Genomic DNA, 72,089 nt, shown 5'->3' with positions numbered 1-72,089 from the left:
GATACAGGAGGTAACGATGACTCTGCCCACACAAGATTACAATCTATGAGGTGGGAAAAACACATTATACATAAGTTATAACAATTGTAGCTGTTGGTGGAGATACATGTTCATTGATACAGCCACTGTGCTAATTCTTGGCTTCAGACAGTTGCTGGATACAGGTAATGTGCTAGTTCCTGGCTCTGGGTGATTGGTAAGAGCAGCAGTTCCTGGTAGTTGGTAATTACAGGTACAGATCGAGTTCCTGGCTCTGGGCAGTTGGTAAGAGCAGCAGTTCCTGGTAGTTGGTAATTACAGGTACAGATCTAGTTCCTGGCTCTGGGTAGTTGGTAAGAGCAGCAGTTCCTGGTAGTTGGTAATTACGGGTACAGATCTAGTTCCTGGCTCTGGGTGGTTGGTAACAACAGGTGCCACATTAGTCCCAGGGTGGACAGACAAAGAGACGAAGGGGAGAGAGGGAGAATAGGGGGACAGGGGCGGGGAAGGGGAAAGAAGGAGGAGAGGCAGCAGAAAAGGTAGGGAGTTAAGTGGGAGACTGAAAGGCTTTAAGAAAAAGGTGGGTTTTTAAAGCCCGTTTAAAACTGGACAGATTAGGGGAAGTTCTGATGGAGGGAGGGAGCTTGTTCCAGTGGAGGGGGGCAGCGCGGGCGAAGTCTTGGATACGCGCATGGGAGGAGGTAATAAGGGGGAAGAGAGGCGACGATCAGAGGCAGAACGGAGAGGGCGGGATGGAGTGTGAATAGAGAGGAGGGTGGAGATGTAGGGCGCAGTGGAGTTGGCGAGGGCCTTGTATGTGAGAGTGAGGAGTTTAAAGAGGATTCTGAAGGAGAATGGGAGCCAGTGAAGGGCTAGATAGAGGGGGGAGACAGAAGAGGTGCGGCGAGAAAGGAAAATAAGTCTAGCAGCAGCGTTAAGGACAGATCGAAGGGGAGCAAGATGAGAGTGGGGGAGGCCAGTGAGGAGGAGGTTGCAGTAGTCTAGGCGGGAGATGATCAGAGAGTGGATGAGACATTTGGTGGCATCTTGGGAGTGGAAGGGCCGAATGCGAGCGATGTTACGCAGCTGGAAGTGGCAGGATTTAGCAAGAGAGAGGATGTGGGGGCAAAAGGAGAGAGAGGAGTCGAGGATGACACCAAGGCAGCGAAGTTGGGGGACAGGGGAGATAGAGGAGTTGTCGACAGTGATGGAGAGGTCAGAAGGGGAGGAGGTATGAGAGGGAGGAAAAACTATGAGCTCAGTTTTGGCGCGGTTAAGTTTGAGGAATCGGGAGGACACCCAGGAGGAGATGGCAGAGAGGCAGGTGGACACTCTAGAGAGGAGGGAGGGAGAGAGATCAGGAGAGGAGAGGTATAGTTGAGTGTCGTCAGCGTAAAGGTGGTAGTTAAAGCCGAAGGCGCTGATGAGTTGACCCAGGGAAGAGGTGTATAGAGAGAAGAGTAATGGTCCGAGAACAGAGCCCTGAGGGATCCCGACAGGAAGGGTGGACGGGGGGGAGAGAGACCCAGAGGTGGTGACAGAGAAGGATCGGTCAGCAAGGTAAGAGGTGAACCAGGATGGCAAACAACATAAATAAAATAACACTGGACATGCAATGTAGCTTAGAAATTTTACAAGAGTTTAGCACCAGAATAGATATTTTCACAAAGGTGTAAATTTCCAACGAGTTTTGCAGAGTGTGTGTACGGCCATTCCATCCCGGTATTTTCTAAATTCACATTTTGCAGTAAGTATAGTCTATGAATAGAGCTGGGACAATGGTGGTCAGTTAATTCTTCTGTGTGGTGGGATTTATTAAAGTCATTTCATTGTTTTACAATAATTATTGTCTATGCGATTTGTGTGGTTCCAAAGCACAAGCAATTTATTTAACAAAAGCAAAAGTACAACAGTTCAATAAATAAGTACAGCCGATACATACGCTGCACCGTGATGCGCTCTGCTGGATCCAGCTGGATAGTCCTTCAGTCCTGAAAACTGTGGTCAGAGTGACTGACTAGTTTATTCCAGGGAGCAATATATATACTATATAATATACTGGTGTTACAGTAAATACAATACAGATGACTTGGCAAGTTTTCATAGGTTCAAGCTTCAGGAAGGTCTAGTATGCAGTCCATAGGTCAGTTCAAACAACCCCCTCCAAGGGTGGGGGTCAGCTTTCCAAGGGTGGGGGTCAGCACTCCAGAAGATGATTAATAATATTCCTGCCAAGAACTAGTTTAAACTGGTTTATTTACATTACACAGACAATTTCATTCTAATAATTTATTCCCTATCATCCATAACTAGCATACGCAAGGAGCGATCCTTTCGGCGAATGAACCTGACGTCTGCGAATAAATAGGGGATTAGAATGATACCAGTCATGATATGTTTCCTGTGACCTGAACCTTAGATCTCACTAATGTGTACATATAACCTTATAATATTTAACTATAAACCAAATAACATGTGCTCATAAACTACTATGGATTGAAACTAATATAAGTATGAACTATATACAAGTGAATGTGTAAGTGCGAGTGTATGCGTGCGTTATTTATCGTGCGATTGCGCCATGACACGTGGCGTACTGATTGCAATCGTACGGTAAAACAATATTAATCAATATACTTTCTTTCATCCAATTATTCGACTTTGACAGGTTGGGGTAGTCCTGGGAACACGAAACGTGCAACATTTCAAGAACAAATGTGTAATGAGGCAAATATTCCATGTAACAGATTTAAATGTTTCTCTCTCATCTCTTTGTTATAAATAGTTTTATATCTCTGCGTGGGCTATAAGTAAACTTAGAATGTTGAGCCTAATACCTTGTTACCAGCTCTGAAATAAGATTTCCTTTCCATACCTGGTCCCGCCCTCCCATGGCACCCTAATTATGTCACACACATATCCTTTACCACTAGGCCACACCCCCAAGCTATTGTATTGTGCATCTGCTATCAGTAGGAATGACAGGATGGCTCTGGGAGAGGATATAGGGATTATAGGAAAGAGAAGACAATGGCAACTGTATTAAATGGCAAACTTTGCCGAATAAATAGCACTATGAAATTCCTATAAAAGAACATTTTATAAATATCCACCTGGTAAAATGTACATTAGACAAATGCAAAAGTGAATTAAAAATATGTGGTTTCAGCTGTGCAACAGGCTATCACCAGATATATAGTGTATTATTTAGAGTGATGATAATCTGTTAGAAAATTATAACTGTTACAATCGAGAGGTTTATGATGGCGGGAATTTCTAGATCCAGAAAAACAACTTTTCCTCTACAGAAGGTGCTGAGTAATTGCAGGTTACAATTCTTACAGTATGTTAAACATCTATCGAGCCGAAATTTGAGAGGCTTCGCAGAAAGAGTCCATTTGGCATTGCCACAGAACCAGGTCTGCAGCAAACTTTCAGGAACAGCCTACCTGCCCATGGAGTAAGAGAGAGGCAGATTACTTGTCATCATGGAGAGAGAGAGGACACAGAGGTCTTCGGACACACCGGCTGACTGCATTGGTGAGAAGCGTGAGACCCCACTGAAAGAAAATATTTAGCAACTTTCTACCAATAGATTCGTTGAACCATGCATAAATTTGTCTTGTATAAAACCCATATAAAATATCTGATTTTATTTTTTAGGGCGACAGTTTAATGACACTCAAGAGTGGGGAGAAGAGAGCCCATTTACAGCGAAGTACGGTACCTTGGTAAATTGCCCAAGAATGCCATTAATAAATTGTTGATTCCTCCCTCAAACTCTATAATCTATTAAAAATAGCTTTCTTTTAAATTCAGCCTATTTTAGGAGATTTTACTCCACTGAACAAAATCAACATTCCCCCCTCCCTACATTCCTTTGAAGCAGAAACCCATTGAACTGCATTGCCCCTTGAAGCGGACAGGAAAAGCTTAGCCAACTACAAGAAATGTTAACATGCTGATCACTTTTGATTGGCTTAGCAGGTACTGACCGCCAACCCCATTGAAAAATACGGGGCAGGCGGCAAAGCAAAATAAAACTTCTGTAGTTCCAGAATACTAATTAATCTGTTTTCACTTCGTAAAAAGTTTTTATTTATATGGTTTTTAAACTATTTACTTATCTATACCATGGAACATTGACCCACTCACTTCAATTAACAGTGCATTTCTGTGGGCTTTCCGCACCCATTGAAATGCATTGTCCATTAAAAATGAATGGGAAGTCTCACTCATTTCACTGGTTTTCAGGCATTCTCAACTGTCTGAAACAAGTGAGATTATTTTTGGAGATTGCCTGTTGATTTTGAATTTTGCTGTAATTGACTAGTTCTGTTCTACCCTGTTCACAATGCAGAAATTGATGATTTCTGTCATTATAAGATGTTTGGCAATATTTTTTGGAGTTTTGAAAAAGTTGAGATTTACATGACAATGTATCTTCAGTAAATTAAGTGAATTGCAAATGGCCATGGAAATCATAAAATATAGGAGATCTGGTCATAATCTACCTTTAATAGATCCCCTCTAAGTAGATTTATATTTTGCCATCTACTGGCTCTTCTTTTTATGAGAACTGATTGTGAAACTCGTTTAAAGCTGGACCAAAGCTTTCACCAAATGTAAGTAGGAAATAAAGCATGCGTAGTGCCGGTGAACCCCATGCTCCGTACATGCGCACAATCGTCAGAGGCTGCTTAAGAAGAACGCCATTTCCCAGCACTCCAAGGGGGGAGTGTCAGTTGGGAGTAAGATAAATTACCTCTAATGGACAGGGTGAAAGAGAAAAAAAGAGAAAAAAGACTAAGGGGATAGTGATTGAGAGGGGAGCAGATCCTAACCAGAATGTCACTCACCGGACTGTTAGTTCCTCTGGCTCAAGACCTAGGTCTCTCTCTGCCTTGCCGGAGCCTGTCTTGCGCCGCTCGCCATCTTGACCAGGGGTCTGCGCATGTGCAGACCTACAGACTGTTTAAACCTTGTTCCTCTCCTCATTGGATGATTAATTACTTCTCACTATTTAAGACACCTGCGGTCCTACTACCTTTGCCTGTTCTTGGTCCTCATTCTGCTGAGGTACCAAGCAGTTCCCTGTTCCTCTTTATGGTACCTGTTTGCTGTGGACGCTACTTTGTATTCTACCTGCACCCGGATAAGTCTCTACTCCACGCCAGTGGTAATACCTGTCAGCCGCAGACCGCTCCATGCTACCTCGTATCTTACCTGCACCTGGACAAGTCTCTCCTCCACGCCAGTGGTAATACCTGTCAGCCGCAGACCGCTCCATGCTACCTCGTATCTGATCTGCACCTGGACAAGTCTCTCCTCCACGCCAGTGGTAATACCTGTCAGCCGCAGACCGCTCCATGCTACCTCGTATCTGATCTGCACCTGGACAAGTCTCTCCTCCACGCCAGTGGTAATACCTGTCAGCCGCAGACCGCTCCATGCTACCTCGTATCTTACCTGCACCTGGACAAGTCTCTACTCCACGCTAGTGATAATACCTGTCAGCCGCAGACCGCTCCATGCTACTTTGTATCTTACCTGCACCTGGACAAGTCTCTACTCCACGCCAGTGGTAATACCTGTCAGCCGCAGACCGCTCCATGCTACTTTGTATCTTACCTGCACCTGGACAAGTCTCTCCTCCACGCCAGTGGTAATACCTGTCAGCCGCAGACCGCTCCATGCTACTTTGTATCTTGCCTGCACCTGGACAAGTCTCTACTCCACGCCAGTGGTAATACCTGTCAGCCGCAGACCGCTCCATGCTACTTTGTATCTTACCTGCACCTGGACAAGTCTCTCCTCCACGCCAGTGGTAATACCTGTCAGCCGCAGACCGCTCCATGCTACCTCGTATCTTACCTGCATTTGGATAAGTCTCTACTCCACGCCAGTGGTAATACCTGTCAGCCGCAGACCGCTCCATGCTACTTTGTATTCTACCTGCACCTGGACAAGTCTCTACTCCACGCTAGTGATAATACCTGTCAGCCGCAGACCGCTCCATGCTACTTTGTATCTTACCTGCACCTGGACAAGTCTCTACTCCACGCCAGTGGTAATACCTGTCAGCCGCAGACCGCTCCATGCTACTTTGTATCTTACCTGCACCTGGACAAGTCTCTCCTCCACGCCAGTGGTAATACCTGTCAGCCGCAGACCGCTCCATGCTACTTTGTATCTTACCTGCACCTGGACAAGTCTCTACTCCACGCCAGTGGTAATTCCTGTCAGCCACAGACCGCTCCATGCTACTTTGTATCTTACCTGCACCTGGACAAGTCTCTACTCCACGCCAGTGGTAATACCTGTCAGCCGCAGACCGCTCCATGCTACTTTGTATCTTACCTGCACCTGGACAAGTCTCTACTCCACGCCAGTGGTAATACCTGTCAGCCGCAGACCACCCCATGCTACCTCGTATCTTACCTGCACCTGGACAAGTCTCTACTCCACGCCAGTGGTAATACCTGTCAGCCGCAGACCACCCCATGCTACCTCGTATCTTACCTGCACCTGGACAAGTCTCTACTCCACGCCAGTGGTAATACCTGTCAGCCGCAGTCCGCTCCATGCTACCTCGTATCTTACCTGCATCTGGATAAGTCTCTACTCCACGCCAGTGGTAATACCTGTCAGCCGGAGCCCACTTCAAGCTACATTGTATGTTATCTATTATCGGGACTATGTTTCTATTGTGCATCTGTAGAGATAGCTGCAAGTCGCTGACTCCTCCACTACTCTGTATTATTGGCTGCTCATATAGACTTTCCGTCTGTTGTCAAGCATCTGTCTGTTACAAGTTTACCTGCATGCTCGGCACTTCGGAACTTCTCATTTCCAGTTACTACTGGTCATCATACTCGCTGTGTCATTACTGTTTCTGCTACTTAGAGACTATATATATCTTCTGGCATTCCTCCTCCTATCCAGCTTAAGGGGATCCGTGTTCTCATTGTGTATAGCTGTATCCGCATATTTACCATACTCCCCAGAGGGCCGCGACCTGCACAGTGGAAGCCGCTAAAACCCATACTTCCTTGCGGGAGTCCCTGGAGAAGACCAGCCACTGTGTTAGACTTTGCGCCTCTGGTGAGTAAAGCTACATCTGGTAAATTCTGGGTCAAAACTCCTAGTGGCTGTGACACAGAAGGAATACTGTAAAGAAGAGCTGAAAATAAAACAGGGTATATGAGCCTGTCAGGCTGGATGTGGACATACAGATAGCAAGCGGAGCCCCTACCTGCCATTCTGTCTAACACGCACCTCAGTCTGTTGGCCTAGACATTCATACAGAAGATTAGAGCAGAGGCAAAAATTCCTGAGAGACAGCGGGGGGACATCTGAGAGGAGAAAGGGAGACTGCTAGTGTCCTGAATGGAGAAAAACAGTGTATTGTAATAGTAGTTAGATAAGGACTCAGTGGGAATACCCAAAGAAAGTTAAATTGCACCCTTTGTGTTAATTACAGGGGTGAGGATACGGACATGTAGTTAAGGAGAAGAGACTGAGTAATAAAAGTGATGACCTGCAAGGACCCCTTTATTTATTGATTGATTTTGTACTACATGTGATGACCATTCCCACATCTATGTGAATAGGAGTCATTGTACTGCATAGTTAGTAAAATGTGTGTAATGAAGAGAAGATGTAATAGGTTTGCCACATCTTTGTTATCTTGTTAAAGAGCAAGAAGAATTTACATAATCTTTTACACTGTGCCCTCCATTATGCTGCTTTTGCTCCCCTTCACCTGTCTCACCTGTTTCACACTGTGCCCTCCATGCTGCTTTTGCTCCCCTTCTGTCACCCCTACTTCACTCTCCCCCTTCACTTCCATTTCTATTGCCTGCTTTCTTCTGAATTCTTCTCTTCTGTCTTCCTCTTCTTCTGTCTGGCCCGTCGGAGCTCCTCTCTGTACGCTCTTCACAGAAAATGTCAGGTGTGATGACGTTACGCCCAACTTTCAGTGCAAGAGCTACAGGGAAGAAGGGGAGGAGGGGGACAGATCGCCACCGAGAAGAGCTAAGATTTTTCTTCCTTTCTTTCTTCTGCCTATGGGGCCTCCAATGCCCATAATGCCCATGTGGAAAAAGGGCCCTGGCTGTACTTCCTCCTTTAACATTTCATTAATGGAAAAGTTGAGGGTTTCTCTTGATATATGATTTTGTGATTAGTGTGTTCCAGTGTTCATGTTTGATAGCCATGATATTGTTTCTATGTTTAGCTAGTTTTGCCATATTAGCTAATAGTTTGATTGCACAATCCCCACCTATACAATGTACTTCTAATTAATTTGGTAGTTGGTTTGTGGTAATAACAAACTGTCCAGCAGTTGGAACAGATATTTGTATCTATTTAAGAAGTCACCACTTGGATCAGAGATGTCATAGTCGGTCAACATGGATTCTTGGACAGGTTTTGATTGGAGCACACTTTATTACAGACAAAATTGTTTTAACATTTTACCTTTATTAATTGCATTTAAAACCTTTTTCTTATTTTCTGAACCATTTATAAAGTTTATTAGCGAAATATAAAAGCATAATGTGAAAAGGGAAAACTGTACTGTGCTTTTGTTTTATAAAACAAAATTGTAAAAACTCTGCTCATCTAGGCCTTCTCAATTTATTCCTTAATTTAATTGTAAATTTCTATAAAAAACAATTTATTTCCACTTATAAGTTGTTTGCAATAAGGTCTATTTGAAAAGCTGGAACAGGAGGATTTGAGAAGGTATCAGCAGAGCACACTGGGAGAGAGCTGTATAAGAGGAAGGTGAGGAAGAGCTGGGACAGGAGGATTGGAGAGCAGAGGAGGAGAGAATGATGGGAGAGAGCTGTATAAGAGGTGGGTGAGGAAGTACTGAGACAGGAGGATTGGAGAGCAGAGGAGGAGGGAATGGTGGGAGAGAGCTGTATAAGAGGAAGGTGAGGAAGTACTGAGACAGAAGGATTAGAGAGGAGAGGAGGAGAGAATGATGGCAGAGAGCTGTAGAAGAGGATGGTGAGGAAGTAATAGGAGAGGAGGATTGAAGAGGAGATCCAAGAAGAGACAATTACCCAGATTGGTTGTAAGTGAACCTTCCAGAGAAACATCAGGAGACTGCAGATGCCACTGAGTGCACAGAACATCAAAGACAGATACATGTGATTGTCTTGTGATATTAGTATCTGTTTAAGCAAATGTGTGAGAGAAAGAAAATATTCGATAAATAACTCCTCAAGTGACAGCTTAGGAGAGAATAAAAGTAAAGCTATTCTGCTAGTCTAAAGACTCTAGCAAGAACATCTACAGTGTTAACCTAGACTGTGGCAGTTACTGTAAGCAAAGAAGGACGTCCACAATGCCAGTGGCTTTATACCAATTTGGATGTATTCACCATTCTGTATTTAATTATCCACTACTGGCCATAAAAGCTCCAATAGATCCTGGGACTCAGTCGGTCACCTTAGATCCATTGCAGTATCAGGTTACTAAAAGTTGTTGTCCCGGCTATTTCTAGCTTTGGTATCCATTGCTGGCAGGTCAAATATACAACATGTTGCCACTCACAAATGGCAGTGGAAATTTTTTATTATTAACTAAAAGTACTCATAGCATTGTATACTCATAATTTGTATTGTACTGTATTATCCCACCTTTGTTTATATTTATATTTCTTTGCTCACCCCCAGTTACTGTTATTTTTTGGTGTTACTATTAAACAAATAACTGCCTGTTTTTTGGGAGTTTTTTAATATCCAGTTGTCAGTGAATTTTCTAGTTGAATCATAGCTGGTGTCAGGGTCGGATGGAGGTTTCCTGGCTCAACCTCTGGTGTTCGAAATCCAACACTTTCCCCAGTGAAGGTTCAAGAACCAGGGGGTGGAGGCAACATTTCAAGTAAGTACCTCATCACCACATTTACATTACACCCTCCTACTTACCCAGCAAAGTAGAGCCTAGTCGTTTAGGGGGAGTTATATATATACTTATGTTTGAGGGTAACATCTTGATTCAAGATAGATAAGCATAATCTTACCTTGTTTCTCATAGTTAATATTCAGTGTACAATTAAGCCTCATCTACCTAATTGCCCAATAGGGATGTGATTGATTCAGGATCTATCATGTCCACTTCTAAAAATGGACATTATTATTTGAATCCATTGGTTAATTAAACTTTGAGAACTTGATCTTAGAATATTTGATTGAAAATCTGACATCCAGGAAGTTTGCTGTGGCGTGACTGAATTGGTGAGTGAATTTCAAATTATAATAATTATAACTGAAATGTTTAACAGAATCAAATGCAGTGTCATATTGTCCATTCCAAATGATAAACAAATTGTCTATATAATGCCACAGAACACTAGGTTCATACCATACAAGCTTCTTCACATGCAATCTTCTTCAAATGTACTCATATAGAGTTTGGCAAAGCTGGCAGCAAACCTAGTCCCCATGGCCATCCCCTTGAAAGTATAGCATAGTATATAATAATGCTTCATGAGAATGAACAATATAGAATCAAGAATAAATTCATGGTGCCCCTCTGAAATCCCCATGTCCTGGGTTAAGTAAAATGTCATTGCTTCTACCCCTGCAGTCTGGTGAATATGAGTATAAAGTGCCAGGATATCCAGGGTAAGAAAAGAATAAGTCGGCAGCACGGTGGCTAAGTGGTTAGCACTTCTGCCTCACAGCACTCAATTCCCGACCATGGCCTTATCTGTGTGGAGTTTGTATGTTCTCCCTGCATTTGCGTGGGTTTCCTCCGGGTGCTCCAGTTTCCTCCCACACTCCAAATACATATTAGTAGGTTAATTGGCTGCTATCAAACCTAACCCTAGTCTCTCTCTCTCTGTCTGTGTGTGTATGTTAGGGAATTTAGACTGTAAGCTCCAATAGGGCAGTGACTGATGTGAATGAGCTCTCTGTACAGCGCTGCAGAATTGGTGGCGCTATATAAATAGATGATGATGATGATGTTAAGTGGGCAACAACTTAATCTAACTTGTCAAATTGAATATATTTTTTTCATTTTTTTTTCACATTTTTTCAAACAAGTGTAAAGGTCGTCACTAGAAACCTTTTGAGTAACAAGAACCTTAATTTAGTATGGGAGAGTGATTCTCACAACAAGATAATGCACTAATAAATCAGATGTACATTAATATCTGTAGGGGGTAAATCTTAGTACAATTTTGTGAACATATATTAAAAACAACCCCTATCTCCTGTTTGGTGACCTCAAGTGTGGGACTGGTGATCCTGGAGTTGAAGAGATAGTCTGAAAATGGCATGTGGCTTCAGATGGGTCTTCAAAGTCTGATCATTTTTGGGAACCCTCAATTTAGCTGGATATAACAAAGCAAAACTGTTGTAGTCTACCAGATACTTAGAAATCATGGTAAAATCTTTCCATTTCTATGTTAGCATGATGGACTAATCCTGGTAAAATGATAATGCTGTTGACATCTACAACCAGTTAATTCATCTTTCAATACGCTTTAACATTTTTCATTGACCTTAAAGTCAAGGAACTTTGCAACAACTGGACATGGTCTGTTATCATTCCCTTCCCTCGCTGATTTGTGGGGTGCCCAATTGCCCTTGAAGATTTAATGCTAATGTTAGGTTTAGGCTTATAAATATAAATAGGTCCTGACCCTTAATCTTTTTGGGTATGCCTATGAAACCTAGATTATTTCTGCAGCTTCTATTTTCAATGTTAAGAGTTAAATGAAGCTTGGGGTAGTTCCAGCTTCCTGTCAATCATATGTATCAGGATCAATGATCTTTATTTCTTCCAGCAGCAAGGGTGATGTTATTTCGGTTTGAGGGGCGAGGGCTCTTTCTTTTACTAAAAGCTTCCTCCTGTGAGGGGGCTGGAGTGGACTGAGAGCTTGGATTTTTTTTTTGCTTTCCCAATATTTGTAAAATGATGTGAGGTCATCAGCTTGCTTTACACAGTAAATCAGTGCTTTACATGAGAAAAAGAACTGGTTACATTGCAAACTAAACCTAGTGAGATACATATTGTTCAAAGAAAATAAATAGAGCTTACCACTAATAGAATTCAAAAACCACAGCAAATAAGTGTGAGAATACAAATGCATATTTATTGAAAACATGTTGTCATGGACTAGAGTGGTAAGAGTCCCGAGTGGTAAGAGTCCCGAGTGGTAAGAGTCCCGAGTGGTAAGAGTCCCGAGTAGTAAGAGTCCATTTTCTTTGGTCTTCTCACAGAACTATTTATAAAGGAAGGTGGGAACAAGAGGGGTGAGGATGCATGGAGGGAAGGGAGGCAAAGAAATAGAAAGGGGGGGGGGATTAATGAGATTACAGATGGAATATAGCAGTGGAGGAGATGTCTTCTTCAGTCCCAATTTCTATGTTCTGTAGGGTGATTATCCAATACTTTGTTATCCTCCACTGCAGCTGATCAAATAGGAGTCGCAGGGGATCTGATTCACCTTCAGCAGTCTAATGTGTCTGTTAGGTTGGGTTGTTGTCCTGAGGCCTCCGGGTCTGATAGAGCATTAGGTCATTGTAATAATTTTAGGATATTATAGCTACCAATTGACGTGGAATCCATGGAGAAGTACATGTGCCGTAATCTCAGAATGTGGATCCGAATTGTGTAAAATCACAGGCTTTAACATATGCCTGGGTGTGAACATCTAAGTGTGCAATTTGGAATTAGGGGGGGAATTAATGAGATTACAGAAGGAATATAGCAGTGGAGGAGATGGCTCCTTCAGTCCCAATTTCTATGTTCTGTAGGGTGATTATCCAATACTTTGTTATCCTTCACTGCAGCTGATCCAATAGGAGTCGAATGGGATCTGATTCACCTTCAGCAGTCTATTGTGTCTGTTAGGTTGGGTTGTTGTACTGAGGCCTCCGGGTCTGATAGAGCATTAGGTCATTGTAATAATTTTAGGATATTATAGCTACCAATTGACGTGGAATCCATGGAGAAGTACATGTGCCGTAATCTCAGAATGTGGATCCGAATTGTGTAAAATCACAGGCTTTAACATATGGCTGGGTGTGACCATCTAAGTGTGCAAATTGGAATTAGGGGGGGAATTAATGAGATTACAGAAGGAATATAGCAGTGGAGGAGATGTCTTCTTCATTCCCAATTTCTATGTTCTGTATGGTGATTATCCAATACTTTGTTATCTTCCACTGCAACTGATCCAATAGGAGTCGAATGGGATCTGATTCACCTTCAGCAGTCTAATGTGTCTGTTAGGTTGGGTTGTTGTACTGAGGCCTCCGGGGCTGATAGAGCATTAGGTCATTGTAATAATTTTAGGATATTATAACTATCCATCGACGTTGAATCCACGGAGAAGCACATGTACCGCAATTTCAGAATGTGGATCCGAATTGTGTAAAATCACAGGCTTTAACATATGGCTGGGTGTGAACATCTAAGTGTGCAATTTAGAATTGGGGGAATTAATGAGATTACAGAAGGAATATAGCAGTGGAGGAGATGGCTCCTTCAGTCCCAATTTCTATATTCTGTTGGGAGATTATCCAATACTTTGTTATCCTCCACTGCAGCTGATCAAATAGGAGTCGCATGGGATCTGATTCACCTTCAGCAGTCTATTGTGTCTGTTAGGTTGTGTTGTTGTCCTGAGGCCTCCGGGTCTGATAGAGCATTAGGTCATTGTAATAAATTTAGGATATTATAGCTACCAATTGACGTGGAATCCATGGAGAAGTACATGTGCCGTAATCTCAGAATGTGGATCCGAAATGTGTAAAATCACAGGCTTTAACATATGGCTGGGTGTGACCATCTAAGTGTGCAAATTGGAATTAGGGGGGGAATTAATGAGATTACAGAAGGAATATAGCAGTGGAGGAGATGGCTCCTTCAGTCCCAATTTCTATATTCTGTTGGGAGATTATCCAATACTTTGTTATCCTCCACTGCAGCTAATCAAATAGGAGTCGCATGGGATCTGATTCACCTTCAGCAGTCTATTGTGTCTGTTAGGTTGGGTTGTTGTCCTGAGGCCTCCGGGTCTGATAGAGCATTAGGTCATTGTAATAATTTTAGGATATTATAGCTACCAATTGACGTGGAATCCATGGAGAAGTACATGTGCCGTAATCTCAGAATGTGGATCCGAATTGTGTAAAATCACAGGCTTTAGCATATGGCTGGGTATGACCATCTAAGTGTGCAATTTGGAATTAGGGGGGGAATTAATGAGATTACAGAAGGAATATAGCAGTGGAGGAGATGGCTCCTTCAGTCCCAATTTCTCGATTCTGTTGGGAGATTATCCAATACTTTGTTATCCTTCACTGCAGCTGATCAAATAGGAGTCGCATGGGATCTGATTCACCTTCAGCAGTCTTTGTGTCTGTTAGGTTGGGTTGTTGTCCTGAGGCCTCCGGGTCTGATAGAGCATTAGGTCATTGTAATAATTTTAGGATATTATAGCTACCAATTGACGTGGAATCCATGGAGAAGTACATGTGCCGTAATCTCAGAATGTGGATCCGAATTGTGTAAAATCACAGGCTTTAGCATATGGCTGGGTGTGACCATCTAAGTGTGCAATTTGGATTGTCTTTTGTTCACCTTTCAAAGCCTCACTGCGAGGATTCAACACTAGCTCGTGTGAGTGTCGTGAATCCTCAAACTCTCTCTGCTGGATCGGTGGTCTTTCTGCCTTATAGGGGGATATTCAAGAAGAAATCTCTTACAAAGCGACGTTTCCTGAGATGGGTTGGGTACGCGTCACCGATTCTGATAAATCCGACGCTGAAAACACCTACAAAAGAAAAGCGATTTGAGAAGAAAACGACGAAAATATACACAGACTTACCTGATCAGCGACTCTCCAGATATCCGATCCCAGCAGAACACTGACAGGAGCTTCCTCCGAATGCACAGATGTCCAGCTGTAGTGTCTGACGTCAGTGCGCCCTCAATTAATTTTTGAGGGCGCACTGATGTCAGACACTACAGCCGGACACCTGTGCATTCGGAAGAAGCTCCTGTCAGTGTTCTGCTAGGATCGGATATCTGGAGAGTCGCTGATCAGGTAAGTCTGTGTATATTCTTGTTGTTTTCTTCTAAAATTGTATTTCTTTTGTAGGTGTCTTCAGCGTCGGATTTATCAGCATTGGCCAAGAGACTACCACCGCCTGAGATGGCAAGCAGAGGGCAATGAAATTTTATGGTCAGATTTGGGACCTTTTGCTGATCACTGCCTGCTGAATTTTGATGGCTTCAGGACCCCGTTTTAATCGTCGATGCCAATAGATTAAAAACAGCCTGCGGGAACACAACGTCAACGATGACCTGCATCCCGGATGTCCTCAGGGATCACGTTTTATGATCATAAAACCCGTCCTCATGACACATGTCTACAATAGTTTTCACAATTTTCCTTATTAGAGCATTTGGATGGCATGAAAAAGCTTTGCCTCTGTGTACAGAGTCTTCCACTGCGTTGTTAATAAATTGTGACACAGAACTTTCCAACACATCTGTGCAGACATTTAAAGTTGCAAGTGACAGGTTAACTGTTGATAATGTTTCAAAGTTGTTCTTAATGATTCTAACTGCCATTCTTGCAACTTTCTGGACATATCTCTGTGTAGCTTTGTAAATATCTTCGTTACATTCAGGATTGTTGACTAGAATATCGGACGTTTCACCCTTGTAGAGGTATGTGCATTTTAACGAATTGATAATCTCGGGCATCATGTGATTGGCAATCTCAATATTGCTGAGTTGCAGGTAAATTGGTGTACAACTTTCGCCATTAATCTTTTTGTACAGTTGGTCTTGGGCCATTTCAATGAATTTGTTTGCTCCCTCTCTACAATGATATCCTATATCATTGGGTGACATATCCACAATATCTGTCACATCTCTAGAAATAACAGGAGATTTCCATGTGTCTCTTAGGAAAAGATCTAGAATTTTACTGTAGGCAAAGTTTCCTAATGTTGTATACATTGATTTCATGAACGTAGACTCATTTGATGGCGCTGCTGAATGCAAAATATCAAACAGATTGTTAATTATCTCATTGAAAACAAGATTTAGTTCAGTGTCAGTGAATAAAGAGGTGTCTGTTTTTTTGTTAAAATTAAGAAAGAGGTCGCGCAGTAACTCTTGATGACATTTGCTAACCCGATCAGGAAGACTAACTCGGAGGGTTAAACTCAGATCAATAAATATCTGTCTAAAAAATTGAAGCATTACATTTGCTGCTGTACATCTAATTTCAGATCTGGTGGGATCCTGGACATTTTGAAAAACTTGTTTCAAAATCTTCTCATTTAATGTTGTTTCAATTTCCTGTTTGTCATACTTCTGATCATAAATTCCACTTATGGTATCTGTGTTGGTGACAATCTGACGCACAGGTTTCGATGTTACTATTCCCTTATTCGGCTTAGGTAAAGACGATGTAATAGTAGTAGAAGATTTTTCCAGTTGGTTCTGGATGGCTCCTAAGATGGTGCAGCAAAGGCTTTTGGAATGAGCAGATAAATTAGACTGCGGTTCAGAAATCTCCAGTCTTTTGTCTTGTCCTTGTGAAGTTTGATGGCGCTTGTTCTGCTGTGCAGAGGACCTTGGGAAATAAACGTCTTCTACTCTATTTTTGTCTCTTGGCTGCAAAACCTTAAGGGTTAGAGTTGCAAACCCCATTATTGTTCCATGAACACTTGTGTGGATAGACCGACTTAGTTCTGTAAAAAAGGGTGTTTTACTGCTTCTTGGTCTGATCTTATCTAACATCGTTCTGGAGCTTTTGTATTGAAGCAAAGTTTTATCGATTTTTTTAGCATACTGTTTTGCAGCACACAGATGGTTAAGAAACTCCTCTACAATCGATTTGCAAATGAAATGGAATTCTGATTGTAAAAAACTCAGAATCTCTGGGCAGCATGGAGAAGTAGCCTCAAAGCATGTTCTTTTCGATTTTTCAGAGGTTCCATTAGGAGACCTTAGCCCTACTGATTTCAGTATAAGTGAAAATACTGTAGATAGTATAGAGTAGACATTGTCCAGTAGCTGAGGTCTCATTTTTGGAAAATAACTCTGGATGTTTCTATCATCAAGTGTATGATGTAATGTGCAATCTGGGTATAAACACTCACACAGAAGTGAGGATTCTGTCTTTGACTGTTCCCAGAGGAAGCTGTTTCTTCTTCGGTGGTCACTGCAGATATTGTCAAAAAGAGACCTGATAAGTTCTCGAGTAATAAATATATCTTCAATCATTAGTGAATAAGGCAAGACGCTTTCACTATAAAAATTTTGGAAGTTAAAAAAATTTCTCCCAACTGTAATTAATAGTTTGGTCACAAGGATTTTAGTGTGTACCCATACTTTGGAGAGCAGCCCTGGGAAGGAGTCTACTAGATCAACATCTACACTTTCTCTATCTCTCAGATATGCTTTTGACTTTAGAAGCATGAAGCCTTCCATTTTTGCTGAGATTGTATGGGTCATTTCATCAAAAATGCCATGTACGTTAGACACACATATTTTGGGCTGAGATGTCAATAGATTGTCATATTTAATATCAGCCTTTAATGTACTTTGTGCAGGTTCAGCTTGCATGCTGCCAATGATATTTGAAAGGCAGTCTTCTACGTTTCTGTAGGAGGAGGCCTCATATAGGAACTTTAAAACATACTCGACGAGATGGTGGGAAAATGAGCTCATGTCCGATGGTGAGACGACAATTCCAGCTTCTGTAACACACAGCTGGTCCTGGATGGGGAACCGTATTTCTGAAATGATGTTACTTATTGTTTCAGCACATACGTAGTTGATGTTTTCCAGGAGTTGAACAAACTCATTTTGATGATATAATGAGCCATTGACTTTTAATGTGTTTATGACAAGACAGTTGGGGCCAAATAAGTGTAAGCCTTCTATTGCTGCTGGGACCAAGTTTAGCTGTTTTATAAAACGTCCGGTCTGTCTGTAGCCTTCAAGGTTGATAACAGTTGGTGAACTTGTCTCTGATAAACATGGCTTCCCTTCCGTTTTTCCTCCTCTATGCTTTGCTCCATAGACTGTCCTATCCTGTGCAGGTGGTAATTCAAGAGGTTTCCTGAACATATTCTCCAAAAATATTTTGAGGAGGAACTTTTGCTCAGATGACATGACTTTTCCCTTCTCCGTCTCCTCTCTTATTGCCAAATCCAAATATCTGTTGACAAGGCCCAGGAGCATTAATGCAAACTCCTGGTTGGCAGAATACACGTTCAGCTCCTGTTTATACACATTGGAGACCAGTATTTGTATTTCTCTCCGAAGGAACATTTCTATGTTTTTACTATTATTTAATGGATTTTTCATATGACTAAGTTGCCCATTGTCACGTCTGTTACGACAAACGAATGACTTTACTGCAGAAAAAGCCCTTAGAAGTAATGTTTTTGCAGATGACAAACCATTTTTGATGGACGATTTTAAAGATAGAAATCCATTTATAATTGAAGATCTTATTGCAGCAAATGCTGTCCTTCTTTGCATCCCTGTAAAAATCTTCTGTGTTGAGCTGGCGAATTCCACCAATTGAGGAAGCACAATTTCCATTATCTCGTCTCTGCTCTCTAACACAGTTTCCATGGCAACTGGTTGTTTTACTTGGAACAATGTTTGTCCATTAGTTGTATGAATAAAAAAATTTGATCGGATTCCAAACACCGAACTTTCAAACATTGAGTCTCCGTATAGGCGACAATATTTATGCTCCGCCATTTCTTGCCATGTTGACAGGACATTTTTGACAATTGTGCGGGCTGTCGGTGTGACATCAATTTTCCATGGACGTTCTATTGTCAGATCCCAAATATTTTTGTTTTCAGTAGTTTTTGATATGTTACTAAGAATTGTTTCTAATACATCTGCACAATGAGCAATTAAAGTGTCACTGAGCTCCTGAAAAACATCTTGGAAACTCACCACATAATTCTGACAAACCGGCAAAGTGGCTAATTGTAAAACTTCAGGTATAGACGAGGTCTGTGAAGAGCAAAATAATTAGTGTCACTACGGCCGGAGCAACCTCAGGTCACGCGGCTGTTCTGATAATTCATTTCACAATTACTGGAGACCTATCAATATATACACAGCAAGACACATAGCAAACCAGTTATTGAGAATAGAATGTGATCTCTTAGCTGACTTCTGTTGGGTAGAAGATGGTGGAAGTGTCTTTGGTTATCAGCGACCTCTGTATTTATATATGATGTCATACAGCAATGCATGGTGTAAGGAAGATCAGATGCTACGAGCTTCTATAGGGGTCATTCCACATCAAATCAGCACAATTTTAGAAAACAATCTACCTTACATTCTCTCATTTAATTTCAATTTAGTGTAATAAAGTTTGCCATTGGTGTAAAGAAAACCCCCAAATCTTAGGCTGACATCATCCTCCAGAGACAGGCAGACAGCCAATCAGCTTGTTTTCTGTGCAACCCGGGTTGAAAAACCCGGGTTGCACCATTTATAGTGCAGGCAACCTGGGTCCGACCCGGGAATTACCCCTCAATAAATCCCGGGTTGAAGACCCGGGTTTTTAGACCCGGGATTTTTGACTTGTACCATTCATACTGCACCAAGACCCGGGTCGTTTGAGCTCGCCCCGGCAAAAACCCGGGATTTTGGTGCAGTATGAATGGGGTATAACACAGCATATAAAGCAGAATTTCTGTATATATAATAATATAGCTCAGGATAACACATAAACAGGTGGATGCGCAGGAAAAAGAGAAGCCCCAGAAAGAGAAGCCTGTGGATATACTAATCAGGAGACGCATAACCTTCTCTGTATCCAGAATGTATTATATACTTGGAGTTGTACTAGTGAAACCATATCTGATAACACTTATGACTTGCACCTCTAACTTTGTACATTAAGGAGAGTAAAACATAAAAAAATTAGTAACTTTGCATCTGGGAAAAACCATGTTGCATTGGAGGGGGAGGTAAATTTAAATTGCGGGGTCAGATTTATAGTTGGGGTAGGACATGTCCTAGATTAACTTTTAATTTCAGTGTAAAAATAAAACTATCATGCATTTGTGTGCTGCATGAAAAAACAGCCAGTATTTTCCTTATGTGCAAAATAATTAACTAATTTGCACCCCTTGTATTGCAACATGGTTTTGTCCCTGAGCACATTTACTCCTTTTTTGCCTTACTTTTCTCAATGACTCAGGCCTGTAGCGTTCATGACCAATAACATCATTTACTTGAGCTTTTAAAGCAAATTTTTTGTTAAAAAATTGCAGCTTTAAAGGAATATAACTTCAAAACCAGTGCACATATCAGCCTAAGATTTAGGGGGTTTTCTTTACACCTATGTCAGCATTTATAATACAAAATTGAATTACAATTTGAAACGGTCAGTTTGAAACCATGTGTTGATTTGATGTGGAATGACCCATAAACTACTTTAGTGATTGTGAGCTCACGTGGTTGCCAGTAAATCTTTACAGTAATACAAAGCCATGTTTCCATTTTCTATCAGTTATTTTCATCTAAGGATGTGTTTATGAAGGAAAGATTACCTCATCTTCATCGTCCATATTTATTCTTTTTTCAATAAGTAATTAAGGCAATATCTATTAAAACAAACACAGGAAACAGCAGAAAGCATCATATTAACAACTTGTTTCGGAAAAAATGTCTAAAACAAAGATTTATTATAAAAGCACATTGTGGTGCATCTCTGTTACTTGAGTTAACAGAGAAACTTCCCTTTACAAGGCAGCGCCGTTTTATATTTTAGCTGTCAACTCGCCGATTTCCGGCGACTTGTACAAATCGGAGTATGATACATTTACCCCCATGACTTCAGAAAGCAGCATGAAGGCTTTTGCATAGAAGTTCATGGAGGAGCAAAACACAAGTTTTTGCCCACCTAGCAGAAATCATGTGGGGTCAAATACCCCCTCTTCCCCCTATTTCCTACACCCCTGCCGGTGTCCTACAGTTCAGTGGCAGTTTTTTCGTTGATTTGTAATGTGGCGTATAAGGTGCTGTAGTCTATTCAGCGCTGTATATTTATAATTATTTATAAATACTGTAGAATTGAGGTGTAGAAATAAATTACAGTTCCCTCTCCCAGCAGCTGTCAGCCAATCAGAATAAAGACAATATAGCACCAGAGCGTGGTGATTGGGTACTTACTTTCACAATGCGACGCGCTCACCAATAATAAATTTAAGCCATTTCTTAGCACTCACTGTCTTGCTGCTTAATCAGGAGAGTGCACTGCAGAATGGTCACTACACCTCAGCTACAGCCCAGTGGGACAAAGACTCTGATGACATCATAATGCCATGAGATGACATCACAGAATTCTACTGCATCCCTCCCACATCTCCATAGCTACCAATAGAGAAACTTAGCTGCTGGTCAGGTGTATGTGAGCTTGTCATGGCTGGCGCTGTCTAGGGAGAGCTTGGTGAAATACAACTACCATCATGCCATGTCCATTCAACATAGGTATCTCATTTCACTAGCTCATTTATAATAAACATTACATTATAAAGCCCAGAGAAAAAGGACAGCTAGTGAGAATTGCGCTCAGTATACAGACTAAGAGGAATTTTACTGAACAACTGGTCAGTACTGAAAAATAGGGACATTGCTGGGGAAAAATCTTTAAAACCTGGGAGCGTCCCTGAAAAGTAGGGACCATTGGCTACTATGCAAATCCAGACCTGGGAACATTGTGCGCATGTGAAGAGCAGCTATAGATGAAATAAAGTCCATACACTCAGGGTTTGTAATGTGGGGTATAAGGTGCTGTGTTCTATTCATTATTACTGTAGGATGGAGGTGTAGAAATAAATCACAGTCCCCTCCCCCAGCAGCTGTCAGCCAATCAGAATAAAGACAATAGAGCACCAGAGCGTGGTGATTGGGTACTTACATTTACAATGCGACGCACTCACCAATAATAAATTTAAGCCATTTCTTAGCACTCACTGTCTTGCTGCTTAATCAGGAGAGTGCACTGCAGAATGGTCACTACACCTCAGCTACAGCCCAGTGGGACAAAGACTCTGATGACATCATAATGCCATGAGATGACATCACAGAATTCTACTGCATCCCTCCCACATCTCCATAGCTACCAATAGAGAAACTTAGCTGCTGGTCAGGTGTATGTGAGCTTGTCATGGCTGGCGCTGTCTAGGGAGAGCTTGGTGAACTACAACTACCATCATGCCATGTCCATTCAACATAGGTATCTCATTTCACTAGCTCATTTATAATAAACATTACATTATAAAGCCCAGAGAAAAAGGACAGCTAGTGAGAATTGCGCTCAGTATACAGACTAAGAGGAATTTTACTGAAAAACTGGTCAGTACTGAAAAATAGGGACATTGCTGGGGAAAAATCTTTAAAACCTGGGAGCGTCCCTGAAAAGTAGGGACCATTGGCTACTATGCAAATCCAGACCTGGGAACATTGTGCGCATGTGAAGAGCAGCTATAGATGAAATAAAGTCCATACACTCAGGGTTTGTAATGTGGGGTATAAGGTGCTGTGTTCTATTCATCATTACTGTAGGATGGTGGTGTAGAAATAAATCGCAGTTCCCTCCCCCCAGCAGCTGTCAGCCAATCAGAATAAAGAGAAAATAGCACTAGAGCGTGGTGATTGGGTACTTACATTTACAATGCGACTGTCTCACCAATGAGAAATTTAATTTCTTAGCACTCACTGTCTCGCTGCTTAATCAGGAGTGTGCACTGCGGACTGGTCACTGCACCCTCAGCTAGAGTGGTACAAAAACTCTTTGATGACATCATAATGCCATGAGATGACATCACAGAATTATACTGCAAGAGGCAGTAAATCATTAAAATGATGGTTAAGAGAGCTTAATATATAAAATGAAACAACATTCAGATTTTGCTGTAACCTATTTTGCTCAGCAACACAACACAACTCAATTTGGCAACCTGACTAAGCAGCTGCTGGTGTTAATGTATAAAGAGACAAAAAAAACATCACAATAGTATAGTGTAAAAGGACCATTTTGCTCATTAGTGTAATAACACAGGGCCTGATTCATTAAGGAAAGTTAAGCAAAAAAATTGAGTATGTTTTCTGGACAAAACCATGTTGCAATTCAAAGGGTGCAAATTAATTTTTTATTTTGCACATAAGGAAAATACTGTCTGTTTTTTCACATAGCACACAAATACTTAATAGCTTATTTGTACACTGACATTTAAAGTTGATCTAGGACATGCCCTATCTCAAATATAAATCTACCATCACATTTTACATTTACCTCCCCCTCCGATGTAACATGGTTTTGCCTTACTTGCTTACTTTTGCTTAACTTTCTTCAATGAATCTGTCCCATAATGTTTTATTTTCAAGGGTATCTTGAATAAATGCCCTACATTAAATTGGTTAGAGGTGATACCAACCAGTCACAACAAGAAAAAGAAGAGAAGAGAAAGCTGGATTTGAGTTTGGTGCACAATACAGCCCTTATTTGAACATATTATTATGTGTTTATTATGTAAACCAAGGACAATGGTTTATTAAATATGACTTTTATTTATTATGAATAAAATATTTATAAATTGAAAGCAGCAAAATGCTTTGTGAGACTCTCAATCTATACATTACATAAAGTATAAAGGGATTGAGAAACTAGAACATTTTAATTACATTGTATATGTCTTAATCAGTTAAATAATAAAAGTTGTGCTTTAATAAACCATTTTCTTTGGTTTACATGTTAAACATGTAATAATATATTCAAATAAGGACTATATTGTGCACCAAACTTGTATCCAGCCTTCGTTTCTCTTCTTTTTCTTGTTGATGTTACTGTATATAGACAAATGGTTGCCGGGGTCACTGAGCTTCAAAGTTTACAACAAACTGATTTACACTTTTAGATACATTTTAAAAATGTTTCATTTTATTGTAATAAATGTGTTATCAGTTTTTCCAATTCATGATTATTTTACATAAAAAAAATATCGGACTATGCAGAACAAGTGATGTATGATTGGGAGACATCTAACAGGAAGGTTCAGGCATCAGTAAATATATTAAATACAAGCACATTGTGTAAACTTACATAGAGTCATCCCAATCTCAAGCTGTCAGTGTAATAATTACTATTGAAAGGGAAATTGGAACAAAAGTCAAAACATAATGTTAAAAATAATGTATCTATGTTTGTTTATTTGTGCTGTTGTTTGTTATGTAGGGTCGCAATCTCGGTACACATATAATGACTCCGGACACGTACCGGCATTGGTGCTTCCTGTGACATCGCTCATGACTATGTGAATACGGCTGTGGGCATTCCTGGCAGGCTGGCACCGTGGTCACGCAGGGTTGTCTATCCACCACGGGTTACCTACAGCATGCGGTGATGTGGTGACCACTGACATCCATATAGTGCAAAGAAATCCCATCCTCCATAACTCCAAAAACATACTAGTAGGTTAATTGGCTGCTATCAAATTGAGAAACACAAAACAAAGCAATGTCACCTGGTGCTAAAACAGTATCTTCACACCTTATATGAAATCGCCAACCGCAGCTGTATAAGGGGTGGTGTCAAATCCCCTTACTAGAGAAAATTACTAAACAAAAAACATACAGCGCTGAGAGGGAATTCTATATGGTGTATATCAATTGATTGGTTGAATGTCAATTGATAACTAAGTGATGACTTAAGTCATCAATTCAACCAATCAATTAATATACACCATATAGAATTCCCTCTCAGACCCGTATGTTTTTTATTTAGCTATCAAATTGACCCTAGTCTCTCTCTCTCTCTCTGTTTGTCTGTCTGTCTGTCTGTCTGTCTGTGTGTATGTTAGAGAATTTTAGACTGTAAGTTCCAATGGGGCAGGGACTGATGTGAGTGAGTTCTCTGTACAGCGCTGCAGAATTAGTGGCGCTATATAAATAAATGATGATGATGATTATAACCACATAGCATCATTGTGTTGTTTTTCTTCCATCATTCAGTGATATATCATTATGTACTGTATTAGTAAATTCCCATTGTGAGGACTGTATTGTCTATGGCTAGAAGTGGGACAATGGCAGTCTGTGTCATATGTGCAAAATTTCATGACCGAATGCAGAGTGAGGACTGTATATCGCAAAACAGTTTAAAAAAATTGCTCATCAGTAGAAAAGACCTGTTTATTTACATATTATAAACGACTGCAGAATTAACTGCTGAACTGTGAGTGAGATAATTGAAAGCAACAACTTGCACAGTTCACCAGCCTCCAGCAGATTCTAATATCTGCAAATTTACCAAAAATATGAATGGATAACATTCCACAGAAAGCGACAATTATATGCGCCAACGTAGTGCTCAGCGCTGCATATTGATGGGCTCATAATACAAGTAGATAACATATAATACCATGATACAGGAGGTAACGATGACTCTGCCCACACAAGATTACAATCTATGAGGTGGGAAAAACACATTATACATAAGTTATAACAATTGTAGCTGTTGGTGGAGATACATGTTCATGGATACAGCCACTGTGCTAATTCTTGGCTTCAGACAGTTGCTGGATACAGGTAATGTGCTAGTTCCTGGCTCTGGGTGATTGGTAAGAGCAGCAGCTCCTGGTAGTTGGTAATTACAGGTACAGATCTAGTTCCTGGCTCTGGGTGATTGGTAAGAGCAGCAGTTCCTGGTAGTTGGTAATTACAGGTACAGATCTAGTTCCTGGCTCTGGGTAGTTGGAAAGAGCAACAGTTCCTGGTAGTTGGTAATTACAGGTACAGATCTAGTTCCTGGCTCTGGGTAGTTGGAAAGAGCAGCAGTTCCTGGTAGTTGGTAATTACAGGTACAGATCTAGTTCCTGGCTCTGGGTAGTTGGAAAGAGCAGCAGTTCCTGGTAGTTGGTAATTACAGGTACAGATCTAGTTCCTGGCTCTGGGCAGTTGGTAAGAGCAGCAGTTCCTGGTAGTTGGTAATTACAGGTACAGATCGAGTTCCTGGCTCTGGGCAGTTGGTAAGAGCAGCAGTTCCTGGTAGTTGGTAATTACAGGTACAGATCTAGTTCCTGGCTCTGGGTAGTTGGTAACAACAGGTGCCACATTAGTCCCAGGGTGGACAGACAAAGAGACGAAGGGGAGAGAGGGAGAATAGGAGGACAGGGGCGGGGAAGGGGAAAGAAGGAGGAGAGGCAGCAGAAAAGGTAGGGAGTTAAGTGGGAGACTGAAAGGCTTTAAGAAAAAGGTGGGTTTTTAAAGCCCGTTTAAAACTGGACAGATTAGGGGAAGTTCTGATGGAGGGAGGGAGCTTGTTCCAGTGGAGGGGGGCAGCGCGGGCGAAGTCTTGGATACGCGCATGGGAGGAGGTAATAAGGGGGAAGAGAGGCGACGATCAGAGGCAGAACGGAGAGGGCGGGATGGAGTGTGAATAGAGAGGAGGGTGGAGATGTAGGGCGCAGTGGAGTTGGCGAGGGCCTTGTATGTGAGAGTGAGGAGTTTAAAGAGGATTCTGAAGGAGAATGGGAGCCAGTGAAGGGCTAGATAGAGGGGGGAGACAGAAGAGGTGCGGCGAGAAAGGAAAATAAGTCTAGCAGCAGCGTTAAGGACAGATCGAAGGGGAGCAAGATGAGAGTGGGGGAGGCCAGTGAGGAGGAGGTTGCAGTAGTCTAGGCGGGAGATGATCAGAGAGTGGATGAGACATTTGGTGGCATCTTGGGAGAGGAAGGGCCGAATGCGAGCGATGTTACGCAGCTGGAAGCGGCAGGATTTAGCAAGAGAGAGGATGTGGGGGCAAAAGGAGAGAGAGGAGTCGAGGATGACACCAAGGCAGCGAAGTTGGGGGACAGGGGAGATAGAGGAGTTGTCGACAGTGATGGAGAGGTCAGAAGGGGATGAGGTATGAGAGGGAGGAAAAACTATGAGCTCAGTTTTGGCGCGGTTAAGTTTGAGGAATCGGGAGGACACCCAGAAGGAGATGGCAGAGAGGCAGGCGGACACTCTAGAGAGGAGTGAGGGAGAGAGATCAGGAGAGGAGAGGTATAGTTGAGTGTCGTCAGCGTAAAGGTGGTAGTTAAAGCCGAAGGCGCTGATGAGTTGACCCAGGGAAGAGGTGTATAGAGAGAAGAGTAATGGTCCGAGAACAGAGCCCTGAGGGACCCCGACAGGAAGGGTGGACGGGGGGGAGAGAGACCCAGAGGTGGTGACAGAGAAGGATCGGTCAGCAAGGTAAGAGGTGAACCAGGATGGCAAACAACATAAATAAAATAACACTGGACATGCAATGTAGCTTAGAAATTTTACAAGAGTTTAGCACCAGAATAGATATTTTCACAAAGGTGTAAATTTCCAACGAGTTTTGCAGAGTGTGTGTACGGCCATTCCATCCCGGTATTTTCTAAATTCACATTTTGCAGTAAGTATAGTCTATGAATAGAGCTGGGACAATGGTGGTCAGTTAATTCTTCTGTGTGGTGGGATTTATTAAAGTCATTTCATTGTTGTACAATAATTATTGTCTATGCGATTTGTGTGGTTCCAAAGCACAAGCAATTTATTTAGCAAACGCAAAAGTACAACAGTTCAATAAATAAGTACAGCCGATACATACGCTGCGCCGTGATGCGCTCTGCTGGATCCAGCTGGATAGTCCTTCAGTCCTGAAAACTGTGGTCAGAGTGACTGACTAGTTGATTCCAGGGAGCAATATATATACTATATAATATACTGGTGTTACAGTAAATACAATACAGATGACTTGGCAAGTTTTCATAGGTTCAAGCTTCAGGAAGGTATAGTATAATGCAGTCCATAGGTCAGTTCAAACAACCCCCTCCAAGGGTGGGGGTCAGCACTCCAGAAGATGATTAATAATATTCCTGCCAAGAACTAGTTTAAACTGGTTTATTTACATTACACAGACAATTTCATTCTAATAATTTATTCCCTATCATCCATAACTAGCATACGCAAGGAGCGATCCTTTCGGCGAATGAACCTGACGTCTGCGAATAAATAGGGGATTAGAATGATACCAGTCATGATATGTTTCCTGTGACCTGAACCTTCGATCTCACTATTGTGTATATATAACCTTATAATATTTAACTATAAACCAAATAACATGTGCTCATAAACTACTATGGATTGAAACTAATATAAGTATGAACTATATACAAGTGAATGTGTGAGTGCGAGTGTATGCGTGCGTTATTTATCGTGCGATTGCGCCATGACACGTGGCGTACTGATTGCAATCGTACGGTAAAACAATATTAATCAATATACTTTCTTTCATCCAATTATTCGACTTTGACAGGTTGGGGTAGTCCTGGGAACACGAAACGTGCAACATTTCAAGAACAAATGTGTAATGAAGCAAATATTCCATGTAACAGATTTAAATGTTTCTCTCTCATCTCTTTGTTATAAATAGTTTTATATCTCTGCGTGGGCTATAAGTAAACTTAGAATGTTGAGCCTAATACCTTGTTACCAGCTCTGAAATAAGATTTCCTTTCCATACCTGGTCCCGCCCTCCCATGGCACCCTAATTATGTCACACACATATCCTTTACCACTAGGCCACACCCCCAAGCTATTGTATTGTGCATCTGCTATCAGTAGGAATGACAGGATGGCTCTGGGAGAGGATATAGGGATTATAGGAAAGAGAACACAATGGCAACTGTATTAAATGGCAAACTTTGCCGAATAAATAGCACTATGAAATTCCTATAAAAGAACATTTTATAAATATCCACCTGGTAAAATGTACATTAGACAAATGCAAAAGTGAATTAAAAATATGTGGTTTCAGCTGTGCAACAGGCTATCACCAGATATATAGTGTATTATTTAGAGTGATGATAATCTTTTAGAAAATTATAACTGTTACAATCGAGAGGTTTATGATGGCGGGAATTTCTAGATCCAGAAAAACAACTTTTCCTCTACAGAAGGTGCTGAGTAATTGCAGGTTACAATTCTTACAGTATGTTAAACATCTATCGAGCCGAAATTTGAGAGGCTTCGCAGAAAGAGTCCATTTGGCAATGCCACAGAACCAGGTCTGCAGCAAACTTTCAGGAACAGCCTACCTGCCCATGGAGTAAGAGAGAGGCAGATTACTTGTCATCATGGAGAGAGAGAGGACACAGAGGTCTTCGGACACACCGGCTGACTGCATTGGTGAGAAGCGTGAGACCCCACTGAAAGAAAATATTTAGCAACTTTCTACCAATAGATTCGTTGAACCATGCATAAATTTGTCTTGTATAAAACCCATATAAAATATCTGATTTTATTTTTTAGGGCGACAGTTTAATGATACTCAAGAGTGGGGAGAAGAGAGCCCATTTACAGCGAAGTACGGTACCTTGGTAAATTGCCCAAGAATGCCATTAATAAATTGTTGATTCCTCCCTCAAACTGTATAATCTATTAAAAATAGCTTTCTTTTAAATTCAGCCTATTTTAGGAGATTTTACTCCACTGAACAAAATCAACATTCCCCCCTCCCTACATTCCTTTGAAGCAGAAACCCATTGAACTGCATTGCCCCTTGAAGCGGACAGGAAAAGCTTAGCCAACTACAAGAAATGTTAACATGCTGATCACTTTTGATTGGCTTAGCAGGTACTGACCGCCAACCCCATTGAAAAATACGGGGCAGGCGGCAAAGCAAAATAAAACTTCTGTAGTTCCAGAATAGTAATTAATCTGTTTTCACTTCGTAAAAAGTTTTTATTTATTTGGTTTTTAAACTATTTACTTATCTATACCATGGAACATTGACCCACTCACTTCAATTAACAGTGCATTTCTGTGGGCTTTCCGCACCCATTGAAATGCATTGTCCATTAAAAATGAATGGGAAGTCTCACTCATTTCACTGGTTTTCAGGCATTCTCAACTGTCTGAAACAAGTGAGATTATTTTTGGAGATTGCCTGTTGATTTTGAATTTTGCTGTAATTGACTAGTTCTGTTCTACCCTGGTCACAATGCAGAAATTGATGATTTCTGTCATTATAAGATGTTTGGCAATATTTTTTGGAGTTTTGAAAAAGTTGAGATTTACATGACAATGTATCTTCAGTAAATTAAGTGAATTGCAAATGGCCATGGAAATCATAAAATATAGGAGATCTGGTCATAATCTACCTTTAATAGATCCCCTCTAAGTAGATTTATATTTTGCCATCTACTGGCTCATCTTTTTATGACAACTGATTGTGAGACTCGTTTAAAGCTGGACCAAAGCTTTCACCAAATGTAAGTAGGAAATAAAGCATGCGTAGTGCCGGTGAACCCCATGCTCCGTACATGCGCACAATCGTCAGAGGCTGCTTAAGAAGAACGCCATTTCCCAGCACTCCAAGGGGGGAGTGTCAGTTGGGAGTAAGATAAATTACCTCTAATGGACAGGGTGAAAGAGAAAAAAAGAGAAAAAAGACTAAGGGGATAGTGATTGAGAGGGGAGCAGATCCTAACCAGAATGTCACTCACCGGACTGTTAGTTCCTCTGGCTCAAGACCTAGGTCTCTCTCTGCCTTGCCGGAGCCTGTCTTGCGCCGCTCGCCATCTTGACCAGGGGTCTGCGCATGTGCAGACCTACAGACTGTTTAAACCTTGTTCCTCTCCTCATTGGATGATTAATTACTTCTCACTATTTAAGACACCTGCGGTCCTACTACCTTTGCCTGTTCTTGGTCCTCATTCTGCTGAGGTACCAAGCAGTTCCCTGTTCCTCTTTATGGTACTTGTTTGCTGTGGACGCTACTTTGTATTCTACCTGCACCCGGATAAGTCTCTACTCCACGCCAGTGGTAATACTTGTCAGCCGCAGACCGCTCCATGCTACCTCGTATCTTACCTGCACCTGGACAAGTCTCTCCTCCACGCCAGTGGTAATACCTGTCAGCCGCAGACCGCTCCATGCTACCTCGTATCTTACCTGCACCTGGACAAGTCTCTACTCCATGCCAGTGGTAATACCTGTCAGCCGCAGACCGCTCCATGCTACCTCGTATCTGATCTGCACCTGGACAAGTCTATACTCCACGCCAGTGGTAGTACCTGTCAGCCGCAGACCGCTCCATGCTACCTCGTATCTTACCTGCACCTGGACAAGTCTCTACTCCATGCCAGTGGTAATACCTGTCAGCCGCAGACCGCTCCATGCTACCTCGTATCTGATCTGCAACTGGACAAGTCTCTCCTCCACGCCAGTGGTAATACCTGTCAGCCGCAGACCGCTCCATGCTACCTCGTATCTTACCTGCACCTGGACAAGTCTCTACTCCATGCCAGTGGTAATACCTGTCAGCCGCAGACCGCTCCATGCTACCTCGTATCTGATCTGCACCTGGACAAGTCTATACTCCACGCCAGTGGTAGTACCTGTCAGCCGCAGACCGCTCCATGCTACCTCGTATCTTACCTGCACCTGGACAAGTCTCTACTCCACGCTAGTGATAATACCTGTCAGCCGCAGACCGCTCCATGCTACTTTGTATCTTACCTGCACCTGGACAAGTCTCTACTCCACGCCAGTGGTAATACCTGTCAGCCGCAGACCGCTCCATGCTACTTTGTATCTTACCTGCACCTGGACAAGTCTCTCCTCCACGCCAGTGGTAATACCTGTCAGCCGCAGACCGCTCCATGCTACTTTGTATCTTACCTGCACCTGGACAAGTCTCTACTCCACGCCAGTGGTAATACCTGTCAGCCGCAGACCGCTCCATGCTACTTTGTATCTTACCTGCACCTGGACAAGTCTCTACTCCACGCCAGTGGTAATACCTGTCAGCCGAAGACCGCTCCATGCTACTTTGTATCTTACCTGCACCTGGACAAGTCTCTACTCCACGCCAGTGGTAATACCTGTCAGCCGCAGACTGCTCCATGCTACCTCGTATCTTACCTGGACCTGTACAAGTCTCTACTCCACGCCAGTGGTAATACCTGTCAGCCGCAGACCACCCCATGCTACCTCGTATCTTACCTGCACCTGGACAAATCTCTACTCCACGCCAGTGGTAATACCTGTCAGCCGCAGACCACCCCATGCTACCTCGTATCTTACCTGCACCTGGACAAGTCTCTACTCCAGGCCAGTGGTAATACCTGTCAGCCGCAGACCGCTCCATGCTACCTCGTATCTTACCTGCATCTGGATAAGTCTCTACTCCACGCCAGTGGTAATACCTGTCAGCCGGAGCCCACTTCAAGCTACATTGTATGTTATCTATTATCGGGACTAAGTTTCTACTGTGCATCTGTAGAGATAGCTGCAAGTCGCTGACTCCTCCACTACTCTGTATTATTGGCTGCTCATATAGACTTTCCGTCTGTTGTCAAGCATCTGTCTGTTACAAGTTTACCTGCATGCTCGGCACTTCGGAACTTCTCATTTCCAGTTACTACTGGTCATCATACTCGCTGTGTCATTACTGTTTCTGCTACTTAGAGACTATATATATCTTCTGGCATTCCTCCTCCTATCCAGCTTAAGGGGATCCGTGTTCTCATTGTGTATAGCTGTATCCGCATATTTACCATACTCCGCAGAGGGCCGCGACCTGCACAGTGGAAGCCGCTAAAACCCATACTTCCTTGCGGGAGTCCCTGGAGAAGACCAGCCACTGTGTTAGACTTTGCGCCTCTGGTGAGTAAAGCTACATCTGGTAAATTCTGGGTCAAAACTCCTAGTGGCTGTGACACAGAAGGAATACTGTAAAGAAGAGCTGAAAATAAAACAGGGTATATGAGCCTGTCAGGCTGGATGTGGACATACAGATAGCAAGCGGAGCCCCTACCTGCCATTCTGTCTAACACGCACCTCAGTCTGTTGGCCTAGACATTCATACAGAAGATTAGAGCAGAGGCAAAAATTCCTGAGAGACAGCGGGGGGACATCTGAGAGTAGAAAGGGAGACTGCTAGTGTCCTGAATGGAGAAAAACAGTGTATTGTAATAGTAGTTAGATAAGGACTCAGTGGGAATACCCAAAGAAAGTTAAATTGCACCCTTTGTGTTAATTACAGGGGTGAGGATACGGACATGTAGTTAAGGAGAAGAGACTGAGTAATAAAAGTGATGACCTGCAAGGACCCCTTTATTTATTGATTGATTTTGTACTACATGTGATGACCATTCCCACATCTATGTGAATAGGAGTCATTGTACTGCATAGTTAGTAAAATGTGTGTAATGAAGAGAAGATGTAATAGGTTTGCCACATCTTTGTTATCTTGTTAAAGAGCAAGAAGAATTTACATAATCTTTTACACTGTGCCCTCCATTATGCTGCTTTTGCTCCCCTTCACCTGTCTCACCTGTTTCACACTGTGCCCTCCATGCAGCTTTTGCCCCCCTTCTGTCACCCCTACTTCACTCTCCCCCTTCACTTCCATTTCTATTGCCTGCTTTCTTCTGAATTCTTCTCTTCTGTCTTCCTCTTCTTCTGTCTGGCCCGTCGGAGCTCCTCTCTGTACGCTCTTCACAGAAAATGTCAGGTGTGATGACGTTACGCCCAACTTTCAGTGCAAGAGCTACAGGGAAGAAGGGGAGGAGGGGGACAGATCGCCACCGAGAAGAGCTAAGATTTTTCTTCCTTTCTTTCTTCTGCCTATGGGGCCTCCAATGCCCATAATGCCCATGTGGAAAAAGGGCCCTGGCTGTACTTCCTCCTTTAACATTTCATTAATGGAAAAGTTGAGGGTTTCTCTTGATATATGATTTTGTGATTAGTGTGTTCCAGTGTTCATGTTTGATAGCCATGATATTGTTTCTATGTTTAGCTAGTTTTGCCATATTAGCTAATAGTTTGATTGCACAATCCCCACCTATACAATGTACTTCTAATTAATTTGGTAGTTGGTTTGTGGTAATAACAAACTGTCCAGCAGTTGGAACAGATATTTGTATCTATTTAAGAAGTCACCACTTGGATCAGAGATGTCATAGTCGGTCAACATGGATTCTTGGACAGGTTTTGATTGGAGCACACTTTATTACAGACAAAATTGTTTTAACATTTTACCTTTATGAATTGCATTTAAAACCTTTTTCTTATTTTCTGAACCATTTATAAAGTTTATTAGCGAAATATAAAAGCATAATGTGAAAAGGGAAAACTGTACTGTGCTTTTGTTTTATAAAACAAAATTGTAAAAACTCTGCTCATCTAGGCCTTCTCAATTTATTCCTTAATTTAATTGTGAATTTCTATAAAAAAACAATTTATTTCCACTTATAAGTTGTTTGCAATAAGGTCTATTTGAAAAGCTGGAACAGGAGGATTTGAGAGGGTATCAGCAGAGCACACTGGGAGAGAGCTGTATAAGAGGAAGGTGAGGAAGAGCTGGGACAGGAGGATTGGAAAGCAAAGGAGGAGAGAATGATGGGAGAGAGCTGTATAAGAGGAAGGTGAGGAAGAGCTGGGACAGGAGGATTGGAGAGCAGAGGAGGAGGGAATGGTGGGAGAGAGCTGTATAAGAGGAAGGTGAGGAAGTACTGAGACAGAAGGATTAGAGAGGAGAGGAGGAGAGAATGATGGCAGAGAGCTGTAGAAGAGGATGGTGAGGAAGTAATAGGAGAGGAGGATTGAAGAGGAGATCCAAGAAAAGACAATTACCCAGATTGGTTGAAGTGAACCTTCCAGAGAAACATCAGGAGACTGCAGATGCCACTGAGTGCACAGAACATCAAAGACAGATACATGTGATTGTCTTGTGATATTAGTATCTGTTTAAGCAAATGTGTGAGAGAAAGAAAATATTCGATAAATAACTCCTCAAGTGACAGCTTAGGAGAGAATAAAAGTAAAGCTATTCTGCTAGTCTAAAGACTCTAGCAAGAACATCTACAGTGTTAACCTAGACTGTGGCAGTTACTGTAAGTAAAGAAGGACGTCCACAATGCCAGTGGCTTTATACCAATTTGGATGTATTCACCATTCTGTATTTAATTATCCACTACTGGCCATAAAAACTCCAATAGATCCTGGGACTCAGTCGGTCACCTTAGATCCATTGCAGTATCAGGTTACTAAAAGTTGTTGTCCCGGCTATTTGTAGCTTTGGTATCCATTGCTGGCAGGTCAAATATACAACATGTTGCCACTCTCAAATGGCAGTGGAAATTTTTTATTATTAACTAAAAGTACTCATAGCATTGTATACTCATAATTTGTATTGTACTGTATTATCCCACCTTTGTTTATATTTATATTTATATTCCTTTGCTCACCCCCAGTTACTGTTATTTTTTGGTGTTACTATTAAACAAATAACTGCCTGTTTTTTGGGAGTTTTTTAATATCCAGTTGTCAGTGAATTTTCTAGTTGAATCATAGCTGGTGTCAGGGTCGGATGGAGGTTTCCTGGCTCAACCTCTGGTGTTCGAAATCCAACACTTTCCCCAGTGAAGGTTCAAGAACCAGGGGGTGGAGGCAACATTTCAAGTAAGTACCTCATCACCACATTTACATTACACCCTCCTACTTACCCAGCAAAGTGGAGCCTAGTCATTTAGGGGGAGTTATATATATACTTATGTTTGAGGGTAACATCTTGATTCAAGATAGATAAGCATAATCTTACCTTGTTTCTCATAGTTAATATTCAGTGTACAATTAAGCCTCATCTACCTAATTGCCCAATAGGGATGTGATTGATTCAGGGTCTATCATGTCCACTTCTAAAAATGGACATTATAATTTGAATCCATTGGTTAATTAAACTTTGAGAACTTGATCTTAGAATATTTGATTGAAAATCTGACATCCAGGAAGTTTGCTGTGGCGTGACTGAATTGGTGAGTGAATTTCAAATTATAATAATTATAACTGAAATGTTTAACAGAATCAAATGCAGTGTCATATTGTCCATTCCAAATGATAAACAAATTGTCTATATAATGCCACAGAACACTAGGTTCATACCATACAAGCTTCTTCACATGCAATCTTCTTCAAATGTACTCATATAGAGTTTGGCAAAGCTGGCAGCAAACCTAGTCCCCATGGCCATCCCCTTGAAAGTATAGCATAGTATATAATAATGCTTCATGAGAATGAACAATACAGAATCAAGAATAAAGTCATGGTGCCCCTCTGAAATCCCCATGTCCTGGGTTAAGTAAAATGTCATTGCTTCTACCCCTGCAGTCTGGTGAATATGAGTATAAAGTGCCAGGATATCCAGGGTAAGAAAAGAATAAGTCGGCAGCACGGTGCCTATGTGGTTAGCACTTCTGCCTCACAGCACTCAATTCCCGACCATGGCCTTATCTGTGTGGAGTTTGTATGTTCTCCCTGCATTTGCGTGGGTTTCCTCCGGGTGCTCCAGTTTCCTCCCACACTCCAAATACATATTAGTAGGTTAATTGGCTGCTATCAAACCTAACCCTAGTCTCTCTCTCTGTCTGTGTGTGTATGTTAGGGAATTTAGACTGTAAGCTCCAATAGGGCAGTGACTGATGTGAATGAGCTCTCTGTACAGCGCTGCAGAATTGGTGGCGCTATATAAATAGATGATGATGATGATGTTAAGTGGGCAACAACTTAATCTAACTTGTCAAATTGAATATATTTTTTTCATTTTTTTTTCACATTTTTTCAAACAAGTGTAAAGGTCGTCACTAGAAACCTTTTGAGTAACAAGAACCTTAATTTAGTATGGGAGAGTGATTCTCACAACAAGATAATGCACTAATAAATCAGATGTACATTAATATCTGTAGGGGGTAAATCTTAGTACAATTTTGTGAACATATATTAAAAACAACCCCTATCTCCTGTTTGGTGACCTCAAGTGTGGGACTGGTGATCCTGGAGTTGAAGAGATAGTCTGAAAATGGCATGTGGCTTCAGATGGGTCTTCAAAGTGTGATCATTTTTGGGAACCCTCAATTTAGCTGGATATAACAAAGCAAAACTGTTGTAGTCTACCAGATACTTAGAAATCATGGTAAAATCTTTCCATTTCTATGTTAGCATGATGGACTAATCCTGGTAAAATGATAATGCTGTTGACATCCACAACCAGTTAATTCATCTTTCAATACGCTTTAACATTTTTCATTGACCTTAAAGTCAAGGAACTTTGCAACAACTGGACATGGTCTGTTATCATTCCCTTCCCTCGCTGATTTGTGGGGTGCCCAATTGCCCTTGAAGATTTAATGCTAATGTTAGGTTTAGGCTTATAAATATAAATAGATCCTGACCCTTAATCTTTTTGGGTATGCCTATGAAACCTAGATTATTTCTGCAGCTTCTATTTTCAATGTCAAGAGTTAAATGAAGCTTGGGGTAGTTCCAGCTTCCTGTCAATCATATGTATCAGGATCAATGATCTTTCTTTCTTCCAGCAGCAAGGGTGATGTTATTTCGGTTTGAGGGGCGAGGGCTCTTTCTTTTACTAAAAGCTTCCTCCTGTGAGGGGGCTGGAGTGGACTGAGAGCTTGGATTTTTTTTTTGCTTTCCCAATATTTGTAAAATGATGTGAGGTCATCAGCTTGCTTTACACAGTAAATCAGTGCTTTAAATGAGAAAAAGAACTGGTTACATTGCAAACTAAACCTAGTGAGATACATATTGTTCAAAGAAAATAAATAGAGCTTACCACTAATAGAATTCAAAAACCACAGCAAATAAGTGTGAGAATACAAATGCATATTTATTGAAAACATGTTGTCATGGACTAGAGTGGTAAGAGTCCCGAGTGGTAAGAGTCCCGAGTGGTAAGGGTCCCGAGTGGTAAGAGTCCCGAGTAGTAAGAGTCCATTTTCTTTGGTCTTCTCACAGAACTATTTATAAAGGAAGGTGGGAACAAGAGGGGTGAGGATGGATGGAGGGAAGGGAGGCAAAGAAATAGAAAGGGGGGGGGGATTAATGAGATTACAGAAGGAATATAGCAGTGGAGGAGATGTCTTCTTCAGTCCCAATTTCTATGTTCTGTAGGGTGATTATCCAATACTTTTTTATCCTCCACTGCAGCTGATCCAATAGGAGTCGCATGGGATCTGATTCACCTTCAGCAGTCTAATGTGTCTGTTAGGTTGGGTTGTTGTACTGAGGCCTCCGGGGCTGATAGAGCATTAGGTCATTGTAATAATTTTAGGATATTATAACTATCCATCGACGTTGAATCCACGGAGAAGCACATGTACCGCAATTTCAGAATGTGGATCCGAATTGTGTAAAATCACAGGCTTTAACATATGGCTGGGTGTGAACATCTAAGTGTGCAATTTAGAATTGGGGGAATTAATGAGATTACAGAAGGAATATAGCAGTGGAGGAGATGGCTCCTTCAGTCCCAATTTCTATATTCTGTTGGGAGATTATCCAATACTTTGTTATCCTCCACTGCAGCTGATCAAATAGGAGTCGCATGGGATCTGATTCACCTTCAGCAGTCTAATGTGTCTGTTAGGCTGGGTTGTTGTACTGAGGCCTCCGGGTCTGATAGAGCATTAGGTCATTGTAATAATTTTAGGATATTATAGCTACCAATTGACGTGGAATCCATGGAGAAGTACATGTGCCGTAATCTCAGAATGTGGATCCGAAATGTGTAAAATCACAGGCTTTAACATATGGCTGGGTGTGACCATCTAAGTGTGCAAATTGGAATTAGGGGGGGAATTATTGAGATTACAGAAGGAATATAGCAGTGGAGGAGATGGCTCCTTCAGTCCCAATTTCTATATTCTGTTGGGAGATTATCCAATACTTTGTTATCCTCCACTGCAGCTGATCAAATAGGAGTCGCATGGGATCTGATTCACCTTCAGCAGTCTATTGTGTCTGTTAGGTTGTGTTGTTGTCCTGAGGCCTCCGGGTCTGATAGAGCATTAGGTCATTGTAATAATTTTAGGATAATATAGCTACCAATTGACGTGAAATCCATGGAGAAGTACATGTGCCGTAATCTCAGAATGTGGATCCGAAATGTGTAAAATCACAGGCTTTAACATATGGCTGGGTGTGACCATCTAAGTGTGCAAATTGGAATTAGGGGGGGAATTAATGAGATTACAGAAGGAATATAGCAGTGGAGGAGATGGCTCCTTCAGTCCCAATTTCTATATTCTGTTGGGAGATTATCCAATACTTTGTTATCCTCCACTGCAGCTGATCAAATATGAGTCGCATGGGATCTGATTCACCTTCAGCAGTCTTTGTGTCTGTTAGGTTGGGTTGTTGCCCTGAGGCCTCCGGGTCTGATAGAGCATTAGGTCATTGTAATAATTTTAGGATATTATAGCTACCAATTGACGTGGAATCCATGGAGAAGTACATGTGCCGTAATCTCAGAATGTGGATCCGAATTGTGTAAAATCACAGGCTTTAGCATATAGCTGGGTGTGACCATCTAAGTGTGCAATTTGGATTGTCTTTTGTTCACCTTTCAAAGCCTCACTGCGAGGATTCAACACTAGCTCGTGTGAGTGTCGTGAATCCTCAAACTCTCTCTGCTGGATCGGTGGTCTTTCTGCCTTATAGGGGGATATTCAAGAAGAAATCTCTTACAAAGCGACGTTTCCTGAGATGGGTTGGGTACGCGTCACCGATTCTGATAAATCCGACGCTGAAAACACCTACAAAAGAAAAGCGATTTGAGAAGAAAACGACGAGAATATACACAGACTTACCTGATCAGCGACTCTCCAGATATCCGATCCCAGCAGAACACTGACAGGAGCTTCCTCCGAATGCACAGATGTCCAGCTGTAGTGTCTGACGTCAGTGCGCCCTCAATTAATTTTTGAGGGCGCACTGATGTCAGACACTACAGCCGGACACCTGTGCATTCGGAAGAAGCTCCTGTCAGTGTTCTGCTAGGATCGGATATCTGGAGAGTTGCTGATCAGGTAAGTCTGTGTATATTCTTGTTGTTTTCTTCTCAAATTGTATTTCTTTTGTAGGTGTCTTCAGCGTCGGATTTATCAGCATTGGCCAAGAGACTACCACCGCCTGAGATGGAAAGCAGAGGGCAATGAAATTTTATGGTCAGATTTGGGACCTTTTGCTGATCACTGCCTGCTGAATTTTGATGGCTTCAGGACCCCGTTTTAATCGTCGATGCCAATAGATTAAAAACAGCCTGCGGGAACACAACGTCAACGATGACCTGCATCCCGGATGTCCTCAGGGATCACGTTTTATGATCATAAAACCCGTCCTCATGACACATGTCTACAATAGTTTTCACAATTTTCCTTATTAGAGCATTTGGATGGCATGAAAAAGCTTTGCCTCTGTGTACAGAGTCTTCCACTGCGTTGTTAATAAATTGTGACACAGAACTTTCCAACACATCTGTGCAGACATTTAAAGTTGCAAGTGACAGGTTAACTGTTGATAATGTTTCAAAGTTGTTCTTAATGATTCTAACTGCCATTCTTGCAACTTTCTGGACATATCTCTGTGTAGCTTTGTAAATATCTTCGTTACATTCAGGATTGTTGACTAGAATATCGGACGTTTCACCCTTGTAGAGGTATGTGCATTTTAACGAATTGATAATCTCGGGCATCATGTGATTGGCAATCTCAATATTGCTGAGTTGCAGGTAAGTTGGTGTGCAACTTTCGCCATTAATCTTTTTGTACAGGTGGTCTTGGGCCATTTCAATGAATTTGTTTGCTCCCTCTCTACAATGATATCCTATATCATTGGGTGACATATCCACAATATCTGTCACATCTCTAGAAATAACAGGAGATTTCCATGTGTCTCTTAGGAAAAGATCTAGGATTTTACTATAGGCAAAGTTTCCTAATGTTGTATACATTGATTTCATGAACGTAGACTCATTTGATGGCGCTGCTGAATGCAAAATATCAAACAGATTGTTAATTATCTCATTGAAAACAAGATTTAGTTCAGTGTCAGTGAATAAAGAGGTGTCTGTTTTTTTGTTAAAATTAAGAAAGAGGTCGCGCAGTAACTCTTGATGACATTTGCTAACCCGATCAGGAAGACTAACTCGGAGGGTTAAACTCAGATCAATAAATATCTGTCTAAAAAATTGAAGCATTACATTTGCTGCTGTACATCTAATTTCAGATCTGGTGGGATCCTGGACATTTTGAAAAACTTGTTTCAAAATCTTCTCATTTAATGTTGTTTCAATTTCCTGTTTGTCATACTTCTGATCATAAATTCCACTTATGGTATCTGTGTTGGTGACAATCTGACGCACAGGTTTCGATGTTACTATTCCCTTATTCGGCTTAGGTAAAGACGATGTAATAGTAGTAGAAGATTTTTCCAGTTGGTTCTGGATGGCTCCTAAGATGGTGCAGCAAAGGCTTTTGGAATGAGCAGATAAATTAGACTGCGGTTCAGAAATCTCCAGTCTTTTGTCTTGTCCTTGTGAAGTTTGATGGCGCTTGTTCTGCTGTGCAGAGGACCTTGGGAAATAAACGTCTTCTACTCTATTTTTGTCTCTTGGCTGCAAAACCTTAAGGGTTAGAGTTGTAAACCCCATTATTGTTCCATGAACACTTGTGTGGATAGACCGACTTAGTTCTGTAAAAAAGGGTGTTTTAGTGCTTCTTGGTCTGATCTTATCTAACATCGTTCTGGAGCTTTTGTATTGAAGCAAAGTTTTATCGATTTTTTTAGCATACTGTTTTGCAGCACACAGATGGTTAAGAAACTCCTCTACAATCGATTTGCAAATGAAATGGAATTCTGATTGTAAAAAACTCAGAATCTCTGGGCAGCATGGAGAAGTAGCCTCAAAGCATGTTCTTTTCGATTTTTCAGAGGTTCCATTAGGAGTCCTTAGCCCTACTGATTTCAGTATAAGTGAAAATACTGTAGATAGTATAGAGTAGACATTGTCCAGTAGCTGAGGTCTCATTTTTGGAAAATAACTCTGGATGTTACTATCATCAAGTGTATGATGTAATGTGCAATCTGGGTATAAACACTCACACAGAAGTGAGGATTCCGTCTTTGACTGTTCCCAGAGGAAGCTGTTTCTTCTTCGGTGGTCACTGCAGATATTGTCAAAAAGAGACCTGACAAGTTCTCGAGTGATAAATATATCTTCAATCATTAGTGAATAAGGCAAGACGCTTTCACTATAAAAATTTTGGAAGTTAAAAAAATTTCTCCCAACTGTAATTAATAGTTTGGTCACAAGGATTTTAGTGTGTACCCATACTTTGGAGAGCAGCCCTGGGAAGGAGTCTACTAGATCAACATCTACACTTTCTCTATCTCTCAGATATGCTTTTGACTTTAGAAGCATGAAGCCTTCCATTTTTGCTGAGATTGTATGGGTCATTTCATCAAAAATGCCATGTACGTTAGACACACATATTTTGGGCTGAGATGTCAATAGATTGTCATATTTAATATCAGCCTTTAATGTACTTTGTGCAGGTTCAGCTTGCATGCTGCCAATGATGTTTGAAAGGCAGTCTTCTACGTTTCTATAGGAGGAGGCCTCATATAGGAACTTTAAAACATACTCGACGAGATGGTGGGAAAATGAGCTCATGTCCGATGGTGAGACGACAATTCCAGCTTCTGTAACACACAGCTGGTCCTGGATGGGGAACCGTATTTCTGAAATGATGTTACTTATTGTTTCAGCACATACGTAGTTGATGTTTTCCAGGAGTTGAACAAACTCATTTTGATGATATAATGAGCCATTGACTTTTAATGTGTTTATGACAAGACAGTTGGGGCCAAATAAGTGTAAGCCTTCTATTGCTGCTGGGACCAAGTTTAGCTGTTTTATAAAACGTCCGGTCTGTCTGTAGCCTTCAAGGTTGATAACAGTTGGTGAACTTGTCTCTGATAAACATGGCTTCCCTTCCGTTTTTCCTCCTCTATGCTTTGCTCCATAGACTGTCCTATCCTGTGCAGGTGGTAATTCAAGAGGTTTCCTGAACATATTCTCCAAAAATATTTTGAGGAGGAACTTTTGCTCAGATGACATGACTGTTCCCTTCTCCGTCTCCTCTCTTATTGCCAGATCCAAATATCTGTCGACAAGGCCCAGGAGCATTAATGCAAACTCCTGGTTGGCAGAATACACGTTCAGCTCCTGTTTATACACATTGGAGACCAGTATTTGTATTTCTCTCCGAAGGAACATTTCTATGTTTTTACTATTATTTAATGGATTTTTCATATGACTAAGTTGCCCATTGTCACGTCTGTTACGACAAACGAATGACTTTACTGCAGAAAAAGCCCTTAGAAGTAATGTTTTTGCAGATGACAAACCATTTTTGATGGACGATTTTAAAGATAGAAATGCATTTATAATTGAAGATCTTATTGCAGCAAATGCTGTCCTTCTTTGCATCCCTGTAAAAATCTTCTGTGTTGAGCTGGCGAATTCCACCAATTGAGGAAGCACAATTTCCATTATCTCGTCTCTACTCTCTAACACAGTTTCCATGGCAACTGGTTGTTTTACTTGGAACAATGTTTGTCCATTAGTTGTATGAATAAAAAAATTTGATCGGATTCCAAACACCGAACTTTCAAACATTGAGTCTCCGTATAGGCGACAATATTTATGCTCCGCCATTTCTTGCCATGTTGACAGGACATTTTTGACAATTGTGCGGGCTGTCGGTGTGACATCAATTTTCCATGGACGTTCTATTGTCAGATCCCAAATATTTTTGTTTTCAGTAGTTTTTGATATGTTACTAAGAATTGTTTCTAATACATCTGCACAATGAGCAATTAAAGTGTCACTGAGCTCCTGAAAAACATCTTGGAAACTCACCACATAATTCTGACAAACCGGCAAAGTGGCTAATTGTAAAACTTCAGGTATAGACGAGGTCTGTGAAGAGCAAAATAATTAGTGTCACTACGGCCGGAGCAACCTCAGGTCACGCGGCTGTTCTGATAATTCATTTCACAATTACTGGAGACCTATCAATATATACACAGCAAGACACATAGCAAACCAGTTATTGAGAATAGAATGTGATCTCTTAGCTGACTTCTGTTGGGTAGAAGATGGTGGAAGTGTCTTTGGTTATCAGCGACCTCTGTATTTATATATGATGTCATACAGCAATGCATGGTGTAAGGAAGATCAGATGCTACGAGCTTCTATAGGGGTCATTCCACATCAAATCAGCACAATTTTAGAAAACAATCTACCTTACATTCTCTCATTTAATTTCAATTTAGTGTAATAAAGTTTGCCATTGGTGTAAAGAAAACCCCCAAATCTTAGGCTGACATCATCCTCCAGAGACAGGCAGACAGCCAATCAGCTTGTTTTCTGTGCAACCCGGGTTGAAAAACCCGGGTTGCACCATTTATAGTGCAGGCAACCTGGGTCCGACCCGGGAATTACCCCTCGATAAATCCCGGGTTGAAGACCCGGGTTTTTAGACCCGGGATTTTTGACTTGTACCATTCATACTGCACCAAGACCCGGGTCGTTTGAGCTCGCCCCGGCAAAAACCCGGGATTTTGGTGCAGTATGAATGGGGTATAACACAGCATATAAAGCAGAATTTCTGTATATATAATAATATAGCTCAGGGTAACACATAAACAGGTGGATGCGCAGGAAAAAGAGAAGCCCCAGAAAGAGAAGCCTGTGGATATACTAATCAGGAGACGCATAACCTTCTCTGTATCCAGAATGTATTATATACTTGGAGTTGTACTAGTGAAACCATATCTGATAACACTTATGACTTGCACCTCTAACTTTGTACATTAAGGAGAGTAAAACATAAAAAAATGAGTAACTTTGCATCTGGGAAAAACCATGTTGCATTGGAGGGGGAGGTAAATTTAAATTGCGGGGTCAGATTTATAGTTGGGGTAGGACATGTCCTAGATTAACTTTTAATTTCAGTGTAAAAATAAAACTATCATGCATTTGTGTGCTGCATGAAAAAACAGCCAGTATTTTCCTTATGTGCAAAATAATTAACTAATTTGCACCCCTTGTATTGCAACATGGTTTTGTCCCTGAGCACATTTACTCCTTTTTTGCCTTACTTTTCTCAATGACTCAGGCCTGTAGCGTTCATGACCAATAACATCATTTACTTGAGCTTTTAAAGCAAATTTTTTGTTAAAAAATTGCAGCTTTAAAGGAATATAACTTCAAAACCAGTGCACATATCAGCCTAAGATTTAGGGGGTTTTCTTTACACCTATGTCAGCATTTATAATACAAAATTGAATTACAATATGAAACGGTCAGTTTGAAACCATGTGTTGATTTGATGTGGAATGACCCATAAACTACTTTAGTGATTGTGAGCTCACGTGGTTGCCAGTAAATCTTTACAGTAATACAAAGCCATGTTTCCCTTTTCTATCAGTTATTTTCATCTAAGGATGTGTTTATGAAGGAAAGATTACCTCATCTTCATCGTCCATATTTATTCTTTTTTCAATAAGTAATTAAGGCAATATCTATTAAAACAAACACAGGAAACAGCAGAAAGCCTCATATTAACAACTTGTTTCGGAAAAAATGTCTAAAACAAAGATTTATTATAAAAGCACATTGTGGTGCATCTCTGTTACTTGAGTTAACAGAGAAACTTCCCTTTACAAGGCAGCGCCGTTTTAAATTTTAGCTGTCAACTCGCCGATTTCCGGCGACTTGTACAAATCGGAGTATGATACATTTACCCCCATGACTTCAGAAAGCAGCATGAAGGCTTTTGCATAGAAGTTCATGGAGGAGCAAAACACAAGTTTTTGCCCACCTAGCAGAAATCATGTGGGGTCAAATACCCCCTCTTCCCCCTATTTCCTACACCCCTGCCGGTGTCCTACAGTTCAGGGGCAGTTTTGTTGTTGATTTGTAATGTGGCGTATAAGGTGCTGTAGTCTATTCAGCGCTGTATATTTATAATTATTTATAAATACTGTAGAATTGAGGTGTAGAAATAAATTACAGTTCCCTCCCCCAGCAGCTGTCAGTCAATCAGAATAAAGACAAAATAGCACCAGAGCGTGGTGATTGGGTACTTACTTTCACAATGCGACGCGCTCACCAATAATAAATTTAAGCCATTTCTTAGCACTCACTGTCTCGCTGCTTAATCAGGAGAGTGCACTGCAGAATGGTCACTACACCCTCAGCTACAGCCCAGTGGGACAAAGACTGTGATGACATCATAATGCCATGAGATGACATCACAGAATTCTACTGCATCCCTCCCACATCTCCATAGCTACCAATAGAGAAACTTAGCTGCTGGTCAGGTGTATGTGAGCTTGTCATGGCTGGCGCTGTCTAGGGAGAGCTTGGTGAACTACAACTACCATCATGCCATGTCCATTCAACATAGGTATCTCATTTCACTAGCTCATTTATAATAAACATTACATTATAAAGCCCAGAGAAAAAGGACAGATAGTGAGAATTGCGCTCAGTATACAGACTAAGAGGAATTTTACTGAACAATTGGTCAGTACTGAAAAATAGGGACATTGCTGGGGAAAAATCTTTAAAACCTGGGAGCGTCCCTGAAAAGTAGGGACCATTGGCTACTATGCAAATCCAGACCTGGGAACATTGTGCGCATGTGAAGAGCAGCTATAGATGAAATAAAGTCCATACACTCAGGGTTTGTAATGTGGGGTATAAGGTGCTGTGTTCTATTCATCATTACTGTAGGATGGAGGTGTAGAAATAAATTACAGTTCCCTCCCCCCAGCAGCTGTCAGCCAATCAGAATAAAGACAATATAGCACCAGAGCGTGGTGATTGGGTACTTACATTTACAATGCGACGCACTCACCAATAATAAATTTAAGCCATTTCTTAGCACTCACTGTCTCGCTGCTTAATCAGGAGAGTGCACTGCAGAATGGTCACTACACCTCAGCTACAGCCCAGTGGGACAAAGACTCTGATGACATCATAATGCCATGAGATGACATCACAGAATTCTACTGCATCCCTCCCACATCTCCATAGCTACCAATAGAGAAACTTAGCTGCTGGTCAGGTGTATGTGAGCTTGTCATGGCTGGCGCTGTCTAGGGAGAGCTTGGTGAACTACAACTACCATCATGCCATGTCCATTCAACATAGGTATCTCATTTCACTAGCTCATTTATAATAAACATTACATTATAAAGCCCAAAGAAAAAGGACAGCTAGTGAGAATTGCGCTCAGTATACAGACTAAGAGGAATTTTACTGAACAATTGGTCAGTACTGAAAAATAGGGACATTGCTGGGGAAAAATCTTTAAAACCTGGGAGCGTCCCTGAAAAGTAGGGACCATTGGCTACTATGCAAATCCAGACCTGGGAACATTGTGCGCATGTGAAGAGCAGCTATAGATGAAATAAAGTCCATACACTCAGGGTTTGTAATGTGGGGTATAAGGTGCTGTGTTCTATTCATCATTACTGTAGGATGGTGGTGTAGAAATAAATCGCAGTTCCCTCCCCCCAGCAGCTGTCAGCCAATCAGAATAAAGAGAAAATAGCACTAGAGCGTGGTGATTGGGTACTTACATTTACAATGCGACGCACTCACCAATGAGAAATTTAATTTCTTAGCACTCACTGTCTCACTGCTTAATCAGGAGTGTGCACTGCGGACTGGTCACTGCACCCTCAGCTAGAGTGGGACAAAAACTCTTTGATGACATCATAATGCCATGAGATGACATCACAGAATTATACTGCAAGAGGCAGTAAATCATTAAAATGATGGTTAAGAGAGCTCAATATATAAAATGAAACAACATTCAGATTTTGCTGTAACCTATTTTGCTCAGCAACACAACACAACTCAATTTGGCAACCTGACTAAGCAGCTGCTGGTGTTAATGTATAAAGAGACAAAAAAAACATCACAAAAGTATAGTGTAAAAGGACCATTTTGCTCATTAGTGTAATAACACAGGGCCTGATTTATTAAGGAAAGTTAAGCAAAAAAAATGAGTATGTTTTCTGGACAAAACCATGTTGCAATTCAAAGGGTGCAAATTAATTTTTTATTTTGCACATAAGGAAAATACTGTCTGTTTTTTCACATAGCACACAAATACTTAATAGCTTATTTGTACACTGACATTTAAAGTTGATCTAGGACATGCCCTATGTCAAATATAAATTTACCATCACATTTTACATTTACCTCCCGCTCCGATGTAACATGGTTTTGCCTTACTTGCTTACTTTGGCTTAACTTTCTTCAATGAATCTGTCCCATAATGTTTTATTTTCAAGGGTATCTTGAATAAATGCCCTACATTAAATTGGTTAGAGGTGATACCAACCAGTCACAACAAGAAAAAGAAGAGAAGAGAAAGCTGGATTTGAGTTTGGTGCACAATACAGCCCTTATTTGAACATATTATTATGTGTTTATTATGTAAACCAAGGACAATGGTTTATTAAATATGACTTTTATTTATTATGAATAAAATATTTATAAATTGAAAGCAGCAAAATGCTGTGTGAGACTCTCAATCTATACATTACATAAAGTATAAAGGGATTGAGAAACTAGAACATTTTAATTACATTGTATATGTCTTAATCAGTTAAATAATAAAAGTTGTGCTTTAATAAACCATTTTCTTTGGTTTACATGTTAAACATGTAATAATATATTCAAATAAGGACTATATTGTGCACCAAACTTGTATCCAGCCTTCGTTTCTCTTCTTTTTCTTGTTGATGTTACTGTATATAGACAAATGGTTGCCGGGGTCACTGAGCTTCAAAGTTTACAACAAACTGATTTACACTTTTAGATACATTTTAAAAATGTTTCATTTTATTGTAATAAATGTGTTATCAGTTTTTCAAATTCATGATTGTTCCCCTTTTAAATAATTGTGACATTATTTTACATAAAACAAATATCGGACTATGCAGAACAAGTGATGTATGATTGGGAGACATCTAACAGGAAGGTTCAGGCATCAGTAAATATATTAAATACAAGCACATTGTGTAAACTTACATAGAGTCATCCCAATCTCAAGCTGTCAGTGTAATAGTTACTATTGAAAGGGAAATTGGAACAAAAGTCAAAACATAATGTTAAAAATATTGTATCTATGTTTGTTTATTTGTGCTGTTGTTTGTTATGTAGGGTCGCAGTTTCGGTACACATATAATGACTCTGGACACGTACCGGCATTGGTGCTTCCTGTGGCATCTCTCATGACTATGTGAATACGGTTGTGGGCATTCCTGGCAGGCTGGCACCGTGGTCACGCAGGGTTGTCTATCCACCACGGGTTACCTACAGCATGCGGTTATGTGGCGACCACTGACATCCATATAGTGCAAAGAAATCCCATCCTCCATAACTCCAAAAACATACTAGTAGGTTAATTGGCTGCTATCAAATTGAGAAACACAAAACAAAGCAATGTCACCTGGTGCTAAAACAGTATCTTCACACCTTATATGAAATCGCCAATCGCAGCTGTATAAGGGGTGGTGTCAAATCCCCTTACTAGAGAAAATTACTAAACAAAAAACATACAGCGCTGAGAGGGAATTCTATATGGTGTATATCAATTGATTGGTTGAATGTCAATTGATAACTAAGTGATGATTTAAGTCATCAATTCAACCAATCAATTAATATACACCATATAGAATTCCCTCTCAGACCCGTATGTTTTTTATTTAGCTATCAAATTGACCCTAGTCTCTCTCTCTCTCTCTCTCTCTCTCTGTTTGTCTGTCTGTCTGTCTGTGTGTATGTTAGAGAATTTTAGACTGTAAGTTCCAATGGGGCAGGGACTGATGTGAGTGAGTTCTCTGTACAGCGCTGCAGAATTAGTGGCGCTATATAAATAAATGATGATGATGATGATAACCACATAGCATCATTGTGTTGTTTTTCTTCCATCATTCAGTGATATATCATTATGTACTGTATTAGTAAATTCCCATTGTGAGGACTGTATTGTCTATGGCTAGAAGTGGGACAATGGCAGTCTGTGTCATATGTGCAAAATTTCATAACCGAATGCAGAGTGAGGACTGTATATCGCAAAACAGTTTAAAAAAATTGCTCATCAGTAGAAAAGACCTGTTTATTTACATATTATAAACGACTGCAGAATTAACTGCTGAACTGTGAGTGAGATAATTGAAAGCAACAACTTGCACAGTTCACCAGCCTCCAGCAGATTCTAATATCTGCAAATTTACCAAAAATATGAATGGATAACATTCCACAGAAAGCGACAATTATATGCGCCAACGTAGTGCTCAGCGCTGCATATTGATGTGCTCATAATACAAGTAGATAACATATAATACCATGATACAGGAGGTAACGATGACTCTGCCCACACAAGATTACAATCTATGAGGTGGGAAAAACACATTATACATAAGTTATAACAATTGTAGCTGTTGGTGGAGATACATGTTCATGGATACAGCCACTGTGCTAATTCTTGGCTTCAGACAGTTGCTGGATACAGGTAATGTGCTAGTTCCTGGCTCTGGGTGATTGGTAAGAGCAGCAGCTCCTAGTAGTTGGTAATTACAGGTACAGATCTAGTTCCTGGCTCTGGGTGATTGGTAAGAGCAGCAGTTCCTGGTAGTTGGTAATTACAGGTACAGATCTAGTTCCTGGCTCTGGGTAGTTGGAAAGAGCAGCAGTTTCTGGTAGTTGGTAATTACAGGTACAGATCTAGTTCCTGGCTCTGGGTAGTTGGAAAGAGCAGCAGTTCCTGGTAGTTGGTAATTACAGGTACAGATCTAGTTCCTGGCTCTGGGCAGTTGGTAAGAGCAGCAGTTCCTGGTAGTTGGTAATTACAGGTACAGATCGAGTTCCTGGCTCTGGGCAGTTGGTAAGAGCAGCAGTTCCTGGTAGTTGGTAATTACAGGTACAGATCTAGTTCCTGGCTCTGGGTAGTTGGTAAGAGCAGCAGTTCCTGGTAGTTGGTAATTACGGGTACAGATCTAGTTCCTGGCTCTGGGTAGTTGGAAAGAGCAGCAGTCCTGGTAGTTGGTAATTACAGGTACAGATCTAGTTCATGGCTCTGGATAGTTGGTAAGAGCAGCAGTTCCTGGTAGTTGGTAATTACAGGTACAGATCTAGTTCCTGGCTCTGGGTAGTTGGAAAGAGCAGCAGCTCCTGGTAGTTGGTAATTATAGGTACAGATCTAGTTCCTGGCTCTGGGCAGTTGGTAAGAGCAGCAGCTCCTGGTAGTTGGTAATTACAGGTACAGATCTAGTTCCTGGCTCTGGGTGGTTGGTAACAACAGGTGCCACATTAGTCCCAGGCTCTGTACAGTTGGTAATTACAGGCAGTTTGTTAGTTTGTATCTACAGGTAGTTGGTAATAGCAGGTACAACACTAGTCCCAGATACTGGACAGTTGGTATCTCTGGAGCTTTGCACCTATGTAAAGTGTCCTATTCGGTCGTGAAACTGGAATTGTGTGAAATTTCACTGTTGTATCGCATATAGCTATCTTATACATATACATTCCCCTGAGCTAGGCAGGTAATGTAATTAAAGGTCATAAAATACTTTCATGAGTTAAAGAAAAAATGTGACATGCCACAAATATTGTACGTAATTGAGTATTAATGTCTTTTTTATAAACCGTAATTACAGTATATAATTAATGTGGTAAAATAAACCCTGAATGATGCTAAAAAATATGTGATATTTATTTAGAGATGTTTTACTATTAAAATGCCTTCCTTTCTTCCATAAAACTCATCTTCTTTTTCCTTGTTCTTTTTCATGTCAGATCTTATACTATTTGATTGGATTGGAAACATTTCTTACTAATCCAAACAAATAGATAATCTGCAATACTGCACCAGGTTGTCTTTCTATTGTTGTTCTCGCAAATGTTTTTATACATTTAATTTTTCTATCCTCTGTGGCATGAATGTGTGATATGGTCGTTAGCACTTCTGCCTCACAGCACTGGGGTCATGAGTTCGATTTCCAACCATGGCCTTATCTGTGTGGAGTTTGTATGATCTCCCTGTGTTTACGTGGGTTTCCTCCGGGTGCTCCGGTTTCCTCCCACACTCCAAAAAAGATGCTGTTAGGTTAATTGGCTGCTTTTAAATTGACCTTAGTCTCTGTGTGTGTATGTTAAGGAATATAGACTGTAAACTCCAATGGGACAGTGACTGATGTGAGTTCTCTGTACAGCGCTGCGGAATTAGTGGCGCTATATAAATAAATGATGATGATGATGTTGATGATGATGGGCGCATTTTCTCCCTGACACCTAGTTGGCGATGTCCACAGTACAAATCTGCAGCTGCCTGTTTCATCCCATGGTGTATGGGTCAGTGCGGACTCACACATGAAGAGGGAGCGCAGGTGCCTCTACAGATCAATTCAGATCAGGTGATTTATGAACTATCAGGTCAGAGGTCCACACTATTTTGTTACTTAACTAAGGGATCTGTCAGAATGGACATAGTTAAGCTCTGGAATCACTGAATCACTGTTGTGCCTACACCTGTTACCATCCCTGTCTCTTCTACTCACTTATCCTCAAGCACCCACTCAAGGATGACCCATTGTCTTCAGCCTTTACCACGGGAATATAGCAGGATTAAAACCTCACTACAATTTTCTCTTGTGTTTTCTTTTTAATCTGAAGAACAACTATTTACTTATATTTTTAAATGAATTTCAGTTTAACCCTCCCTGTCAAAATTTTGCATTCCCCAAAATTTTGCAGCCCAACAAATGTCTTGCTCCCTAAGCTGCAGCCTAGACAGCCTATTGGATAATCAGGCCCTGCCCAGAAGTAGAAATATCGCCACCCATGAGGTTCCTTTAACATACGGTCATCTTGTCCATGCAGCCACCAGCCAGTTTGAATTTCACATACAGTAGGAGGGCTCAGTGTGTGATGTAATCACTATCTGGCTCTTACTGTATCAGTGTATTATACAGAAGTGTCAGATGGAGGCGCAGGGGGATAGGTGCAACACAGCAGATAAAGATCAGACTGCTGCTCCCTCCATTCTGCCACCTGAGGCTAATTACTGTCCTCACCTCACCACAGAAACGTCCCTGCCCTCCTGCAGGTTATATCTCAGGTTTCCAATTGTATTTGCTAAATACTGCTAATGCTTTGACACTGAACTTGCTTAAATCAAATGTAGATCAGGGGCGCACCCAGGGGGGGTTTCCTAGTCCCCACAAACCCCTGTCCTACCTGGGTGCTGTATGATTACAGTGGCCCCTCTCCTGCTTGTAGCTTGGGAGGATCGTCTCCCAGTCAGTCCCCTGCTGTGTGAGCTCAGCTCTCTGCCGGCATTGTGGCCCTGCCCCTTCCTCCCACACAGCCAGCATGGGTGTTATACAGGAGGCAGCAGAAGAAGGTAAGAATGTGTGTGTGTATATGATAGCTTACATGTATGTGTGTTTGATCCTGTGTGAGTCTGTGTATATGGCAGTTTACATATCTGTGTTTGTGTGAGTCTGTGATTATCTGTTTATATGACAGTTTACATGACTGTGTGTTTGATCCTGTGTGTGTTTGTGTATATGTGAGTCTGTGCTTGTCTGTGTATGGGACAATTTACACGTCTGTGTGTTTGACCCGATGTGTGTTTGTAGCCACGCCCCTACACATGCTGGTCACGCCCACTGGTATCGTGGCGTGGAAACCCCCCTCATCGAATCCTGCGTTTGCCCCTGTAGATGGGTGTAGGAGATGGCCGTAAGCTGAAGACATTCATGGCACTTGGCCACCGTACTGTGCATCGCAGTGGTACTGTGTCTGCTTGGCAATAAACACTTTGCACATGTAGTTAATTGTTGACACCCTTTTGTGCATCTTCTATGTGCATTTCATTTCAGTGACCACATTTTAATTCATCTGTGTAAGAGGTTTATTTGAAGCCATCTCAGCGTGCCAGAATCAAGTGTGTCATAGCTGCTGGTGTCCAAAAGCCATAAAACAAGTTGTTAGACAGAGAAAGGCTACAGTTTACACTGAAGTTGGCTTGTGGCGTATGAAAAAAAACAAAACTAGGCACAGTTATACATCATGGACGGCCGAGACACTCGTCACACCCAATTTGGATGACAAGCTTGTCCTACTGTTTGTGATTTTAATGAGGTTCTGCGCTGGGAGATGTTACAAGGTAATTTTAAGGCCATTGAAAGTGATTAGACTTATGCATTACAAGTGCTTTACTCTTCATGAAAAGAAATACAGGACACAAGTCTTCTAACTCCGACGGTCAGTAAGACAGGATTATCTACCAGTCGGAGAAGTTAGGTCTGCTCTTCTCTTCAATTAGGATAAAACGTAGACTAAGATGTACAAGACCGGCTTTAAGGCTGTTGATGATGGAAACCATCCAATAATAACGTAATTGTGTATATGAAATAACACTACAATTCTGAAAATGAAAATATAGTCACTTTTCTCAACTTTTATGAAAGTATTTTAAAGGATAATTCCAGTTTTGCACAACATTTTAGAAAAAAAGGTACAATTACCAACCTGTTGTCACAGTTTTATGGATGTTATTTTTAAAGTGGGTTTGACTGCTGGATGGGCCCCAGTCTAAGGGGTATATTTACTAAACTGCGGGTTTGAAATAGTGGAGATGTTGCCTATAGTAACCAATCAGATTCTAGTTATCATTTATTTAGTGCATTCTACAAAATGACAGATAGAATCTGATTGGTTGTTATAGGCAACATCTCCACTTTTTTAAACCCGCAGCTTAGTAAATATACCGCTAGGGATGTGTCTTGACCACCTAACTGTCCCCAACCTCCCCCCAACACACACACACCGTATTCAAGATCTTTTACCATGTCTGATCTGTTACCGGCATTTCTCCTTATTAAGTGGCAGTGTATTATACTAAGTCTTGTGTATGTGCAGGATGTCCAACCCAATGCTTTGGACTAGTTTCTTTACAACAATAGCAGTGTCCTCTCCTCCCACGTAGCCGGTGCCTCATTGATTCAGCTGGTTGGCGAAATCAGTAAAAAAAAAATTGTGAGGTCCCCCTGATTTTATCAAAACCAGCACTAGGCCAACCAGCCTGGGTGGGTGGCACTATAGCAGGGGGACATGTGGCAGGGGGTCTCACTGCCTAATGACAAAACAACCCCAGGCTGTTCAGCACAGGGCTGGATTCTCTAGGGATCTGCAAAAAACTGTGCGGAACTCCCCCCCCCCTCTAGGGAGACCCTGCCCCATGCTGAAATAACTATGGCTCTTCCCACACCCCTGGCACGGTGGGTAAAGGGTAATAAAGTAAAAGAAAAGAAAGAGAAAGTGCAAGACACGATTTTACTTTGTGGAACTACAAGTCCCAGCCATCCCGGCCTGAATGAACAATCTGGGCACGCTGGTATTTGCAGTACTACAGGCACCAGCATACTCCTAGGGCACACTGCCACTTGGAAAACCACAAATGCCAGCATGCCCTGACTCCCAGTGCCCCCAGTGACCTGTAGTCCCAGAAAGTAAAATGTAAATAAACCACAGCACCCTCTCTTTAACCACAGTACTTTAATAAAAACAATAAACTCCCTAAAATAAAACACACAACCCTTGTTTAAACCACATATATTTAATAAAAACAATAAAACCCCATATACTTACCATCTGATGGCTTCATCTGTAAGGGATCCAATCTTGTAAGCTTCTACTCTAATAAAGCTTGTAAACAACCAGAAATCATAATATTCCTAAGGTCCTGTAGCTGTCCAAATAAAATAACATTCCAGAGTGGTCCAAAAAAATGAGTCACCCCAGAAATAAAATATACCACAAACTAGAATGATGTATTTCACTTAATCTTACATTACACTTTATTACCCTTCACCCACCGCCCCAGGGGGTGTTGAAAGAGCCCCAGTGCTTTCAGCACAGGATGCGGTCTTCCTAGAGACAGGGCCTGCACTATTTTTTTGAGGACCCCACTCCATAGGGAATCCTGCTGAACAGCCTGGGTTGGTTTGTCATTATGACTCGGGCCGCGTGTCCCCCTGCTATTGTGCCATCCACCCTGGCTGGTTTCGAGGAAATTGGGGAGATCCCATGTATTTTTTCCCCCAATTTTCCACAACCAGATGTAGCCTGACAGCACTAGGGTTACTAGCATTAGGAGGGGGAATCCCACGCTTTTTTTTTTTTCTTAAATCTGTTTTTTAACACTTTACAGAGCCGGCTAAACCCGACTAGCTCCAGAGATGAAGCAAGAGATACAGCAGAAAGACAGGGTTGTGGCTGTGTGAGCTTGAGCTTGGCACACCCACATTGTACATTGCCTATGGCCACATGCCCTGATCACTCCCCATTGTCGTAGGCTGTAGTAAGTGCCCTTTACTAGAGCGCGGAGAAAGGCTGTTTTGACGACCGTATCTGCCGGTTCTGAGCACGGTTCGCTCAAAATCAGCAGATACATGCCCTAGTGAATCAGACCCTATGTGTCAGAATATACATAAATCGTCGAATTATGTGCACAATAATAGCGCCAAACAATATTTTATTTTGTTCTCACATACACAGTGGTTTTAATTGTCCTGGCTGCATTTTTTCAAATGCTTTTTTCACTTGTACATACATCATTAATTTAAAGAAACGCACCTTCTTCTTTTTCACAGACGTCAGGGAACTTGGTACGCTGGACCCCTGGTATGTATTTTTCTGCATTTAGAGTAAACACAAGGTATTATGAGGAAGAAGATTAATACTTTAGTGGAATTCTATATAAGGAGGGGACATATTTTAGCAAGGTCACACAGGTGGAAGTGACGTGACTGAATGCAGTAAGCAATAGACAGGACAAAGGATTATGGGTGTTATCCAAGCCAGTTCTCCTGGCAGGTAGGTCTCACTGTTACATTGTTAATACCAGGGACAAGGAACCTCTGTTTCCTATAATGTCAAAATAAGTCTTAATAAATCATTCTCACAAAATAAATTCAGAATCCACAACTTGAAGGTATAAAAGTGAGCTTTTATCAATCATGTCATCGCGAGTGTTCTATCCTGACGTGAAATCCGAACTAACTATCTCAGGTCATGTGCTGCACATACCAATAAATGTGCACAGGAAGAACTTGTAATATTAAAATGTTTAACTATACAACTGTACAACAAAGTAGGGACTGCAGGGGGGAATTTTTGCGTTAGGTAGAAAAAAGAACTTAAACATGTGAAAGTATTCAAGACAGACTTGATATAACGTGTATGTTTATGATATTTTCCGTATTATATATACAGAGTTTCCTCACATTTTTGCATGGAACATAAATAACAATTCATGAGAAACACATGGTAGGAATTACAGCTCAGGAGACGTAACCAGAGCACGTCAGTCGGATCGCAGTAACTGAGAGGTTTCCTTTCTTCTTTCCGAAAATGTGTTCAACTGTAGGAAACCCATCTCTTATCATATACTAATACAGTAATTGACTGTCACACCTTTCTTCCTGCTAATTGGCAAATTAAAACTAGCACAGGAAATCTATTTATTTGTAACTGATTTGCAAAATCAGTCGATGGTTTAAAACTTTGGACCCTGGATTTCTTGTCCTTAGGTCCCAGGACATAATAGGAAATGCACAGTACCACTTCTGTCTTGTGAGATGAGAAGTATCAATCTCTATTCTCTTATTATGTGTGTTCTATGCAGAGCTTACTAAAGAAGAGTGAGTGTAACTGTCAATTACACCCATTGGGGCAGTATCTGACACTAGTACGATTAGACGGCATTTTGCAAGAATTTTTGATACTTCATTTTAAATCTCTTGTTTGTTTATATCACTAAGAGAAATAAAAACTATTGGCCCAATATCTTAAATTGTCTGTTGACCGATCCACAGGGAATTCGTCCACCATCACCATCATCACCATTTATTTATATAGCGCCACTGATTCCGCAGCGCTGTACAGAGAACTCATTCACATCAGTCCCTGCCCCATTGGGGCTTACAGTCTAAATTCCTTAACATACACACACAGACACTAGGGTCAATTTTTGAAAGCAGCCAATTAACCTACTAGTATGTTTTTGGAGTGTGGGAGGAAACCGGAGCACCCGGAGGAAACCCACGCAAACACAGGGAGAACATACAAACTCCACACAGATAAGGCCTGGTCGGGAATTTAACTCATTACCCCAGTGCTGTGAGGCAGAAGTGCTAACCACTGAGCCACCGTGCTGCCCAAACCATGATATTTAATCTAGGACAAACAACCAGCGTACATATCTTAATTATAAACGTTGCTATAAAAATACATATATGAATAGAGTCAGAGTATTTGTGCAGAAAGTTACTGAGAAAAATAAAGTGAAAATAAAACGATCACCAGCCAATGAGCAAAATATGAATCTGGCAAATATACTGTAGTAAAGATATTACAGTCATGACCAAAAATGTTGAGAATGACACGAATATAAGTCTGCTGCCTCAGTTTTTATGGTGGCAATTTGCATATACTGCAGAGTGTCATGAAGAGTGATCAGTTGAACGGCAATTAATTTCAAAGTCCCTCTTTGCCATGACAATGACCTTTATCCCAAAAACAACATTTCCACGGCATTTCAGCTGTCTAATCTGTCTATATTCTCCTTTCGTCAATTAACTAACGTAACTCTACCATCACTTAGCTCTGGCGTGTTCTTCACTCCTCTCCTTCAATGCCTTGCTGGGCATGAAATTATTTTCGGGGATGATGTCATGATTATAGCTTAATCTAGATAATTAGAAAAATAATAGATTAATGTGGGCATGATCAATCCTATAATCTTAAATTAGTTTAGGCAATATGGTTCGCAGCAAATCACTGGGTAGAAAAAAAACAAGGGGTTAATATATTTTGAGGTCAGCCTGCTTTCTGTCACCTGGCCTTGATTGTTCATGATGTTGCACAGGACAGTCAACTCTTTTGTTTATTGCCCAGTCCGCAGATCCTAAAAACCTGAAATTCATTTTTTTAGAAAGGACCATGTTTTGGGTCGCTCTAAGTTCAGACTATATTCCTTAAACATAATAGATACAAAATAGACAAAAAACAGATAAAAGCAATGCTTCTCATAATAGATGTTTTTGAAAACCTCTGTATAAATATGTAATCACTGGAACAAGCCATATACAATGTGTCAATGACATATACAGGCCCCATAAGGAAACTATAGTAATAATGCATCTCCCCAAGAAATCAATACAACTGTCACTCACCGGACTGTGAGTGCTTCTTCCCGGACTATTAGGAACCGTGGACGTCCTCTATCCTGAGGGACTGCGCATGCGCAGCCCTTTCCAAACCTTCAGTGTATGTTCCTTTAACTTAATTGGCAGATCAGGCAACCTCCCTATATTAAGCACCTGTGGTCAACACCACGTTGCCTGATCTTGGAGTCTCATTCCCCATGAGTCTCTGAAGGTGTTCCTGTGTTTCCTTGTTTATTCAGCCCTGCTGATTCCTGTGGTTTCCAAACCACTTCTACCTCTGTGGTTTCCAAACCACTTCTACTACTGTGGTCCCCATACCACTTCTACCATCTACTGTATCATCGTGACTGTGAGCTGATTCCTATCCGCTGCCTCCGTGCACTACAGTCTTCTAATCACTTCAACTCTACCATTTATCATTGGGACTGTTAGCTGATGCCTATCCGCTGCCTCCGTGCACTACAGGCTTCAACCACATCCACTCACCTGTTCATGATTGTGACTGCCAGCTGATTCCTATCCGCTGCCTCCGTGCACTACAGGCTTCAACCTGCAACTCGTCTGTGTTTCATCATCGTGACTGTTTGGCTGATTCCTATCCGCTGCCTCCGTGCACTACAGTCTTCAACCTGCAACTCGTCTGTGTTTCATCATCGTGACTGCTAGCTGATTCCTATCCGCTGCCTCTGTGCGCTTCAGTCTTCAGTCCTTGTCAACTCTTCCGTGTTTCCTTGAGTCTGCTGCCACTATTGCTACCCGCTACTCTCCGTGATCATCTGTTCCAGTTCAACTCTGCTCCGGGGTCCCATCGTTACTGCACCTGCTGGTTGCTATTGGTTACCTCCGTGTTCCCGCAGAGACCCGCTGCTGTTACTTCTCAGCGCTACTCATCCATCTACTGCTGATCCGCTCTCCACGCCTTCCTGTGCTCCCTGCTGGTCTACCTACCTGTGCGCTGCACCTGCTAGACCCCCGCTTCACCCATCCAGGGACTTGTATCCTGCTGGCCTCCTGCCCTTCAGGTATCTCTGCACTCCTGTCTGACTGCCTTCTCCTGAACCACGGTATGCATACTTCCCATTGACTGTGCTGTGTATTGCATACCTTGCTGGACTGTGTTGGTTCTCCTCTGGAGTGTACTATCTGCTGACTCTACTGCCATCATTGACTGTGTTATCTCATGCTGGATTACTTCAAGAGACTTTCTATATTGGCAGTGTTGTTCAGTCATTTATACATTTATATTGTGCATATTACTGTGGATCAAAGTCAAGGTGCCCGTGTATATATTGTGTTGCAGTCTCTCCCCGTGCACCTCCTCACATATATATTCAGTGGTACAACTTGCTAGTGGCAGACCACTGACTCCTGTTTACAGTTTCACCTGTTCCAGTATCCTCTCACCTAGCAGTGGTACAACTTGCTAACGCAGACCACTGACTCCTCGGATACCTCCACTTGGATTCCATTCCTTCACTCAGACAGCGGTACTACTTGCTATCCGCAGACCGCTGACTCTCATCACCTCCTCGTTTCTGTTGGACATTCCTCCTCACTATAGCAGTGGTACAACTTGCTACCGCAGACCACTGACTACCTTCACGTGTCCTTTGTCCATACAGTTCCTCGTGTATTACTACCTCCATATTGCCAGTGCTGCTAGTCATAGACTTTCCTGAGCATCTCATCATCTGCTATTTCCTGTTCCGTGATCACCCTGCTACCAGAGTACCATATTACCACCTATACTGCTCTGGTAAGCCTATCACCTGGTGATCCCTGGGTAAAGACTCCTAGTGCCCGTGACAGTAAGATCAGGCCATGACAGACCCAGATACGGAACCTACCGCTAAGGAGATGCTGCAGCATCTGGTCAGCCGTGTGGAGCAACAGGATGCTCGCCAACAGCTGTTACTTCAATGTTACCAATCGTTAACCTCCCAAGGAACATCTGGACAGACTGTTACAGCTAGTATTGAAGCTCCTGTGCTTTCCTCCGTTTCCCCAGTGCCATCCCAGGTGTCTACAGCTCCTACGCTTCACCTGCCTACTCCGTCAAAATATGACGGGGACCCCAAAACTTGTAGAGGTTTCCTTAACCAATGTTCAGTCCATTTTGAACTCCAACCTCAAAATTTTTCTACCCATCGTTCCAGAGTGGCCTATCTTATCTCATTGTTTTCTGGACAAGCCCTGGCTTGGGCCTCCCCTCTGTGGGAAAGAAACGATCCAATTCTACAAGATAGTGCCAAATTCATTTCCACGTTCCGAAGTGTGTTCGATGAACCAGGTCGTGTGACCTCCGCTGCTTCCAGCATTCTTCGTTTGCGACAAGGCTCCCATACAGTAGGACAGTATGTCATTCAATTTAGGATCTTAGCCTCTGAACTTCAGTGGAATACTGAAGCATTAGTTGCCGCCTTCTGGCAGGGGCTCTCCGATAAAATTAAAGATGCACTGACTACCCAAGAGCTTCCTTCGTCACTAGAAGATTTGATCTCTCTTTGCCATCGTGTAGACATGAGATTTCGTGAAAGAGAATCTGAGAAAACAACTTCTGCTAAAGCACCTCTTCGTTTAAACCCTCAATTTCGTCCAGTTTCACCTTCTGTGATTCCCATGGAGATAGGACGTTCCAAATTATCTTTAGAAGAGAGGAAACGAAGAGTAAAGAATAGACTCTGTATCTATTGTGCTCAGTCCACACATATGCTCAGTTCTTGCCCTAAGAAATCGGGAAATGCCAGGCCCTAACTAGTTCTGGAGAGGTGAAGTTAGGGTCCCTGGAGTCCTCTCCATTGTCTATGAAATCTAAAGTCTGCGCTTTCGATGTTACGATTTCCTTTGCTACCAAATCCTTTGAGTCACAGGCATTGATTGATTCCGGAGCAGCAGGAAATTTCATTTCTAAATCACTAGTGAATCAATGGTCCCTACCAGTGATCATTTTAAAAACACCCATTACTGTGACGGCTATAGATGGATCACGTCTCATCAATGGTCTCATCACCCAGAGTACGTCTCCAGTAACCCTTCAGATTGGTGTACTACACCATGAAGAAATTTCGTTTTTAATTCTTCCAGTTACGACAAGTCCGATTGTCTTAGGCCTTCCATGGCTTCAATGTCACTCTCCCCAGATTGACTGGCGCACCCCTCAAGTTACGTCTTGGGGGTCTGAATGTCACCATCGTTGTCTCTCTCAAGTTATTCCTCTTAAAGTACAGCAATCTTCCATCTCATCGTCCTCCCCGGGACTCCCTCCTCAGTATGCTTCATTTGCCGATGTGTTTGATAAAGCTCAGTCTGAACGTCTTCCTCCTCATCGTTCTTGGGATTGTCCGATCGACCTTCTACCTGGCAAGACTCCTCCCAGGGGTCGGGTCTATCCTCTCTCGTTACCTGAAACTCAAGCCACATCTGAGTACATACAGGAGAATCTCCAGCGTGGGTTCATTCGACCTTCCACCTCTCCCGCTGGAGCTGGGTTCTTCTTCGTCAAAAAGAAGGATGGATCATTACGCCCTTGTATAGATTTTCGTGGACTCAACGCCATTACTATCAAGAATCGGTATCCCATTCCGCTGATCACTGAGCTATTTGATCGCATCAAGGGAGCTCGGATATTTACTAAGTTGGATCTTCGTGGTGCCTACAATTTAATTAGAATCCGTTCCGGTGACGAATGGAAGACCGCGTTTAACACCAGAGATGGGCATTACGAATATTTAGTAATGCCCTTCGGGCTGTGTAATGCCCCCGCGGTTTTCCAGGGTTTCATCAATGAGATCTTTCGGGACTTATTATATGTATGTGTCGTTGTCTACCTGGACGACATATTGATCTTCTCACAGGACCTGCCTTCTCATCACCAACATGTGGCAGAGGTCCTCTCCAGACTACGGAAAAACTCATTGTTCTGTAAATTGGAAAAATGTTCATTCGAGTTACCCCAGATTCCATTCTTGGGGTATATAGTTTCCGGAGTTGGCCTGAAGATGGATCCAGACAAAGTAAATGCTGTACTACATTGGCCTCAGCCAACTACTCTTCGTGCCATCCAGCGTTTTTTAGGTTTTGCCAATTACTATAGACGCTTCATTCAAGACTTCTCATCCATTGCATCTCCCATTGTGGCCTTAACTCGGAAAGGGGCTAATACTAAGCAATGGTCATCTGAGGCTCTCCAAGCCTTTCAAATCCTCAAAGAGTCCTTCTCGTCTGCTCCCATTCTGCGACAACCTGATGTGACACTCCCCTTCTTCCTAGAAGTAGATGCCTCTAATGTGGGCTTAGGAGCTATTCTCTCCCAACGCTCGGAGCAACAAAAATTACATCCTTGTGCCTTCTACTCTCGGGGTCTTCTGCCCGCAGAGAAAAACTATACTATCGGGGACAAGGAGTTGCTGGCCATCAAAGCTGCATTAGAGGAATGGAGATACTTGTTGGAAGGAGCTCGCCATCCTGTGACGATCTTCACGGATCATAAGAACTTGTCATATTTGCAATCTGCTCAATGCTTGAACCCTCGTCAAGCAAGATGGTCTCTTTTCTTTTCCCGTTTTGAATTAATTATAACCTTCAAACCAGCTGCTAAGAACAAGAAAGCTGACGCTCTATCTCGAGCTTTTGTGACGTCCTCTGATGTAGAAGAGGTTCCCAACCATGCTATTCTAGACCCCAAATGTATTTCTCTGGCTGCGTCATCCACCAAAATGCTACCATTTGGGAAGACCCTCGTGCCTCCTACTCTGAGGAGGAAAATCCTTTCGTGGTTCCATGCCTCTCGTTTTTCTGGACACGCCGGTGAACATAAGACCTTTGAGAGTCTCTCTCGTAGTTACTGGTGGCCTTCAATGAGGAGAGACGTCAAAGAGTTTATTGCTTCCTGTGATTTATGTTCTCAGTTCAAATCCTCCCGCAGAACTCCAGCAGGGTTGCTGCGACCACTACCCATTCCGTCCAAACCTTGGACCCATATTAGTATGGATTTCGTTACTGATTTGCCACCAAGTAAGAATCACAATACTATTTGGGTAGTGGTAGACAGATTTTCGAAGATGGCTCATTTCGTCCCTCTGTCCGGTTTACCTTCCTCGTCTACTCTGGCTGAACATTTCATTAAAGAAATCTTCCGCATCCATGGATGTCCGTCTGAGATTGTGTCAGATAGAGGAGTACAATTCGTTTCCAGATTCTGGCGGGCCCTTTGTAAAACCTTGGGCATACGATTAGCACTCTCATCGTCTTACCATCCGCAATCTAACGGACAAACGGAACGAGTCAATCAAGATCTTGAGACTTTTATTAGGATGTTCTCTTCAGCCAACCAAGACAACTGGGTAGAATTGCTCCCTTGGGCTGAATTCGCCCATAACAACATGTACCATGAGTCATCATCCAAAACTCCATTCTTTGTGGTTTACGGTCACCATCCGTCTTTTCCGGAATTTCCTGCCCTCCCACCCACCCAAGTTCCTGCTGTGGAGACTGCTTGTCAGACCTTCAAAAATATCTGGTCTCAGGTCAAAACCTGTTTAAAGAAGACATCTAACAAATATAAGTCTTTCGCAGATAAGAAGAGGCGGGCTATTCCACCACTAAAAATTGGAGATCGGGTTTGGTTATCTACCAAAAATATTCGTTTGAAGGTTCCATCTATGAAATTCGCCCCTCGTTTTATTGGTCCATATAGGATCATTCAAGTTATCAATCCAGTATGTGTTAAACTTCTTCTTCCTAAGAATCTTCGGATTTCCAATGCCTTCCATGTGTCCTTACTCAAACCTCTTATTATCAATCGTTTCTCGACTCCTCCCTCAGCACCGCAGCCAGTTCAAGTTCATCAGGAGGAGGATTTCGAGATTACTGAGGTATTGGATGCAAAAATTTCGCGAGGAGTCCTCCGTTTCCTCGTTCATTGGAAGGGCTTTGGTCCTGAAGAGCGTTCATGGATCAAAGCTGAAGATCTTAATGCTCCTGCCCTTCTGAAGAAGTTTTATTCCAAAAATCCGGACAAGCCCGGTTCCAGGCGTTCTGTGCCCACCTTTAAAAGGGGGGGTACTGTCACTCACCGGACTGTGAGTGCTTCTTCCCGGACTATTAGGAACCGTGGACGTCCTCTATCCTGAGGGACTGCGCATGCGCAGCCCTTTCCAAACCTTCAGTGTATGTTCCTTTAACTTAATTGGCAGATCAGGCAACCTCCCTATATTAAGCACCTGTGGTCAACACCACGTTGCCTGATCTTGGAGTCTCATTCCCCATGAGTCTCTGAAGGTGTTCCTGTGTTTCCTTGTTTATTCAGCCCTGCTGATTCCTGTGGTTTCCAAACCACTTCTACCTCTGTGGTTTCCAAACCACTTCTACTACTGTGGTCCCCATACCACTTCTACCATCTACTGTATCATCGTGACTGTGAGCTGATTCCTATCCGCTGCCTCCGTGCACTACAGTCTTCTAATCACTTCAACTCTACCATTTATCATTGGGACTGTTAGCTGATGCCTATCCGCTGCCTCCGTGCACTACAGGCTTCAACCACATCCACTCACCTGTTCATGATTGTGACTGCCAGCTGATTCCTATCCGCTGCCTCCGTGCACTACAGGCTTCAACCTGCAACTCGTCTGTGTTTCATCATCGTGACTGTTTGGCTGATTCCTATCCGCTGCCTCCGTGCACTACAGTCTTCAACCTGCAACTCGTCTGTGTTTCATCATCGTGACTGCTAGCTGATTCCTATCCGCTGCCTCTGTGCGCTTCAGTCTTCAGTCCTTGTCAACTCTTCCGTGTTTCCTTGAGTCTGCTGCCACTATTGCTACCCGCTACTCTCCGTGATCATCTGTTCCAGTTCAACTCTGCTCCGGGGTCCCATCGTTACTGCACCTGCTGGTTGCTATTGGTTACCTCCGTGTTCCCGCAGAGACCCGCTGCTGTTACTTCTCAGCGCTACTCATCCATCTACTGCTGATCCGCTCTCCACGCCTTCCTGTGCTCCCTGCTGGTCTACCTACCTGTGCGCTGCACCTGCTAGACCCCCGCTTCACCCATCCAGGGACTTGTATCCTGCTGGCCTCCTGCCCTTCAGGTATCTCTGCACTCCTGTCTGACTGCCTTCTCCTGAACCACGGTATGCATACTTCCCATTGACTGTGCTGTGTATTGCATACCTTGCTGGACTGTGTTGGTTCTCCTCTGGAGTGTACTATCTGCTGACTCTACTGCCATCATTGACTGTGTTATCTCATGCTGGATTACTTCAAGAGACTTTCTATATTGGCAGTGTTGTTCAGTCATTTATACATTTATATTGTGCATATTACTGTGGATCAAAGTCAAGGTGCCCGTGTATATATTGTGTTGCAGTCTCTCCCCGTGCACCTCCTCACATATATATTCAGTGGTACAACTTGCTAGTGGCAGACCACTGACTCCTGTTTACAGTTTCACCTGTTCCAGTATCCTCTCACCTAGCAGTGGTACAACTTGCTAACGCAGACCACTGACTCCTCGGATACCTCCACTTGGATTCCATTCCTTCACTCAGACAGCGGTACTACTTGCTATCCGCAGACCGCTGACTCTCATCACCTCCTCGTTTCTGTTGGACATTCCTCCTCACTATAGCAGTGGTACAACTTGCTACCGCAGACCACTGACTACCTTCACGTGTCCTTTGTCCATACAGTTCCTCGTGTATTACTACCTCCATATTGCCAGTGCTGCTAGTCATAGACTTTCCTGAGCATCTCATCATCTGCTATTTCCTGTTCCGTGATCACCCTGCTACCAGAGTACCATATTACCACCTATACTGCTCTGGTAAGCCTATCACCTGGTGATCCCTGGGTAAAGACTCCTAGTGCCCGTGACAACAACGTATTCATGTTTCATATGCATATGTGTCAAAAATACCATATTCAGTACAATTTATGTCATATCTCTGCTATGTTTCAGAAGTGAGTTATAAAACATTTATAGAATCCGTTACTAGAACTGTTGGACAAAGGGCAATATAACAGTTGTAATATTTCTTGGAAATTGAGTTTTTGAGGATCAGTCTTTTAATAAGAATCCTCCATACCTTCTAACCTTCCATTCAACGGGTGGAAGATTATGCAAAAGAGTAAGTGAGGGTGATTGTAATTCTTCTGTTTCAGGGTTTTATTTCTGTTTATTTATAAATAAACTGTTTTGAATATATATATATATATATATATATATATATATATATATATATATATTTATATATGCCAATTTATTATCACCATGTATATTCAATAAGCATTGTGACATTTTGTCATATTAAACTTCATAATGTTCTGTCTTGGTTTATATAGCGCTACATTTACTCAGGGACATGTTTTAGAGTAACTGAGAGTAAATTAGTTTGTGATTACAGTTTATGATAAATCAGGAAGTAACTGAAGGCTTTGTAGGAGTGTTAGCTCTTGAACTAAATCTTAGTGGTGGCAGGACTTTGTGTTTAGTAGTGAGTTTGAGATCTATTTTTGGAAGATTTTAGTACATTTTAGACAGACCAGGTGGTTTTGTTTTGATTTACACTTTCACAACCATTTGTCACACAGGCCCAGGTGGTTCTAGCCGTGACAGATTGTCCACCAGGTCAGTCAGATTTACATTTTCGGTTCCCAAATGACATTTGAGCCTCCCTAAAATGCAAAATGAAAAAAATACTTTTTATTAATATTGTTCACCCGGTCCTGGGGTGATTATTACTTAATACATTTAAAATTAAATTGACATTATTATTTAGTACATTAGCCCTACATTTTTTTCAAACTGCAAGACTTGTGACACAAAACGCAAAACAAAGAATCCAAATCACAGCAGTTTAATGACAGAGGGAACCAGTTTCATAGCATCCAAAGAAGTCACTTCATTTACAGGCATAGTCTGTTTTATGGGCTGGAGGACCACGAGGCTGGGGTAATATATAGTCAGACCCCCAGATCTGAGCTGGATTGTAGACAAGGAAAATTACTGCACAGACCAATATCTAAATACTGGACCCCTCCTAGGCTGCGTGTGCAACACCGGTTCTTACGAAGACCCAAGAATTTTTTTGGCGGCGCTGGTTAGGGGGCCTTTTGGCTATCACATTTTGCTGTTATGATTTGGAAAATGAATGTAATATCTTTACTTAACTGTTCCTAATGATTAATAATATTATAATGAAGCTGTAAATCAATATATAAGTGTAATCCAGGCAGGAAAGATTAGGGAGAGGAGAGACGTCAGGCCAGTCATGGCGCTGGCTGGTTATTTCTCCCTGGTTACAATTTAAAATGATGTTTCTCATTTACAAAGCCTTCTACAATGCTGCAACCACCTACATCTCTTCTCCTATCTCTGTTTACCTCCTTACCTGTGCTATGTTGCCTGAGAATGACCTATGACTATCATCCTCCCTTATTACCACCTTCCACTGCCTGAAAATACATCTCTTCAGGGGCACATCAGATTTTCTAAACACTGCACTTTATCTGTTAGTTTAATAATGATCCCCCACCCTCTGCCTTTACACCTGCCCTTCACAACTTATTATTACTCATTTACAAAAGTCACAATATATCCTTCCTTCCATTATCTCCTCCCCAGTTCCTGCTTCTCAACACAAATACAGCATTGTTTTACATGGTGATCACATGTGGCTGATCCACAGTACAAAATACTCCCCTTTACCTTATGCCTCATTTCCCTCGTTCCCTCTAAAGAGCTGGGCCCTCTCCCCTTTTGAACACAATTGACAGATTCAAACATTGCAGATGTTGTTAGCCATAGAACATTGGACTATATTAAAGTAGAAATGTTCTTACATTTACCTAAGGATCATATTACTTTTATCAAGGGATCAGTAATTAGGTCTGAGGGTCTTTCCTCTTATATGGTGCAAACAGGCTACTGACTATCTCTACACTTTGATGGCTTATAAGGCCTGATCAGTTTTAATTTCTGTATGTCTGGATATGATGATTTTTTGAGGACCTGAGTACTATTGTGTAAAAGAAAGTTTGGACTTTTCTAATTAAAGTTAGAAATAAAGTTAGAGTCGGAGCTGCTTCTATTCAAATGCTTTCTTATGGCGCATGTTTGAAATTAATAGAACATTTCTCATAAATTCTATAAATTATTTGGTTTGTCTTGCTTATAAATCTGGGAGGATGTCAAATATTACTCTAACTTACACCACTTAAGTTTAGCAACAAACCCCACCCTAACTTACCGCTCCCCCTAATTAGAAGACAGACTTTGGCCCATCCTGTTGGACCTTGGTATATTAACTCTAAAGAGCTAACCCCTATACCATACACAGTGTCTCGAGAATCTTTAGACAGACAGGATGTCAGTACAGACACTCAACATTGTTTCAAACTGGTTCTAAAGTACAAAAAATTGCAATGAATTATGAACTTTAGAGGAAAATAAGGCACATTCGAGCAAGGCCAGCAGGTTTGATCATGTTTAGGCCGGATCAGCATTGTTCGAGTTTATATGATTGCATTGTACAGTGTTTTTAACTTTTTTCCATGCGCGCATTGAATAGAAACATCAAGCTCGAAAACAGTAATGATCGCTGCTCAAATTAATAAATATCAAATTTAACATACTAAAATCACATGTAGCTGTTTACGATTGAAGGGGCAGACACAGCAACATTTTGGGCCTGATTCATCAAGGAACGCAATTTGCATTTTATAATATGGACATTGCAGGCACGTGATACCGTATTCAAGTAAAGTGGATCTAATTAAATATTTCCTTTTGACTGTACTTTTAGACATAATGGAAACATTACTTGCCTTATACAGACAGACAGAACATAGGATACGCACATTCATATGTGCAATAGCAATGAACAGAAATAACAAATATTAAATATATTAATACCTGTTAATACTATAATCATGCATAAAAATAAATGTAAAAATTTATTTTTTTATATATTTTTTAACATGAAATACATTGATAAGGATTTTAATGATGTCTGCTGTACATAAAATGCATTTTTACAGTTGCTCCTGATTACAAACACATGTTCTAGCTGTATACACAGCCGTCATCACTAGTAATCAGCATTTACACCTGACCTGTAGCTGGTGCAGGTGATAGGGCTGAAAAACACGTACCTGAGAGATGCCCAAAGCTTGAATTGGACGCTGCTGTGTGCGCCTGACCTCGGCTCTCCCTTACTGTACATTGCCTACGTTAGTCCTCCCCTTCCCACCCCCATTCGCCCTTCAAATCATAGGCAGTCGTAACTGTAATTTCCGTTGAATGCTGTAAAGTCCATGTCTGAGCATGCACAGACCAAATTCACGCAAAATGCGGCCACAATGGGACTTATGTTCCTTAATGACCCTTTAAGTTTATAGTAACATATTCTAACTGTGAGCTATGAATATGAAATTCAAATGTGCGGTAATAGTTTAGCAGTTATAAAACACATGATCAAACCAAGGTGCACTGTACCTTAGCAGCATCCTGACTGGTGGTAGAGGAATCCATGTCATCTGTTGCATTCAAATAACAAATTTGCCAACAGTCCCAGTTTTCTCAACACTGTCCAAATTTGGGCACCAAACAGGAACATGACCTCACCTAAAATGGGTGTGGTCTGGGCAAAGCTGGGTGTGGTTTATCAGATTAGGGTGTGGCCACATTTGGAATGGTATAATCAATTTTGTTTGGTTTATTAGTTGATATCAGTGTCTTATTGGAGACAAACATGCTGCCATATTGTGCCATTTGCCTGATACTGATACCAATATCACAGTGTATGTGATATCGGTATCGCGAAGGCCTAGTTGTTGCCCTTAGTTATACAACAGAACTCAACACCCAGAAGATTCTGCACCATTGAGACACTTCTTTGAACTATTTACTTAACCTTCAAAGACTAAAAGAACATCCACAATTCTGATCAAGAACAAGGGGATATTAGTAAAGCAGAACTTGGACCACCATGGACTATTAATGACATAAAGTTACAGAACTACTTATCCAAAGAGACCCTTCAATAACATACTATAACAACGAGTCAGGAACTCTATTGAATCGAAGGACTGGAACTATCCACCTCTTCTTTCAATTATAATAAGAATATGAACACCACAAATATACGTTTTTAAAGTATATTAAATTTTGATGAACACGTTCTCTTTGTTTATCTTTGTTCTTTATTCATTTTAATACATACTTCCATATAGAGCTAATACCCCTTGGTTGCTTCACCAGTGTTAACCCAGCATTGATACTATTATTCAATCCAACTACAATTACTGGCATAATTTTAACCATTCAAAGACAGTAATTATCTTAAGTAAGTAGGATGCACATAAAATATGATGCAGTTTTTGGGCTTGCAAAACCGCACTTCAAGAAATTTATCCCCAAGCCCCCAACTCACTAAGACCAACCTAAATCCACATAAATCTCAACTAGATATGTCCAAAACCACCTATTGTGGGGCAGAAACACCTCTTTCTTCCCATTCCTCCTACTTCCTATACCTCCTACTTCCTATGCCTCCTTCTTCCCATACTACCTACTTCCCATGCCTCACTCTTCCCATGCCTCCTACTTCCCATGCCTCAATCTTCCCTTACCTCCTACTGTCCATGACTCCTACTTCCCATACTACCTACTTCACATGCCTCCTACTTCCCATGACACTTACAGCCCATGCCTCACTCTTCCCATGTCTCCTATTTCTCATGCCTCATTCTTCCCATACCTCCTACTTCCCAAACCTCCTACTTCCCATGACACTTACATCCCATGCCTCACTCTTCCATGCCTCCTACTTCCCATGCCTCATTCTTCCCATACCTCCTACTGCCCATGACTGA

Source organism: Mixophyes fleayi, chromosome 5 (genome assembly GCF_038048845.1).
Source record: "Mixophyes fleayi isolate aMixFle1 chromosome 5, aMixFle1.hap1, whole genome shotgun sequence".
Lineage (NCBI taxonomy): Eukaryota > Metazoa > Chordata > Amphibia > Anura > Limnodynastidae > Mixophyes > Mixophyes fleayi.
The sequence above is the reverse complement of the archived record's forward strand: the minus strand, read 5'-3'. Positions refer to the sequence as shown.